Source organism: Nelumbo nucifera, chromosome 3 (genome assembly GCF_055504915.1).
Source record: "Nelumbo nucifera cultivar China Antique chromosome 3, China Antique-T2T, whole genome shotgun sequence".
NCBI classification, from domain to species: domain Eukaryota; kingdom Viridiplantae; phylum Streptophyta; class Magnoliopsida; order Proteales; family Nelumbonaceae; genus Nelumbo; species Nelumbo nucifera.
In genome coordinates, this window is record NC_142651.1 from 79031065 (window position 1) to 79103153 (window position 72089).

The 72089-nt window shown below is 40.9% G+C and overlaps 1 protein-coding gene across 7 annotated transcripts; it reads left to right on the top strand.

Annotated features, from left to right (window-relative positions):
* The first annotated feature begins 20040 nt into the window (after positions 1–20040).
* UBP25 (ubiquitin-specific protease 25) lies at positions 20041–51940 on the top strand. Of its 7 annotated transcripts, none has more exons than XM_088900691.1 (11): positions 20041–20300; positions 20421–20916; positions 21010–21085; positions 21174–21266; positions 40153–40239; positions 40383–41143; positions 42079–42207; positions 43067–43199; positions 43304–43394; positions 43567–43840; positions 51460–51940. In XM_088900691.1, exons 1-8 carry the CDS (start codon positions 20126–20128, stop codon positions 43170–43172), a joined length of 1923 nt encoding a protein of 640 aa, XP_088756817.1. In that variant the 5' UTR covers positions 20041–20125; the 3' UTR covers positions 43173–43199; positions 43304–43394; positions 43567–43840; positions 51460–51940. The 7 variants fall into 7 exon arrangements, with proteins under 7 accessions (XP_088756817.1, XP_088756816.1, XP_010245124.1 ...); XM_088900690.1 differs by having other exon boundaries at positions 51496–51940; XM_010246822.3 differs by lacking the exon at positions 43567–43840.
* Positions 51941–72089: the final 20149 nt, after the last annotated feature.

A 72089-nucleotide genomic window follows, 5' to 3' on the forward strand; every position in this document is an offset into this window, starting at 1 on the left:
TCACCCTTTCATAGTCGAGGTCATAAAATTTTCCAACATCACTATAGATCAGCTACACCCGAACTCCATTTGCAACATCATAGGGACCATTTCACTTTTCCACGATTGCAATCTTCCTCTTGACCTCGACATCTTTTCTTCTATTCTTTCCATCAAGAAGAATTCGTCTTGTGTTCTGCCCGAGCACAGGCGAACTTACTATCTGTCACCTCGCCCTGGTTTCAAACTTTTGCAGAAGCTCTCTAACAAGGTCCCAGCCTGGAAGAGGCGCTATTTCATGGTCCGCAACACTAAGGGGTGGCCCTTCCCGACTCACTGAAGGGCAGCCATCCAGGACCACGGTGTTAGGTTGGACCTAAAGACAAGGGAGGTGTTCCGATCTTGGGCGGAGCTCGGCCTGAAGTTCGAAGACTTTGTCACCGAGGAGAAGCTCATCGTGCAAGCCGGTCTGAGTCCTAGTAGGTCATTGTTTGCTGTACTTTTTCCATTTGTTTTACCTCGATACTATATTTGACTTTGCTCATTTTTTGTTGCAGTTGCCGTGGACAACCCCGCCACGGAGCTCTTCGGGAGTATGAAGAGGGGGGAAAAGAAGAAGAGAGCCTCAAAAATGGCTCGTGTTGAGCACCCACCAGCCACCTTTCCCGAGCCCAAGCACCCGTCTGTCGATTAGCCTCCCGTAATAGATCTGGTCGAGGAGACTACGTCTTCGGAGTTCATTCCAGTGGCCGCCACTTCTTCGGGTAGTGATGACGCAGCTCGAAGTATTTTGACTCCAATGTTCAGCCTCCTCAAGAGCAAGGATGCGATCTTTGTCGAGGAGGTTTCTCGTTGGGCCAAACTGCCAGTTGCTCAGCTCGGGGCTTGAGCGGCTACTCATTGTATGGTAATAAGTTCCTGAACTTGTCTTTCCAATCTTGTACTTGAATTTCTTTGTATACTGATGCTTATTTTCTTCTCTTGGCAGGTGAACTCCTCCATTCATGCCTTGGCTTATCAGTCCAAGGTGAACTTGAAGCGGGCTCTCAAAGCCAAGGAGTCTTCCCTGAAAGCCCATGCCGAACTGAACTTAGCTCGCAACGAGAATAACCAACTGAAGAATGGCACGTGAGCTAAGGAGCTGATTACCTTGTTGATGTCGGAGAAAAAGGAGCTCGAGGAGCATGAGGCAGAACTAAAGAGGGAGGTGGAGAACCTCCTGGCCCATGTAAAAGAATGGACCAAGCTGCTTCTTTAGGTGGTGGAGGAGGCCAAGGCTAAGGCTGTTGAGGAGTACAAGTCTTCCGCGGAGAAATGGAAAAGTCTAATCGAGGTTGGGACTGCGGGTTACCACAAAGGATTCAGGCTCAGTAGGTGGTTAACCCGATGTGAATTTCCCCAGTTCGACCTCATTGCCATAACTACATTGAAGATCACAGAGGAGATGGCCGACGAAGCTGCCCAGGACTCGGACTCTGAAGCAGAAAGTGACAACGACCTGCTTGATGAGGATGAGGAGACCGGTGCTGTCGAGGACCGCATGGAGACAGATCCCCCTGCTGAAGCCTCCAGTAAGGACGAGGTGCCCCGAAGTGACTAAATGACTCTTTTCTTGGATCCCCCTCTTTCTTTAATACTCTGAGCCTCTGAGCTCGGTCCATTGTAATTTTTTTTTTGTACTCGAAATTCCATATTAATGAAATACAAGTGTTTTTGCAATCTTTGTGCAAAAGTTTTCTAAGTGTATATTACTCCCGAACTAGCGAGCTGAACCAAATAGGAGCGAACTTTTTCCAAGTATAGGTTACCCCGAATTGTCGAGCTAACGAGCTGGACTCCAAGTAGGAATAACCCCGTGTCATTGTGCGTCGAGGTGGGTAGACGCTGTAGAGCATACACCCGACCTGTCTGCACACGGGCTACTTGCTTAGGTGTTGGTTATCCCTTAGTATCGAGCTAACGAGCTTGACTCCAGGTGGGATTAACCTGTTATTGTACGTCGAGGTGAATTAGACACCGTAGGGTTTGCCCCCGAACTGTCTATATCTCTCAGGCGGCTAAGACCGGTCTGCCTATGCCGAAGAGACGACTAGGACTTGTATGCCTATGCCGAAGAGGCGACTAGGACTTGTCTGCCTATGCTGAAGCGGGCGATTAGAACTTGTCTGCCTATACCGAAGAGGTGAGTAGGACTTGTACGCCTATGCCGAAGAGGCGACTAGGACTTATCGCAGTGCTGAGGTCTTCTGTTAGCTCGGCGCCATGGCCCTTAGGCTTTTGGGAGTGACTCGCAGTCCTCTCTCTAGTTCGGTCACCCTTTTTGACCAGTTCGGTGGTCACATGTAGTACCTTCTCAGGTTGTCGATATTCCATGCTCGAGATACCTGCTTCCCTTGCAAAGTCTCGAGCTCATAAGTGCCTTCCCCGAACACCCGTCTTACTCGGTACGGACCTTCCCAATTCGGTCCGAACTTACCAACACCGGGCTCAGGTACCATAACCATCCGAAGAACCAGGTCACCGACGCGGAAGTGTCGTTTTCTGACCCAGGCGTTATAGTACCAAGCTACTCTTTATTGATAAGCTGCGGTTCGAATGTAAGCCAGGTCTCGTACCTCTTCCACCAGGTCTAGGTTGGTACAAAGCTCGTCATTATTCGCCTCCTCATTGTAGGCCTCCAATTGTAACATAGGTACATCAATTTCTGTCGGGATCACCGCCTCTATGCCGTACGTAAGGTTGAAGGGGGTTTCACCTATGGCAGTTTTGGAGTGGTCCGGTAGGTCCAAAGGACACTGGGCAGTTTGTTCACCCACAATCCCTTGGCTCGGGCTAAGCAAGCTTTCAACTCGTGAAGTATTGCCCTGTTAGTGACTTTCGCTTGCTTGTTCGCCTAAGGGTGTGCCATCGAGGTGAAATTCTATTGAATTCCCATTTCGGCACACCAGTTTTGAAACTTGATATCCTCGAACTGCTTCCCATTGCGGGTTGTGATCGTTACCAAAGGTTCGGCTTCCACCCACTACGTAAAGTAGTCTACTACTATGACCAAGAACTTCCTCAACCCTGTTGCTGAAGGGAAAGGAACAAGGATGTCGATTCCCCACTGTGCGAAGGGCCACGGACTAGTGAGATATTTCAAAGCGGCAGTGGGTTGATGGTGAATGTTGGTGTGCCTCTGACACCTGTCACACTTCTTGACGAGCTCGAGTGCATCTGCCTTCATCGTGGGCCAATAATAGCCTTGTCGTAATGCTTTTTGTGCGAGAGCCCTGCCCCCCAAATGTCCACCGCACAAGCCTTCATGGGTATCGTGGGTGCTCGGCCTATGAGGGTCGCAAGTAGCGCAGGTAGGGGAGCATAAAAGACCTTTTATACAGCTGTCCGTCTATAAGGACGTACTTAGCTGACTGATGCTCTACGCTTCGGGCTGCATTGTATTCTGCAGGTAGGGTCCCGTGAAGCAGATAAGTTACGAGTGGGTCGATCTAGCTCGGTTCTTCTTGTGATATGGGAGCAACCTCTTCTGCCCCCCTGAGAATGCTAGGCCGAGGTAACTCCTCTATGTACACGGTCCGCATGGTGTTACTGCTTGTGCTGGCTAATCGGGACAAGGTTTCGGCCTCAGTGTTCTCAGATCTCAGAATTTGTCTGATGAAGTAGGAGACGAAGCCGCGTAGGATCTCTCTAACTTTGGCCAAGTAAGCAGCCATAGTGGGGTCACGGGCTTCATACTCACTAGTGACTTGGTTGACCACTTTTTGTAAGTCGCTGGATATGACGAGGTGCTTTGCCTTCATTTCCTTTGCTAGGATTAACCCGGTGACCAATGCTTCGTACTATGCCCCATTGTTTGATGCCATGAATCCGAATCGGAGAGAATATTCCAGCTTCACCTCGCTCGGGCCGTATAGAATCAGTCCTGCACCACTTCCCTACTGGTTAGATGTGCCGTCGACATGGAGAATCCAGGGCTCCTCGTCCCAGGTCGGTCCTACTCTAACTGGGACTGGTGTCGTGCTGGTTGAAGCTCCCGTCGTGTGATTGAGCTCAGACAGCTCGGGGGTTGTAGTGCTGAATGTGTATTCTGCTACAAAATCAGCCATGACTTGGGCTTTGATTGTTGGTCGAGGCTCGTACCAAATATCATACTCTTTCAGCTCAATAGACCACTTCGTCAATCTCACAGACACCTCAGGTTTGAGTAGAATCTACCTCAGAGGTTTATTGGTGAGGACGGCGATAGTGTGGGCCTGGAAATAAGGACGAAGCTTGTGTGCTGCTATGATTAGCGCGTATGCTAATTTCTCGATCTCCGGGTACCTGGTTTCTGCATCCTGCAAAATTTTACTAACATAATAGATGGGTCATTGGACCCGATCTACTTCTTTGATTAGTACCAAGCTAACCACCTCATCACTCGCAAAGAGGTATAGCTTTAATATGTCCCCTTCCTCGGGTCGGGTTAAAACTGAGGTGGTACCTAATTATCTTTTCAGCTTGTCGAAGGCGAGTTGGCATTCTTCAGTCCATTCGAAGTCCTTACTCTTTTTTAGGGCTTGGTAAGCATCGGTCTGCCGATTTGGACATGAAGCGGCTCAGGGCGGCTATCCGTCCAGTCAGCCTCTGAACCTCTTTTATCTTGCAGGGTGGTCTCATATCTAGGATGGCCTTTATATTCTCTAGGTTGGCTTCGATGCCACGTCGGTTGACTATATAGCCTAGGAATATACCCAAGGTGACTCCAAAGACACACTTGTTTGGATTTAACTTCATGTTGTATTTTTGCAAAATTTGAAAAACACTCTTTAAATCATTTAATAAAGAATTTGACAATCGGGTCTTCACGACCATATCATCTACATAACACTCTATTTTATGACCGATCAACAGCTCAAAAATCTTATTTACAAGGCATTGAAAAGTTGCCCTGGCATTTTTTAATCCGAAGGGCATGACCTTGTAACAGTACAACCCGAACTCAGTTATAAAAGTAGTTTTCTCTTCGTTGGCAGGGTCCATCCTAATCTGGTTGTAACCGGAATAGGCGTCCAGGAAGCTCAGCAACTCATGCCCTGAGGTCGCATCCACCAGGCGGTCGATCTTGGGTAGCGGGAAGCTATCTTTCGAGCATGCTCTATTCAGGTGGATATAATCAACACACATACGCCACTTGTCGTTGGCCTTTTTCACTAGCACCGGGTTAGCCACCCAACTCGGGTAATGGACTTCCCTGATGAAGTCTGCCGCGAGGAGCTTCCCAACTTCTTCATCGACTACCTTCCAGCGTTCCGGGGCGAGGTTGCGCTTCTTCTGTCTTACTAGCCTGACTAAGGGGTCGGTATTCAATTTGTGAGTTAGAATCTTGGAGTCTATTCCGAGCATTTCTGCCACTGACCAAGAAAAAATATCAAAGTTTCTGAGAAGGAAACTTACTAGTTGGGAAAGGAGTGGTTTGTTGATCGAGGCACAGATCTGGAGAGTCTTGGTCGGGTCGTCAGCTGAGATCGAGATGTGGACCATCTCCTCTGTCGGGGTAGCTCACTCGTCGGCATATTCCGCTGGTCGCTCAAGTTCAACATCATCTGCTAGCTTCGTTTCCTTTGAGAGCAGCTACGTAGCATTTGTGAGATTCGAGCTAGTCACCTTGCACTGTTGGACAGTTTTTGTATGCCCTTAGCTTCAATCAATTCTGATGTACTTTTGATATTTAATGTAAATAAATGAAGTACATGTTTGATTCATGTTCAATGGTATGCTTCTATGTAAGACCCTAAAACTGGACACTTAATGAGGCTTGTGTTGGTTTTGAATGCTCACATCCGTTGGATAAGTCTGGGGAGATTTATCTTGCCAAGGCTGACACTAGTGTGCTGCCAACTGTTGGGGTGGCTTGTCTCAGCCACCAGGGTGAGACCCAAGGCACATGCAGTGTAGGATTAATTGAACCCTTGAACTGGACCAGATTTCTAGTGTTGCCCTGGACCTTGGAGATAGATGGGCAAAACTGGAAAGTTACACCCGACCCATAGACCCGATTATGGTACTTCACTAGGTGTCGGATTAGGCTGTCTCTGATATGCCAATCAGTGAGATCCTTAGCGGGGGTCAAAACCTGGGTATGTTGGGACAGTCTGAGAATTCATCTGAGTTGGTGATCATAGTGACGGGAACCCCTTTGTCGGAAAAAGGTAATGATCGGGAATGCACTCTCTCTGATGGAAACCAAACTGACGGCAGTTGATTTCAATCGTTAGAATTTTGTTTTGCAAAATTTATATATGATATATATTTAAGTATAGTTTCAAAACGTTTGCAAATGGTTTTGATTCCCGGGATCCATGTGAGTAGAGAGTGCAGCACTGTTCCTTGGAGCCGAGGGAGAGGTCCTCTCTTGTCGGGCAGTGCTTGATCATTAAGGGCTGAGAGGTTAAGTGTAAAGCCATTTGGGGTAATACCTGATGGGGTAATCTTGCACCTGCCCACAGTCCCTGGGTTTTTATAAGATGGCTTAGCCCAGGGACCACTTAGTGTAAGTGTTGGGCCCATAGGGTCCATATGATGGGCTCAAGGGTTCACTAGGCTTTCCAGTGAATTCGGATGGGCCTTGTAATAAAGGCTGGGCCGAACCCATGTGGCTGGTGTGTAGATCAATGCTTGGGTCCCACGCCATACAAAGAAGCCCAACTGGGCAGCAGATTGGAAACTAATTGAGCACTGATTACTTAATGGGCCAAAAGCCCATTTCGAACTGAGCTGATATGATCACCCACTTATGGGGTGGATCTGAGAATAGGGTTAGCTGATAGGATGGGGTTTTTAACCCTATCCACTCTTAGAGAACATATTCAAATATGATTTGAATCTGGTAACGTCCTGATAAGATCAGGAGTGGGCTAACCTAATCTACAGATAGGAGTAAGACTATCCCCATCCAAATACAGATTTGGATTGGGATAACTCCTAATAGGATTAGGGGATTCTTAATCAACAAGAAAGGAGGAAACCCAATCAAGAATTATTTGAATTCAAACCTAGGGTTTTCAGGATTATTATTCTAAAATATAGAGATAGGATCTCATTCTCTCTAAGCTGAAAACTGCTTCTACGCCAATTCAGCATTAGAGAACTCCTCCAGCCGCCACCACCTACTGCATAGTTCGATCTTCACTGAGAAGGGAATCAAGAAATCAGTTCTTGATATCAGTTTTTGCTGAAAAACTGATCGAGTTCGGTGCTCATTGTTTCCAGAGGATTCTTCTAAAGAATTCGGTGTATAGGATGCACTCTGCTGGTTCCGTTCCACAGTTGTTGTGTCATCTTCAGCTGGAGCGGATCTTGGTTTCTTCTCTGGGCGTGAACACCAACTTTGGGAGATATTATTTCTCTGGATCAGGTATAACCCCTCCCTTGTCTTTTGGTTCAGATCTGGTTCGGTTATGGTTCAAGTAGGATCCTTAATTTTGATTCTAAAATCAGGGAATATGATTCTCAGTTGGAAGAAAGTGGGAAATTTTTGAAATTCGCCCTACCCTATTCCGCAATCTTTGGCGTCCATACGATGGATTCCACCATTCTTTCACGCACAACTCCTACTCCATAGTCAGTTGGAAACTTCATCGCCAGATAGTAGGTGGATACTATTGCACGTAGGACATGCGTGATGGGTCGACCTACTATGGCGTTATAGGGAGAGGGAGTCACAACCTCCAAGAATGTGTGCTCAAACCTCACGATATTTGGCCACGTGCCAGCCTCTACGGGTACCATGACTCATTTGAGAGGTTTGACTTCCTCACCGCTGAAGCCTATCAGAGGAGCGTCTGCTAGTCTTAGATCGCTCTGTTGTAGTTGTAGCTTATCAAAAGTCTCATTGAATAATATATCCGTCAAGCTACCTGAGTCCACTAGGATGCGCTTCACTTCGAAGTCGTTGATTCTCATTTTTACCACTAGGGCATCGTCATGAGGGTACTGGATCCCGTGTGCATCGTCCTCTGTGAAGTATATTGGTTCTTCAAGCCGAGGTCGCTTTGGCGGGTTTTCCTCTTCATTTTCTAGTTCACGGGCTGAGGTCCTCCCGGCTACTGATGTACACCCCTCGATGATGGACCCGTTGGTAATCATGTTAGTTACCCCGTGGATTGGTCTTTCCTCGAGCAACTGTCGCGGTGGTTGCTCATTCTACCTGCTGGTCTCGGGGGCATTCCTTCTCTAGTCCCCCTATCGATCTGTTTGTCGATCTACTTGGCCTCTCTCTTCTTACTGTATGAAATTCTTTAGGTATCTGCGGTGGATAAGCTTCTCGATCTCATTGCGGAGGTTCCTGCAACTCTCTGTGTTGTGCCCGTGGTCTCTATGGAAATGATAGTAGACGTTTTGGTTCCTTGTTGCAGGATCTCCCCTTTAACCTGGGAGGCCATTTGATGAAGGAGGAGTCCTTAATGGCCATTAGGATTTCTCCTCGCTTAGTGTTGAATGGCGTGTAGTTCGTTCTTTCGACAGGTGGGGTTCTGGAGCGCCGACCTGATTTGCAAGTTCGTGAGGGAGACTGGCTTCTGGATTTGTTTCTTCCCTTGCTCAAGGACTTGCTTTTCCTTATTTTTTGTCTACCATTACTTGTTTCTTCATTGTCTCTTTTCCTCTTTTCTGTTGGTGGGTTGTCGGCCTTCTGATTGATTTCCACTTCGGTACCGATGAACTGATCGGCTAGCCTAAGGAATTCGGTGATATCCTTTGGTTTGTTGGCCACCACATGCCATTTAAACTCCTTGTGGGTTACTCCTTTCTTCGTTGTAGTGAGTCTTACTGCCGAGTCGAGATCTGGTATCTGTAGGCAGGTGTCGTTGAAGTGCTTAATATAGCTTCTGATCGATTCTCCTTCCCTCTAAACTACGTTGAGAAGGCTTTCCTGTGACTTCGGGCACTTCTTGCTTGTGATGAAGTGCGAGGTAAATAAGTCTGTGAACTGGGACCAGCTTTTGATGGAGCCCGGCATGAGATTCCAGTATCAGGTGAGGACTACCCCTTTGAATGTAGTGGAGAAGGCCACACACATACAAGACTCATCAGCCCCAACTAGGTGCATCTGAGACTGGAAAGAGTCCACATGGTCATTGGGGTCGAATAACCCGTCGTATTTTTCTAAGGGAGGCATCTTGAAGTCTTTAGGCATTGGAGTCGCCAAGAGCTCAGGAGATAGAGGGGACAACCGACAAAGCAGTGGAGGCACGGTCTTCGTAGCCATCGAGCTCACTTCTTCCTTCCCTTTGATTTGCTCTTCTGGCTTTGCTGGCAAACTGTTCCTGACCGAGGTATGACGTGTTTTGCGACGTCACCGATGTTGCTTCTTCACTGGTTCGGCGTTGGTGCTGCTGACTTCGGTATGCTCCGGTACCGCTCTGTTGTAAGGTAACTCCTAGTTCCTTGTGGGATTCTAGGGCTAGCTATCACGAGGGACGGAGAGGCCTTGTCTCGAGTTCGCACCTCGAACCCTGAATTGGTTACCTACTAGTGAACCGTCATTTTCTTGCTGTGAATGCCGAGGAGGATTAGTCCTGTTAGGCTAAGTATCCCCGGACCTATTTCCGACGGGGCGTGACCTGACCTCTGAAAGGAATCGGTACTTGTAAGGTCTCTTTGCCCCGGTGGGGAGATCGGCTGATGTTCTGGTTAGTCTTAGGTCGGTTCTGACTCTAATGGGCCCCTGGGTGCCGAGGTGGAACCAGCTGCTCGTCTTGCGGCAATGGAGGGAACTGATGATGATACTGCTGGTAGAAATAATGTTGCTGGTACTATTGAAACTGTTGGATCTGTTGCATCTGGATCTGGATAGCCCGGAAGCACTGAACCAAGTCATTGAACTGGGACTGCCTGACTCCGGGGGGAACCACAGAAGGTTCAGAAAAAGTTGTGCCTACCACTGGGGGAAGTGGGGCGCTCACCTGTGTGGTGTTTGGTGGTGCAGTCAGTCAGTTGGAACTCCAGACGCAGTAAGCGGGATGGTGAATTGACCAATGCACACCATAGGGGGTTGGGGTTCCCCCCCGGAGACGTTCATCTCGCTGCTTTTCCCGGTATGACTGGAAGATGCCATTGACGTAGAAATCAAGGTTGGTAAATGCGAAGAATGGGGATGACCTTTCGATCGTTTTCCACAGACGACGCCAATTGTTGTTGCACAATCTGACTACTCCTAGCTGGAGGGTGATATGGCTTCCAATCGAGTAGCGAGCTGGTTCTATCTGCAAGACAGTGGATCAGAGAACCTGGGTAGCTAACTCGGCGAGGTCGCTCCGATGCTTAAGTCAGTAACTCTGTTGTGCGAGCTAAAAGCTTGCGAATTTGGGAGCTAGTGAGTAGAGTAACCACACGTACCTTTGCCTTGAAGTTTCATGCCTTTATATAGTGAAGTAGTCGTAAGCTTCACGAAAGAGCTCCGAGATCTCCGGGTGTGGAGATAAGGCTTATCGTTTCACTTTTGACTCCGGCGATGCCGGGACGAGTTCTCATCGTGATCTCGAGAAAGTCGGAATCTGTTAGATCATCGTGATCTTGAGAAACTTGGGATCTGTTGGCTCATCGTGATCCCGAGAAACTCGGGATCCGTTGGAAAAGCCTCTGGAGTCGGTTACGTAGTGATTCGGGTCATTAGCTCTGAGCTGGTACTTCGGTTCTGTAGTCTCGAACTAGATTGGATGTCGAGGTGTCTCTACACCGAGGTGGGATTTGGGACGAGGTGGCTGAATACTCGAGCTCCAAATGTTACGAACTAGACTTGTCGAGCTGAGCTGTCATCCCTTGATCTGGTCGCGTCCATGTGTCCCCTTCTTGCTAGGTTGTGCCAAATCGCCCTTCATCAACTAAATTGCTAAGCACCCACTTCTCTTTTTTAACGTCCAAAACACAGTCATGACTCATATATTTAGACTTGAGGACTAAGGCCCAAAGACCGTTTGGTGGAGATAAGAATCTCCAAATGAGCTTCACAAAATGTGCAATATCTAAATGCATGGTGTATCTAAAGCCCATACCCCCATCATCTTTACCTTTCGTAATTGAAGCCCAACTCTTTAAATAGGGATAATTCTTCTTAATCTAAGCATCCCCACCAATAATCCCTACATAAAGAGTTGATTTTATAGGCATGCTCTTTTGAAATGAGAAGCCCAATTGGCCTGAAGTCTACCACTTTTCCACCTCATTCTTCTTAGGAATTAACGCGACATTTGTGTTATTAATACTTTTAATGCCTCCTGAATAACTCTTTCAAACTCGTCACCCACATCTAACCAACACTTTTGGTAAAACATAGAGGAGATCCCATCGGGCCCGAGGGCTTTGGCTGAATTAGTATCAAATATCGCATTTCTGATTTCTTCATGGAAAGGAATGGCACTTAGAATGGCATTATCACTATCAGAGATGTCCCTCGGGGCCACATTAGCCTCCATCAATGAACAGTTTGGGCTAGATGAACTGAACAAATCAGAATAATAACTTTTAATTAAATTCTCAATTCTGCTTGTACCATCAGCCCATCTCCCATTTTCATCTTGGGGCCAATAGATGGAGTTTTTGTGATGTTTGTTGGAGCCAGTAGATGGAGTTTTTGCAATGTCAATTAAGCACATAGTGAACCTTACTAAAGATGCTATACACTTAAATACACCTTTAGTACTGTCAATGTGTTTGTTATCGTCAAAACACATAGGATCAACAAGTTCTAGTTAATTTAGGATAAAAAACTTACGATTAATTGAAGTGACTGATATATTTATAATATATATTATAAATACCTATTTTTCAATTATATCTGCTTAATTTGTGTGTTATAAAAGTTATGACTTGAGAGTATTGAAGATTGATGTGTTTTTTATAATAATTATTACTTGTTGAGTTTATTTGGTTGTAATTTTGAAAAATATTGTTGAAATGTTATGGATCTTTGTTTTGTCTTATTGGTGATGAAATATTAGAACAAAAAAACAATCAATTAAACTAATTGACCAATTAAATAGTTCATGACCCATCTATGAAATGGGCACAAACACAATTGAGACCATATTCGAGTATGACCTACTCCATTTAATGCCTACTTTGAGTGTAAATTCAAATAAGGGTGCTCATAAAAATCCGAAAAACCAAAGATCCAATCCTAAAAACCAATAATCTGAATAAAAGAATCAGGTGGGGTTTTGGTTATTTTAGATATTTGTTCTTCTTTTGGTTTCAGTTAACCTACAAAAAAAACCCATGATTAACCAAACTAGCTGATATATCTATAATCACCATCGTCCATGCCTTATCCTAGTTATATGAATCATGTTCTGCCAATCCATTATATTTAAAGCCATATCCACTATTAAATTATTAGTGCTTACCCATATTCTTTTTGGTCTACCCTTATCCCTTCTAGTCCATTCAACTTGTAACAAATCACTTCTTTTAACTAGTGATGTTGATGGTCTTCTATGCATGTGCCCAACTTATAACAAATCACTTTCTCTCACTTAATCACCTATTAGGTATATTTCTAGTCTCCTAGGTCCCAACAAATGACTTCATTCCTAATCCTTTCCTTTCTAGCTTTTCTATTCATCCATCTTTTATCATTCACATTTTTGCTACACTCATTTTTATGGACATGGTGTTTATTAATTGCCCAACACTTTGTTCTATACAACATACTTGGCTTTACAACTGTTCCATGGAATTTTCCTTTTAGTCTAAGGCTGCATTCACTTTTCGATAAATTACTTACCCGAGTAAGTGCATTTACCCATGTTCTTTTATTTCCTAGAAATAAGACAATAACTATTTTAACCATAAAAATTCATTATTAAAAAGGGCATTTTTGTCCCATCTAAGTGTTGGCAACTTCCCCCCAGTGGGGAAAGTTATTTACCCACCTGAGAGATGGGTATTACTTATACGGATAAGTGATACCTAGGAAAATAAATTTGCCCTGGTCCCCACACAAATCTAAAAAAAGAACATGGGTTTCTTGCTCAATGGGATTGTGAAATCCAAGAAATAAGCACCCCCTAAGTGGTATTCACCTATCACATAAAAGTTCAAATGCATCCCTCCATTTTGTCCATCCTATTTTAATCCTTTGGGTGACATTCTCCTTAATCTCTCCCTTGTTATGAATTGTTGAACTAAGGTGCTGGAAATGGTCACATTGAGTTATCTCTTGTCTCTATTCCTAAGTGTATCTTGATTTACACTCCTATTGGTACTATATTTACATGTCATATACCTTGTAATTTGGTCCTACTTATTTTAAAAGCTCTTATTTTCAAGGGAATTTGTTCATAAATTTAATTTTACATTTAATCCTTCATTAGTTTAACGATTAAAACAATATCATTGACAAACAACATACACCATAGAACTTCCTTGTGAATATGTTTGGTCAATTCGTTTATAATATATATTATAAATACCTATTTTTCAATTAAGTGTTTATTTTATTAGAAGTTAGGAGTATTGGAGATTAATGTATTTTTATAATAATTTTTAATTATTTGGTTGTACAAATAAGTGTGCACGTGCTTTGCATGTGACAAATTTAGATGATGATATTGGTAATAATAATGTATCTACATTTTTTTTTATAAAATTTATGTATTTTTTGTTAATATATAAATATATTTTATTATTTAATTATGGCATCAATGAGTTTACCCATTTGACTTGTATGGTTGAATTGCTTACTTGCCACATGGACAAAATAAGGTTTTGTTTTTGGGTCATTTTTTTAAACATGAGTGTTATATTATTAAAAGTATTGGATATATATCTAATTAATAAAATTTATTTATGAGAAAAAAATACCTTAAATAGAGAAAGAACAATATTTAATATCTCATATGGAAAGCTGGAAATGACACAATTTTTAAAAATATTAAAAGAAATGGCTATTGGGTTCTAAGAAAAACTAGGAAGCTTACCAAGCAATTTTCTTTTGTCACTTTTGTTTACAACTCTCAACATTTCACTAAACTTGCTCATTACCCTAGAAGGTTAGACTTTTGAATAATATTGTATATGAGAGAGCCCCCTGCTTGTAGGTAAGGGTGTAAACGGCATTTGAAAATCCAATTTCGAATTCGATATTCGACATAATCAAATCGAATTCGAATAATTTGAATATCTAATCGGTCGAATTTGAATATTCTATTCATATCGAAGAGCTAATCAGATTCGAATTCAGATATGATCTGATTCGATTTGATAAATATCCGAATTCAACTGATTATTTAATTCTTATATATAATATATAAAATATTTTATATAATTTATATATAATAATTAAGTTATATAAATAATTTATATATTTATATACTTTATATCAATAAAATATTTATTTTATATATTTATTAATGATCTAAAATAATTAATTAATCAAATTCGAATTGAATTGAATATTCAAATATTTAATTGGATTCGAATTTGGATATTAATTTTCAATATCCATTGGATATCAAATCAAATTCGGATATCGAATTTTCTAATTGGATTCAAATTTGGATATTGCCTAATCTGTCGATTCGTTTACACCCCTACTTTTAGGGCTATAAACGAATCAAATTGAGCAAAATCCAAATCCAATCCAATTATTGGAAATTTGTGTCCAAATTTAATCTGCTATTGAAAACTTGCACTTGAATCCAATTGGATTTGATTTTAATATAACTCCGCATTCATTTACAAAATAAAAAAATAAAAATTTAATTACATTTGAACTTTATATATAATAAATTAATATAAATATAACATATTGAATTTATTATATATATAAATCCATATATAATATAATTTATAAAAATATATTTTTTATAATTTTGAATATAATTATATAAATTTTATATATCATAACCAATAAATATTACAATATAATTAGATTCAGAATTTAATCCAGGACCGTATGAAGTTAAATTTGATTTCGATTCAATTATTTAATCGGATGTTGAATGCAAAATCTAAGTTATAGATGTGTTTAATTTTTTCTATAATTTTTTATATTTCTATGTGCATAAAAATAATTATTATATGTTGCACTTATTTTTTTGTTTAATATGATAAATGATAAATCTACAATATTAGGCATGTGACCACTTTTTTGTCAAATTTTATGTATTTTTTGTCTTTTTATCTTTTATTATTTAATTATGACACTAAAGGTCAACACATTTGCCCCAAAAGTAGAACTATTAATCTCTACCAAACATGAAAATAATTTCATTTTTGGTTTGTTTTAGATTATGTATTTCTTTTTTATCATCTATAAAAATAATTTTTGTTTATTACCTTATATTTTTAATTTGATGATAAAAATATCATAAATATAACCAATTTTTATACATTTTTTTTGTAATTTTCTATATTTATTTCTATTTTAAAATTTTTATTATCAAACTATGACTTCATGGGTTAACCAATTTGATTCAAATGGTTGAATTACTTAGTCACCCCTTAGATGAAAGAATGGTTTGTTCATGAGTCAGTTTTAAAATACATGGGTTTATACTGATAAAAGTATTAAAAATAGATGTAATTAATAACATTTATTAGTGAAAATACTTTTATATAGGATTTAATAAGGGATAACGAGAGTTACTACCTTAATATAAAACTTAATGAGAGGGGATTAAATGAAGTGAAAAGTAGTAGTTGAAATTATGTTTTCAACCCTCACAATTAGTGATGGACTAAATTCACAAATATGGGTATTTTAGTCAAGAAAAGTTCCACACCCCTCATTTATACTTTTAATTTAACTAGTAAGTGTGCATGGTAATTCTAGATTATGATAATGATAGTAATAATGTATCCAAAATTTTGTATAAAATTTATGTTTTTATATTTCTTTTGTTTTTTATTATTAATCGGATAGGGATTGAAAATCCAAATATGATTACATAAACACGTCATCCAAATATGTGATAATCAGATCAAGTTGTGAAGTTTCAAGTATTATTGATAGGCCTACTTGCTTGGCTAGATTCTTCTTTTATTATATTTAATTTTTTTGGTGTATCTTTTTGTTTTGTTCATTTATCAAAAAAAAAGTAAAATTTAAATAGAGGGAATTGAATGGGGTGGAAAGTAGTAGTTCAATTTACAATTTAAACCTCATAATTAAATAGGGACTAAATTCAAAAATGAATATTTTAGTCAAAATAAAGTTCTACAATCTTATTCATATTTTTAATAGTAGTGTAAATATAGATTATAGATGTGTTCAATTTTTTCTATAACGTTTCTTTTTTTTATTTTTGTGTGTAAAAATAATTCTAATATGTCATACTTACATTTTGTTTGATATGATAAATATATGATATTATACATGTGCCTAAATGTTTTTCTTACAAAATCTATGTACTTTTTTATTTTTGTATTTTTATATTTTATTAACTTTTATTATTTATTTATGACATTAAAAGTCATGTTTGACCAAAAATTTGAACTATTGATCTTTGCCAAACAGTAAAATAATTTCATTTTTGGTTAATTCTAAATTGTGTATTTCATTTTCATTACCAATAAAAATTATTCTTGTTTATTACACTTATTTTTTTTATTTGATTAATAAAAATATCATAAATGTGTCTAATTTTTTCTACATTTTTGTAAGTTTCTATATTTAATTCTATTTAAAAATTAAAATTTTATTACCTAACTATGACTTCATAGGTTGATCAATTTTATTCGGGTGGTTGAATTGCTTAGCCACCACTTAGATTAAATATGGTTTTGTTTTTTAGTCAGTTTTAAAATATATGAATTTATATTGTTAAAAATATTGCCACGGATCTAATTTAATAAGAGAAAATGAGAGTTAATAATTTAATTTAAGACTTAATAAGAGGGGATCAAATGAGGTGGTAGTAATAATTGGAGTTACATTTTCAACTTTACCATTAGAGATGAACTAAATACACAATTATGGGCATTTTAGTAGCCATTAAAGCTGTAACGACCTTTATCCCTTTTATCAAACAAAGAAGTAGAGAGTAATTTTAGTTTAAAAAAAGTTTTACATTGCATTCACACTTTAATATATAGTACTAGTAAGCATGCATGTGCCAATTCTAGATGATGATAATGATAGTAATAATGTATAAAAAATTGTATTAATATGTATTTTTATTTTTTTATTTTAATTATTAATAGGATGCAAATGACAAAATCCAAATTTGATTACATAAAAAACCCCATCCAAATATCATTGGATCGAGTTGTGAAACTTCAAGTATCATTGATAGCTCTACCTACTTAGTTAGATTCTTTTTTTTTTGTAATGTTTTATCTTTTTGGTGTATCTTATTTTTGTTCATTTATTAAAGAAATGTAAGATTTAAATAGATATAATTGAATGATGTTATTTGATCCGAGGTGTGCCGAGCTAAACACGTAGCAGATAGTCCTGCCAATTGGATGAGGTCGAGGTGGAAGGATAAGGCCGTGCACCATAGTCTACAAGCATAGAGAGAATCAAAGGCATGAGGAATTTATCCCTAGGTAGGCACTTTGACGCTCAAGTTAGTAATAGAGAGAGAGAGAAAGAGAGAGAGAAATCGGTTGGGCTAAGTAGGTAGACAACTGGTCCAAGCCGAGGAGAGTAATGTGTGCTAGATCCTAGTCAGCTTACCTTAAGAGCTAGATGCCTTTATATAGACTAAACACCCGTGTTGTTGTTGGATGAGGTTCGCGGGGTTGTCGGGATAAGGTTGCCCATCGAGGTTCTCAGGAGGTCTTGCTCTAATGGGTTGCATCTCCTTGTCCGTGCGAGACTCCACTTCCTCATGAAGCCTCTCCATGACATAGTTGTGGTGATGTGTGCCGACGTGGTCCAAACTTACTAGTCACGGAGGTAGATCACGTGGTAGCTTCGGCCAACTAAGGTGTCACCCAAACAGTCAAGAAGTAGTAGTAAGGGTGTCAGTGGACCGGCTTTGGACCAAAATCAATTTTGACGAATTAGACAGACCAACAAGACATATTGGGTTGAACCAATCTGGTTCAAAATCTTTATTAGATTGAATTGGACCTGGTTTGTCCGTAATACATTTATATTGGATTCAGTTGGATTAAGTCAATATCTACTCCATTGATATAAGATAAGAATATAGGTGTTAATGGACCGGGTTTGGGTTGAAACCAATCTAAATTAGAACGAATTTGAATAGATTGGATAGTCCAAACATTAAATTGAACAGGTACAAAATGGTCCAAAATATTTATTGGATCGAATTGGACCAAATCCAATCCAAATGACACCCCTGAGTAGTAGTTCAATTTACAATTTAAATATCACAATTAAAAAGGGACTAAATTCAAAATTAAGTATTTTAGTTAGAAGAATGTTTCATAATATTCTTATTTATATTTTTAATAGTAGTGTAAATATAGAATTATAGATGTATTTCTATGTGTAAATATAATTATGATATTTCACACTTACTTATTGTTTAATATGCTAATTATATGATATTATACATGTGCCTGGATGTTCTTTTTCAAAATTTATTTATTTTGTATTAATATTTTATTAATTTTTATTGATCGATTAATTTATTTATTTATGACATTAAATACTAACAAATTTGACCTAAAAGTTTAACTAATCTTTGTCAAATAGTAAAATAATTTCATTTTTGCTTAATTATAAAATATGTATTTAATTTTCATTATCAATAAAAAATATTCTTGTTTATTATACTTATTTGTTATTTTCATTAATAAAAATATCATAATCGTGTCTAATTTTTTTATATTTTGTATTTTTTATAATTATTTCTATTTTAAAAATTTTATTACCTAACTATGACTATATAGGTTGATCAATTTGATTCGGATAGTTGAATTTCTTAGCCACCATTTTGATAAAGAATGGGTTGGTTATTGAGTTAGTTTTAAAATATATGTATTTATATTGATAAAAATATTGGCATAGATCTAATTAGTATCATTTATTAGTGAAAAATAACTTAATATATGGTTTAATAAGAGAAAATGAGAGTTAATGCTTTAATTTACAAGACTTAATGAGAGGGTATTAAATGAGATGGAAAGTAATAATTGAAATTACATTTTGAACCTTTATAATTAAAGGTTCAAAATGACTTTTATAACTACAATAAAATGACTTTTATACCCTTTTCTCAAACAATGAAATAAGATATAATTTTAATAAAAAAAACTTCCACTCTGCATTCCCACTTTTATATATAATATAGATAGAAGATAAAATAATAATATAGTATAGTTGATTAATACAATTTCAACCATCTTAATTAAGGCTCAGTTGGGAAAGAGTACAAATGCAAATATGTACAGCGTAAATATATATAAAATAATACAAAATATAAGGCTTTGCACTCTACACATTTGCATTTGTAGTCTTTCCCAACTCAGCCTAAAGTTTTATCTATAAATGTTTTTTTTTTTTTGTTGGTAATGAAATATTAGAACAAAAAATCCGATCAATTAAAACGATTGACCACTTAATACAATTTGGTTTTGGTTCTAAAAGTTTCAGTCACGACTTTTGGTCATCCATGTTATATGTGTGTATGCCTGTATGGGGGAGAAATGGGCTTGTTTTTGGTGGTCTTAAAAGAGCCCATTTGACATTTTTGAGAGGCTTAAATGAAGAGTTCTGGGTGGTCCGCCCCAATAAAATCTACTGGCAGGCAAGGCAGAGTGCTGTCAACAAATCAAAAAAGGGCTGGAGTTGGGAGGGCTTGGGTTGGGGCTTGGGGGGATACTTCTTCGCTAATTCTCTTCATTCCTACTACTTCCTATTTTCCCATTTTCCCTCTCTGGGTCTCTCGTCTCTGCCTCTGGAACACTTCGGGACAAAGCGCGCGGGGAAATAAAGGAAACGAGTCGTAACGAAACGAAAGTCACAGCCGGAGTTTCTGTTCTGTTTCCTCCCCTTTCCCCCTCTCCCTCCGCCCCACCTATAACCCACCGCCAGTGTCAACATCGACAACTCCTCCTGGTCTGACCCGAAGAGAGAGAGGAGGAGGGAGAGAGAGAGAGAGAGGATGCGATCGTGGTGGTGGTGGTGGAGGAGGTGGAGGGAAGCAGAATCCGATGCAGCTGCAGAAGCAAAGGAAAAAGGTCGTTGATGGCCTTGCAAATGAGTTGGCAGCCGAGCCTTCTCCTTCACAGACGCAAGAACGCTCCTCCTTTAGGGTTAAAGAATCTCGGCAACACCTGCTATCTCAATAGCGTCCTTCAGTGCTTAACCTACACTCCTCCCCTCGCCAATTTCTGCCTCAAGAACCAGCACTCCTCTCTCTGTAAGCCTCTCTCTATTCCTATTTCTTCTTCTTGTTCTTCGTTTTTTTTTTTTTTGGTTTCATTTCTCTTTTTTATTCGATAATTATGATTGCATCGGTTGATTCTGTGAAATTATGCAGGCGATTCGTCGGAGGCGGACAGGAAGCGCGACTGCCCCTTTTGTATACTCGAGAAGAGGATTGTCCGGTCACTCAGCATCGACGTCCCCCTCGATGCTCCAAGCAAGATCCAGAGCTGTCTCAGTATTTTCGCTGAGCATTTCAGGCTCGGCAGGCAAGAGGACGCCCATGAGTTCCTCCGATATGTCATCGACGCTTGCCATAACACCTGTCTCCGTCTCAAGAAGCTTCAACAGAAGCAGCAGCAGTTCCGCAAGGGGACTGAATCTTGCAATGGTGGTTCCGGGGGAAGTGGAGAGACGATTGTTAAAGAGATATTTGGCGGTGCTTTGCAGAGCCAGGTGAAGTGCCTTAGTTGTGGAAATGAATCGAATAAGATTGACGATATCATGGATATTAGTCTCGACTTGTCCCAGAGCAATTCGCTCAAGGAAGCTATGCAACGGTTCTTCCAGCCGGAGATATTGGATGGTAGCAATAAGTACAAGTGTGACAAGTATGTGATTTAAGGTTTTCAATTTTGTCTTATGTTACTTTTGTTGTTTTTTTTTTCAATTGTTCCTAATGGAGATACTTACCCCACTTTCAGGTGTAAAAAATTGGTAACAGCCAGAAAGCAAATGTCTATTCTTAAAGCGCCTAACATCCTTGTGATTCAACTCAAGGTATTGCTATTATTATTGAACAACTGCGCTGTTTTCTTTTTTTTTCCTCTTTATTTTTTTAGTTGAGTTGAACCTTTTTGTCGTTCAGAGGTTTGAAGGCATACATGGTGGCAAAATTGACCGAGCCATCGCCTTTGAGGAGGTTTTGGTTCTTTCAAGTTACATGTGCAAAGGAAGTCAGGTGTGCCTATCACTTATTGTAGTTGCTTTGTTGTTAGCATTCTATTTCTACTTTGTAAAAGTATTTCAATAGTTTATTGGTGTGTACTATACATATTCTTTTCCTTACAGTAAACAAAATGGTACTTGATAAAGTTATTCATGAACATTTTCCTTATAGTCTATTTGTACTTTTTTTTTTTTAAATGATTAATGCAAGAGAGGTAAAGCTTGATGATGCACTTCATCGTAAGGTTATCAATGTCGGCAGTTATGTTTTGAAAGCTAAATAATTTGAACATTCTACTTATGGTTTGGGAAGAAATCAAGAAAGAAAAAAGTCAGTTTCAAGGAGCTCAGTCGTGCAAAGAAAGCTTTGTTGGAAAACATAATGATAGTAGTGGAAACTAGGTAAATGTAACACCATTTGTTCAAGCATTTCTTGGCGGATGACATAATTAGAGGATGGAAACAGATTGTATATTCATCTTCATCAATCATGACAGTACCATGTTGTGGTCACCACTACCATGAACTCAACTTTGTTGGTTGCAGCACAGGTAGCACAGGACCATCAGGAGTGGAGAGAGTCTCTAGAAATCAGGAGGGAGTAGCGTTGTCCATCTATTCAGGCTCCATTGGCCAAGGAAACTCAGTGAAACAGAACTAATGGCCTTGTTACATGGACTCAGATTAGGGAGATCTCTTAACTTCACAAATCTGATTGTGGAAGGTGATTCAAAAACTGTCATTGGATGGCTAAAGTATAATAGGTCCGGTTATGGTGTTATAGACAACATACAAGAAACCTAGCGAGGGAAATGGGTGCAAGATTCACAAAAAGTTTGGTCAACACTTTTGAACAGAGATAAAATGTATTGGGAAACCATAAAAAAGTATATAATGTAAACTAGGGGAACACAATGTGTTGCTGTGTTGGTGGCTACTTATAGTAGGTGGGAGATATCACTAAATACATTATGTAAATATTCTTTTTACTTATCAAAAAGAATCTTTTTACACAAAGTAATACATTTCTGATGTTATCCATAAAAAATAATTTAAGCTTTTCGCCCGTGGCCATGCTTAAATCCATTAGAATCCTGCTAACTGTAGCAGCATACCATGACTATGAGATTTGGCAAATGGATGTCAAAATTGCGTTCTTGAATGGAGATCTTATTGAAGATATCTACATGCAGCAACTGTAAGGTTTCATAGTTGCGGGTTAGGAATACATGGTATGTAAATTAAATAGATCCATATATGGATTTAAGCAAGCTTCTAGGAGTTGAAACATTCGGTTTGACTCTACTGTCAAAAAGTTTGACTTTGAGCAGAATCTGGATGAGCCCTGTGTTTACAGGAAGTCCAGTGGGGATAAGGTTACTGATGTAGCATGGTCCGGTCATTTCTAGTTGGCGCTCACGTGGCTCCTGAGAGGTACCTGAGATGAGAGGAAAAAAGAACTCCCGAGGGGTTTCCCGACGGGAACGCTCCGATGCTTAAGTTAGTACTGTGTGCAAGAAGCGAAAGGAGAACGAAGGCTAAGAGTGAGGATAGTGCGTTATCACTATGTTCAGGAGGTCGAAGATTCAAGAAGTTTCCCTTCTGCCTTGAGGGCTTTTATAGGGACACTCACATTAGGTCGGGTATAACCGCCACTGGGCTCCTGCCATAGCCGTTACCTGCGAGGGTTGCGCAGGTGGCCGTTGTGGTGTACGCTTCGCCCGGGTGAGTGACACGTTTCCAAAGTGGCAGGCACGCCTTTGCCTGTTGAGAGACGTGGACGCAGACTGTTGGAAGGACTTGGATTGCGCCGTCAGTAGAGGATATGGCGCAGTCTGACTGGTACGGTTTGTCAGTCGGAAGCTTCCTGGAGGGCACTAGCGCGGCTTGTTCGCGAGCTATCTCGTAGCGAGCTTGGGATACTCCAGGATTACCTTAGTGAAATTGGTCCTCGGAATGACTTCTGTTAGGGAGCTCGGGTGAGCTAATAACTTTAACTCGCGAGCTACAGTTGCCTCGGGGTATCTCTTCCAAGATAGCACGGGGAACCCGGAGTTCGCCTTGCGGCGGACTCCTCTCGTGAGCTGTAACGTAGCGGAATGCTTCGTGGGCCCATCACTTGGTCGCTCCGGGCTTCAGTGCTAGGCTGTCGCTCATGCTAAGTCGGCGTCTATGTGTCACTGTTTCATAGGTTGGGTCAAATCATCCCTCATCAATTGCCCCCCACTCCTCGAGCTAAGAGTACCGCCTTAGCGCGGGGAGTTTATGAAGTGCGACGGACTGATTTGACCGAAATTCAAACTTGATTGACTGTCCTTATTAAATGCATTCGCGGGAATCAAGAGATTTTCTGACTTTCCTGACTTTTCGGATTCCGAAAACGTGCTGAGGTGGCCTTTAACTCCAATCGCCTTCGGTTTTCAGAAGGCGTGCGGTCAGGGCGCCCGCGGACCGTTGGATCTGCTTTGATCTGGGCCGTCAATTTGAAAGGGTGGAGACTATAAATAGGGGGCCCCCTCGGGCTCTACTTTCTCCCATGCCATTTCGCTGTCTTTGGATTCTGAGGTTGCACACTTCACCTAGTCTACCCGAGTTCCTCGGTTTGCTTTGTTTCGTCTACTCTGGTGAGTCCCAATTGCTGTCAGCCATGTCTGGGTATCCATATCACACCTATCACAGGGGCAATAGCCAGGATGATGATGCTCCCTCGAGCTCGGAGGGTGCCTGGGAGCAGATCCCGGAGGCTCTGGAGGCCTCTGGTGACATGGCGTCTACTTCTAGGGGGAGGGAGCCTGATACCTTTGGCCCTTCCTTAATGACAGGGGAGAGACTCAGGTCTCTGATCCGCTACTTTTGCCTCCCTGGGGACCTGGTTTACAGCCTCCCTACTGGTAACTTCCCTTGGGAGAACGGTCCCGATGACATAGTAATCTTTCAGGAACAACTCGAGGCCGGCTTGCGTCTCCCCCTGCACCCCTTGATAGTGGAGGTGTTAAATCACTTCAACGTCACTATTGACCAGCTTCATTCCAATGCCATTCGAAACATGGTTGGGACTATATCCCTGTGTCACGAGTATTGCCTTCCTTTGGACCTTGATATTTTTGTCTCTATCCTTTGTATAAAGAATGCTGCTCCTGGGGTTCCTCCGGAGAGGCGCTTTTATTACCTCTCTCCCCGTCGCGGCTATAAGCTCTTGTACGAGCTGCCAAATAGGATTCCCGCCTGAAAGCGAGACTACTTTGTGGTCCGTAACCCCGAGGGGTGGCCCTTTCCCACTGCTTGGAGGGGTGCCATCCAGGACCCCGGGGCCGAGCTGGACCTTGAGATTTGGAAAATGATGCTGTCCTGGGCGTCGGTAGGCTTCCTTTGCTCGGACTACTTGACCGAGGAGAAGCTCGTGCTGGCAGGCTTGAGCCCGGGTAGGTCGGCCTTTTAGGTCGCGTAGTGCCTTGTGACTTGTGCACGTGCATTTTGTTTCTTGTCGGACTAATACCTTGTGGTCTTTTGGCAGCCATCATGTCCAGTGCCAATTCACGCCGTCTTCTCCCAGGAATTTCAGGACCTCTAGGCGGAGTATGGTTCGGGTTCGTACCGCTCAGGGTTTAAGCTCTGTCGGTGGCTGTTTCGGAAGAAGTTCTTCGGACTCAACCTCGACGGCATTACTATGAAAGGTCTGTCTCCTGAGACAGCGGACCAAGCGAATGAAGAGGAGCCTGACTCTCCAGAGGATGAGGAGGTGGATCCTTGAGGCGGCGTTTCTCTGGGCTTCTGGTGGCTTCCGGGTGCTGTAAACCCAGTCTTTCACAAGTTTTCGGTTGGGCGGTTGTGCTTTGTGATAATCAAACCTTTCCCGAGCTGTTTAGCTCGGTTATTGCACTTGTTATTTTTCTTTTCTTTTTTTTTTGTGACAATGAAAGTTCTTTCCTTCTTCTGGGTATGATGAACTCCCTTTATTTTTGCTAAAGCGATCTCATCATTTGAGCTATTAAAGCTACATGCCCGAAGTAGGACTCTTCGGTAGTTGTTATCCCGATTTGTCCTTTAACGTTTAAGGCCTCTATGGTATACCGCGAAGTGATTACTATGTATGCTTGAACTATGCATTTGTTGGTTATTCCTCAGTTCAACCAACGTATTGAGACGAGCTATGCTTTGTAGGGTTTAAATCCGAGCTGCTTACGCCTTTGATATTTCATACCTTGCCTTCGCCACTGAAGTGGCTGTCTTTCTTCATGCCGAGGTCTTTGTTAGCTCGGTGTTTTGGCCCTTGGGCTGAAGGAGTGGCTCGTGGCCCACTCTCGGAGTCTGCCCATGCCATAGAGGCGACTGGGTTCTGTTGTGCCGAGGTCATATTAGCTCGGTATTCTGGCCCTTAGGCTTTGGGAGTGGCTCGTGGCCTACTCGATTCTTACAGATAATATTGCCTTAAGTTGACAATATTCCATGCTCGAGGTACTTGTTTCCCTTCGAGGGTCTCGAGCTCGTATGTTCCTTCCCCGAGCACTCGTTTCACTCGGTAAGGACCTTCCCAGTTGGACCCGAGCTTGCCAGTGCCGGGCTCAGGCACCATAACTTTACGAAGGGCCAGGTCGCCAATGCGGAGGTTCCGCTTCTTGACCCTGGCATTATAGTACCGAGCTACTCTCTACTGGTAGGCTGCGGTCCTAATGTACGCGAGGTCCCTTACTTCGTCGAGTAGATCGAGGTTGGTACGTAGCTCATCTTTGTTTGTTTGATCACTGTATGTTTCTAGGCGCAACGTAGGTACTTCGATCTCTGCGGGGATCACTGCTTCGGTGCCGTAGGTGAGATTGAAGGGTGTTTCTCCCGTGGCGGTTTTCTCCGTGGTCCGGTAGGCCCATACGACACTGGGTAGTTCATCTGCCCACAATCCTTTAGCTCGGTCCAGCCGTGCCTTTAGTTTGTGGAGGATGGCTCTGTTTGTGACTTCTGCCTGACCGTTTGTTTGAGGGTGCGCGACTGAAGTAAAATTCTGTTGGATCCCCATGTCTCGGCACCAGTCTTGAAATTTGATGTCCTCGAACTGCTTGCCGTTGTCGGAGATCAATACCCGAGGTAATCCGAAGCGGCACACGATGTTCTTCCAAAAGAAGTTTTGGACATTTCGGGTTGTGATCGTCACGAGGGGCTCGGCTTCTACCCACTTGGTAAAATAGTCCACTACCACTATTAAGAGCTTCCTTCCACCCGTTGCTGGCGGGAATGGCCCGAGTAGATCGATGCCCCATTGCGCAAAGGGCCACGGGCTGGTGAGATACTTGAGGTCGGCAGCGGGTTGGTGGTGAATATTGGCATGTCTCTGGCATTTGTCACATTTTCTAACGAGCTCAATAGCGTCTGCCTTCATTGTTGGCCAATAATACCCTTGTCGGAGTGCTTTTTGGGCGAGGGCCCTGCCCCCAAGTGCCCACCGCACAGACCCTCATGGGTGTCACGGAGTACGAGCTTGGCTTCGGTAGGTCGCAAGCAACGCAAGTAGGGGAGCGTGTAAGATCTCTGGTATAGTTGTTCGTCTATCATGACATATTTGGTTGCTTGGCGCTGCACCCTTCTAGCTGCATTGCGGTCTACAGGGAGGGTCTCGTGTAGCAAGAAGCTCGCGAGCGGGTCAATCCAGCTCGGCTCTGCTTGAACGACGGGAGCAAATTCCTCTGCCTTCCTGAGAATGCTGGGCCGAGACAGGTCCTCTATGTACACGGTTCTCATGGTGATGTCGCTGGTGCTGGTTAACCTGGACAGGGCGTCGGCATCAACGTTCTCTGACCTAGGGATTTGTCTGATAAAGTGTGACTGGAAGTTGAGCAGGGCTTCTTTGACTTTGGTTAAGTAGGCTACCATGGTCGGCTTGCGAGCTTCATACTCGCCAATGACCTGGTTGACCACGAGCTGGGAGTCGCTGCAGATCACAATGTGCTTGGCTTTTATTTCTCTGGCTAAGGCTAGTCCAGCTAGCAACGCCTTGTACTCCGCTTCATTGTTAGACGCCGCGAACTCGAAGCGTAGTGCGTACTCCAGTTTCGTGTCACTTGGGCCGTGCAGGACTATTCCGGCCCCGCTGCCATGTTGGTTCGAGGAGCCATCTACATGAAGGATCCAGGGCTCCTCATCCCAGCTCGCGCTTGGCCTAGCTAGGAGAGATGCCACACTGGTTGCTACCTCATGGGGCTCAGATTGAACCGGCCTGGGAGCTTCGAGCTCACCCGAACTAGGGACCTCGCGCTCGACCGCCTTAGGGGCTTCGGAGCTGAACGTGCACTCGGCAATGAAATCTGCTAAGGCTTGGGCCTTAATGGCAGTTCGCGGCTTGTATTGGAGGTCGTACTCGTTGAGCTCAACGGCCCACTTCGTCAACCGACCAGAGACCTCGGGCTTAAGCAATACTTGCCTCAGGGGTCTGTCAGTGAGGACGATAACAATATGAGCTTGGAAGTACGGGCGGAGTTTCCGAGCTGCGATTATCAGTGCGTATGCTAGCTTTTCCATCTCCGGGTATCTCGTTTCTGCTCCCTGTAATACTTTACTAACATAATAGATGGGTCGTTGGACCCGATCTACTTTATTAGTATCGAACTGACCACTTCGTCGCTCGCCGAGAGGTACAGTTCTAAAACATCGCCCTCCTCGGGCCGGGTTAAGGTCGACAGACTAGCGAGGTATTTCTTGAGCTCGTCAAACGCGAGCTGACAGTCTTGGGTCCACTCGAACCCTTTGCTCTTGATTGCCTTAAAGAAGGGCAGACAGTGGTCCGCCGATTTGGACATGAAGCGGCTTAGGGCGGCTATGCAGCCATTCAACCTCTGAACCTCCTTCAACTTACGGGGTGGTCTCATGTCTAAGATGGCCTTAACCTTATCCGGGTTGGCTTCAATGCCGCGCCGGTTAACGATGTATCCTAAGAACTTAACCGAGGTCACACCGAACACACACTTGTTTGGGTTCAATCTCATATTAAACTTGCACAAAATTTCAAAAACAGAATGCAAGTCTTGTATTAATTCATGTGAGAATTGAGTTTTGACGACCATGGCGTCTACATAGCATTCTACTTTTCTGCCGATTAACGACGCAAACAATTTATTTACGAGCCTTTGAAAGGTTGCCCTTGCGTTTTTCAAACCAAAGGGCATAACCTTGTAACAGTACAGGCCGAATTCCGTGATGAAGGCAGTCTTTTCTTCGTCCGCCGGGTCCATCCGGATTTGGTTATAGCCCGAATAGGCGTCCAAGAAACTTAGCAACTCATGCCCTGAGGTCGCGTACCAAACGGTCGATTCTGGGGAGCGGGAAGCAGTCTTTCGGGCAAGCCCGGTTCAGGTCGATGTAATCGACGCACATGCGCCACTTGCCGTTGGCCTTCTTTACCAGGACGGGGTTGGCTACCCAGCTCGGGTAGTGGACTTCTCTTATGAAGTCCGCTGCGAGGAGCTTCTCGACTTCCTCGTCGACCACTTTTCACCGTTCCGGGGCTAGGTTGCGTTTCTTCTGTCTAACGGGCCTAACTACAGGATCAGTGTTCAGCTTGTGAGTTATGAGTTTGGGGTCTATACCGGGCATCTCTGCCGCGGACCATGCAAAAATATCTAAATTTTGAAGTAAAAAGCTTACCAGTTCGGATCGTAGGGGCTCCTGGACGGAAGCGCCGATCTGAAGTGTCCGAGCTGGGTCTGCTGCTGAGGTCGGGACCGCGACTGTTTCTTCCGTGGGCGTGGCTCGCTCTTCGCCTTGCTTCGTGGGTCGTTCCAGTTCGAGGTCGCCGGCCACCTTGGTTTTCCCCTTCAGGGCGGCAACATAGCACTTGCAGGACTCGAGCTGGTCGCCCCGCGCTACTCCCACACCGAAGTCTGTTGGGAACTTCATAGCCAAGTGGTAAGTGGAGACCACCGCCCGTAGGACATGGGTGATCGGTCGACCTATTATGGCATTGTAGTGGGAGGGGGTCGCTACCACCAGGAAGTTGTGTTCGAATCTGACCACACAAGGCCATGTGCCGATCTCTACAGGTACTGTTACTTTCCCAAGGGGGCGGACTTCTTCTCCGCTGAAGCCCACTAAAGGGGTGTCTGTAGGCTTCAGGTCGCTTCTCTACAACTGAAGCTGGTCAAACACAGCTTTGAAAAGAATGTCGGCTGAGCTGCCTGAGTCCACGAGTATGCGCTTGACCTCCAAGTTGTTGATTCTTAGCTTTATTACGAGTGCATCATCATGGGGGTAGTGGACCCCTCGCGCATCGTCTTCTGTGAAGAAAATCGGGTCTCCCGTCTTCGACCGCTTTGGGGGGTTCTGCTCTTCCCGGGTGGCTTCACGAACTGATGTCCGAGCTGCTGCTGAAGTGCAAACCGCAACGATCGAACCTTCCACTATCATGTGGATGGTTCCCCGAACTGGCCTCTCCTCTGGAGGCTGCCTCTGCGATTGTTCGGCCGGCCTGTTGCTGGACTCGGGGGCATCTTTACCGTGCTCCCCTTGTCGACCTGATCTATTATTATTGTTATTATTATTTTGTACAAAGTTTCTCAAATATCCGCAACGGATGAGCTCCTCTATCTCGTCGCGGAGGTTTTTACAACTCTCGGTACTGTGACCGTGATCTTTGTGAAAACTGCAATACTGGCTTTTATTTCTTTCATTGGGATTCTCCCTCAGACGGGGTGGCCACTTCACGTATGGGGCGCCCTTGATTGCCATCAGGATCTCGGCCCGCTTCGCGTTCAGTGGGGTGTAATCAGCTTGGTCCGCTACAGGAGCCCGAAACAATTGACCCGGCTTTGCCGCCCGAATTGTTTCCTTTTTCCTTTGGCTGTCCCCTTGACTGGAAGGCTCTCCTTCTCTCTTTCTTTTTTCGGGTGCGCCCTCGCCCTTCTGGTTGATCTCCTCTTCGGTGGCTATGAACTTGTCTACAAGCTTCAGAAACTCGGTTATGGTCGCAGGTTGGTTGACGACCATGTGCCACTTGAACTCTTTGTGCGTCACACCCTTCTTGGCTGCTACAAGGCGTACGGCGGGGTCCAGGCGCGGTATCTGCATACAAGCGTCGTTGAACCGCTTGATATAGCCCCGGATGGACTCTCCCTCTCTTTGCGCTATGTTGAGGAGGCTTTCTTCAGTTCGCGGGCACCGTTTGCTGGTGACGAAGTGGGACGTGAAGGCTTGTGCGAACTGCGCCCAACTTCTTATTGACCCGGGTGCCAAGTTCCGTTACCACGTGCGGGCTGCTCCCCTAAAAGTGGTGGAGAAGGCCATGCACATGCACGGCTCACTAGCTCGCGCCAGGTGCATCTGTGACTGAAAAGCATCTACGTGGTCATTCGGGTCGAATGACCTGTCATACTTGTCAAGAGGGGGGAGCTTGAAGTCCTTGGGCATTGGGATTGCCAGGAGTTCGGAAGACAGGGGGGACGGAACCGAGAGGAGGGGAGCTTTGACTTCGGCCGAGCTTACCTCTTCTTTGCCCATGAGCTTGGGCAAATCGTGGGTGACAGATCGGCGAGCTCGGCGGCGGCGTCTCTGCTTCTTGGTGGGCTCGGCGTTCGTGTTGCTCACCTCTGCGCTGTTTTCAAGGATCGGGGTTCCAAACTTCGACTGTCGAGGTGATGTAGACCTGCCAAGCCGGGGTCCTCCCGACCTGTTCGCCCGCGGCGAGATCGGGGTAGCCGGTCTCTCCCGTCTATTGCGGGGGGAGGCCTGATTTTTTGGGAGATTTTGGGGGGCCTCTCCTCGGCCGGAGGGGTGCTCGTTTTGGTGGCGAGACTTGGCTTGCTGCGAGGCGGGGCGCTGAGGCGGGAGCAGCTGGGGGAACTGCTGCTGATACTGATACTGGGAGACCTGGTGCAGTATGTGTTGTTGATAGAGCTAAAGTTGTTGGAACTGTTGCATTTGAGCCTGCATGGCCCTCATGCACTACATCAAGTCCTCTAGCTGGTTCGGGCTGGCCGCTGGGGGCACGACCGAAGGTTCGGTGAACGTCGTTCCGACTGTAGTAGGGAGTGGGGCGATGACAGGTGCCATTGTGAGGGGCACATTCAAGCGGGGGATTCCGTCCGCCGAGAGGGGGACGGTGAACTGTCCGATACAAACAGTAGGAAGCTGGGGTTGTTCCCTGGAGTTATCCATTTCCGTGCTTCGTTCGACGTTGCTAGAGGAAGCCATGAGCGTTGGATTGTTTCAAGGAGGGAAATAACTGAAAGAGTTTAGAGAGAAAGGCTTTTTGAAGCGTTTCCCACAAACAGCGCCAAATGATGTAGCACGGTCTGGTCACTCCTATCTGGCGCTCACGTGGCTCCTGAGAGGTACCTGAGATGAGAGGAAAAAAGAAGAACTCCCGAGGGGTTTCCCGACGGGAACGCTCCGATGCTTAAGTTAGTACTGTGTGCAAGAAGCGAAAGGAGAACGAAGGCTAAGAGTGAGGATAGTGCATTATCACTATGTTCAGGAGGTCGAAGATTCAAGAAGAAGTTTCCCTTCTGCCCTGAGGGCTTTTATAGGGACACTCACATTAGGTTGGATATAACCGCCACTGGGCTCTTGCCATAGCCATTACCTGCCAGGGCTGCGCAGGTGGCCGTTGTGGTGTACGCTTCGCCCGGGTGAGTGACACGTTTCCAAAGTGGCAGGCACGCCTTTGCCTGTTGAGAGACGTGGACGCAGACTGTCGGAAGGACTGGGACTGCGCCGTCAGTAGAGGATATGGCGCAGTCTGACTGGTACGGTCTGTCAGTCGGAAGCTTCCTGGAGGGCGCTAGCGCGGCTCGTTCGCGAGCTATCTCGTAGCGAGCTTGGGATACTCCAGGATTACCTTAGTGAAATTGGTCCTCGGAATGACTTCTGTTAGGGAGCTCGGGTGAGCTAATAACTTTAACTCGCGAGCTACAGTTGCCTCGGGGTATCTCTTCCAAGATAGCACGGGGAGCCCGGAGTTCGCCTTGCGGCAGACTCCTCCTCTCGTGAGCTATAACGTAGCGGACTGCTTCGTGGGCCCGTCACTTGGTCGCTCCGGGCTTCAGTGCTAGGCTGTCGCTCATGCTAAGTCGGCGCCTACGTGTCTCTGTTTCATAGGTTGGGTCAAATCATCCCTCATCAGTTACGTTTCTGGTTCTGTATGTAGACGACATTCTACTCATTGGGAATGACGTAGGAATGTTGACTACGATGAAAGTATGGCTTTCACAACAATTCTCCATGAAAGACCTTGGAGAAGCCTCCTATATATTGGGTCTTCGACTCTATAGAGATAGATCGAAGCGGATAATAGGATTATCCCAATTTGCTTACATTGACAAAATTGTCAAGAGATACAACATGGAGAACTCCAAGAAGGGAAATGTTCCTTTCAGGCACGGAGTCACTCTCTCCAAGAAAATATCTCCCAAGATTTCTGGGGAGATTGAGGGCATGAAGGACGTTCCCTATGCCTCAGCCGTAGGGAGCATCATGTATGCCATGCTGTGCACTCGTCTTGACATTGCTCAGGCAGTGAGTGTGGTAAGCAGATTCCAGGCCAACCCAGGGCAGGAGCACTGGACTGCTGTGAAAAATATACTTAAGTACCTTCGAAGGACAAAAGAGTTTTGTCTGGTATTCGATGGTAGCTCACTACAGATCCAAGGGTATACTGATGCCGATTTCCAGTCGGATCTAAATGATAGAAAGTCTACATCTGGGTATGTTTTCACGATAGGATCGTGTGCTGTTTGCTGGAAAAGCAGCAAACAGGGGTCCACGACAGACTCCACAACCGAAGCCGAATACATAGCCGCAAGTGAAGCTACCAAGGAAGCCGTGTGGATGAAAAAGTTCATTCACGAATTGGGAGTAGTTCCATCCAGCACATCACCCATCCCGTTGTTGTGTGACAACAATGGAGCTATCGCTCAGGCTAAGGAGCCACAAGCCCACTCGAAGTCCAAGCACATCGAGAGGAAGTACCACGTACTGCGTGAGATTGTTGGTAGAGGGGACGTCCTGATTCAGAAGGTAGCGTCAGCGGAGAATGTAGCAGGCCCATTGACTAAGTCACTCACACAGAAAGTGTTTGAGAAACACGTGGAAAGTTTGGGACTCCGGCTTATATCGGATTGGACCTAAGTGCAAGTGGGAGCTGTTAGACAGTGTATGCCCTTAGCTCCAATCAGATTGATGTACATTATGACATTTATTGTAAATGAATAAAGTACATATTTGATTCATGTTATAGTGTTGTGTTCCTGTGTAATACCCTTAAACTAGACATATAATGAGACTCGTGTTAGTTTAGAATGTTCACAGCCGTTGGATAAGTCTGGGGAGATTTATCCTGCTAAGGCTAACACTGGTGTGCCGCCAAGTGTTGGGGTGGCCTGTCTCAGCTGCCAGGGTGAGACCCGAGGTACATGCAGTGTAGGTTTACTTGAAACCTTGAACTGGACCAGATTTCTAGTATTGCCCTGGACCTTGGTGATTAGTGGGCAAAACTGGAAAGTTACACCTGACCCCTAGACTCGATTATGATACTACACTAGGTGTCGGATTGGGCTGTCTTTGATATGCCAATCAGTGAGATCCTTAGCGGGGGTCAAAACCTGGGTATGTTGGGACAGTCCGAGAACTCTGAGTGGGTGATCATAGTGACAGGATCAGCCCCTTTGTCGGACAAAGGTAATGGTCGGGGATGCACTCTTTTTGATGGAAACCAAGGCTGCCGGTAGGCGATTTCAATCGTTGAAATTTGTTTTGCAAAATGTATTTTATATACGGATATAAATATATATATTATGGTTTCAAAATGTTTGCAAAAGGTTTTAATTCCCGGGATCCATGTGAGTAGAGAGTGCAGCACTAGCCGAGGGAGAGGTCCTCTCTTGTCGGGCAGTGTATGATCATAATGAGCTGAGAGGTTAAGTGTAAGATTATTGAGGGTAATACCTGATGGGCTAATCTTGCATCTGCCCACAGTCCCTGGGTTTTTATAAGGTGGCTTGGCCCAGGGACCACTTAGTGTAAGTGTTGGGCCCATTAGGAGAACATGTGATGGGCTTCAGGGGGTTCACTATCTTTTCAGTGTATTCGGCCAGGCCTTGTTACGAAGGCTAGGCTGAACCCATGTGGCTGATGTGTAGATCAATGTTTGGGTCCCACGCCATACAAAGAAGCCCAACTGGGCAGTAGGTTGGAAGCATTTTGAGCACTTAGACTTATTGGGCCTAAAGCCCATTTCGAACTGGCCTAGTTTGACTAGTTAAATAAAGAGGGCGGATCTGGGATTAAATCAACAGATAGGATAGGGTCTTACCCTATCCACTCAGAGAGTCTAGATCTGAATTCAGATCTGGAAACCTCCTAATGAGATTAGGAGAGAGCTGATCTAATCTGCAGATAAGATAAGGGCTTATCCTTATCTCTTAAAGAGAACTCCTAATCCAAATGTAGGAGCTCTCTTTAAGGCTATAAAAGGAGGAGGGGGCGAACCATTCAATTCATCCTCACATCCCAGAAATCTCAGAGATCAGATCTCAGAGCATCTAGAGAGAAGACAACAACAGTGTGACTGCGCCATCTTCTCCCTGCGTTTCCTCCAGTTGCCGCCATACTGCCAGTTTGATCTCCTTCCTTTGTAGGAGCGATCAAGAGGTGTCTTGATATCAGTCTTTGGAGAAAGGCTGATCAGAAGTCGTGCTTACTGCCTCCATCGAATTCTTACTGAAGAATTCAGTTCGTTGGACGGACCCTGCTGATTCTGCTCCACTATTCACCGTGTCATCTTCAGTGGGAGTAGTCTTTGGAGTCTTTCATTGGGCGTGAACACCTTCGTTGGGAGATATTGCATTTTTGTATCAGGTATATCCCTCTTCTGCAGTTTTGGTTCAAATCTGGTTCGGTTCTTGGTTCAAGATTGATCCATGAAAAATGCAGTTTTTCTAAAATAGGGAATGTGATTCCCACATAGGAGAGAGAGAAATTTTTGAAATTTTGCCCTACCTTCCTGCAGGGTTCGGCTATCCATATGATGGATCTCTCATCCCTTCAACCAGATGCACCAAAACACAGTTGCAGGGGTCAGGTTCTAGGCAAGCTTTCCTTTCTTGGATAGTCCCCTCAAATACCAGCCATTCACAAAATTTGCTACTGATTCTGAGCAACAGCCTTTCACCTCAAAAAGGTTCAACACTTTGGACCACACCTCAAAAGAAAACTTACAATGAAGCATCAAGTGACTCACAGATTCCTCGTGCTCCTCACAAAGCGCATAGTTAGCGGAGGCCAACTGCATGCCCTTCCTCACCAAATTGCCCTTGGTTAGGATTCTATTCAACATAAAGAAAGAAATCTTTGTGGGCACATTTTTGCACCAAACAATTTCGATTGGAATTTCTTGACCCTCCGAACCGGATAAACAATTGTAGAAGGATTTAACTGAAATGTTTTTTTTTTTTTGATTAGCAACTGAAAAGTTCCAGATTTGTCTCAAACTAAAAGCCTTCCATCCTCTCTTCCCATGTCCACTTGAATGCTATACAGCCTTTGCAGCAAATCAACCATTGCCTCTACTTCCCAGTCATTCAAATGCCTCCTGAACTGAGGGGCCCATATCACTTCTCCATTCTGCACTTGCATATTCTCAGCCACACTTGCTTCTTTGTTTGATGCTACCTCATAAAGGGAATTACAAACTTCCTTCAAAGGTCTGTCTCCACACCACACATCTTCCCAGAAGTTTACTCTAAGGCCATCATCTCCAATTTTGAACTTTACCCCTTTTGAGAAAGGGTGTTGCACTTTCTCAACCCCTTTTCCACATTGAGCACCCCTATTTCGTAATGTTGTTCATTCATTCATCTTAATAAAAAGCAATTAAAACTATAAAATCATTATTTTTTTGTGTGAGAACTAAGAATTCAAGACCTAACGTGGATTTGTTTGGGCTTGCCTCAAGGGGTGTGGCACAAAGGCGGCTCATAGAATCAGGAATCTAATATGTTTTACATCACATTAGCTACTTGAAGTAATGCAATTGAGAAAAAAAAGAGATTGTGGGTTTAATATGCTTGAAAATGTTATATTTGATTTTATTTTTAAATTCACATTTGAATATGCTTTACATGTTATATTTATGTATTTTAATTTTAGATAAAAGGTTTTTAAAACATTTATTTTAAAATTTAAGTTTATATTTTTATTAATATTATGTTTAATAATTTTTTGATTTTTTTGGCATTTTTTTTTTTATTTTTTAGCTTTATTTTTATTTTTATTTTTTGTGCCTTGCTTAAAAATGCACGCACCTCGCCTTGCGCCTTGCGCCTCGGGCGCAAGTTGACACCTGTGCCTTTTTTGCACCTTGCGCTTTTAAAACACTGCTCCTTTCCATGTGAAGGAAATTTGGTGTTCTCCCATTCCTCCAAAAGTCAGTGCTTATTGTTGGCAAGTGTTTCATGGTTGTATTAATATTTGTGATATAATCCAAAAGGAAAAGGCCAAATTGGTCCTTGTTCTTTTGTTGTGTATTTGGGATTGTTTTCTTCACTTTTTGGGTTCCCCTCCTGATAGGCTTGGAAGGGTTGTTTAGCCATCTACTTTTAGTTGCACTAAGAGGAGGGGCAGGATCTTGTGGAGATGTACTAGGGCAGTGGTGGTCTGGACGGTTTGGGATGAAAGAAACTCAAGAATTTTTAAAGGCAAAGAAAGAAACAAGGAAGCATTGATAAAGGTAATGACTTTAAGAGTGGCACACTGGGCTAGAACCTTGAATCTTTTCTCAGACTTAAAGGTTGAAGATTTCTTTCAGGGCTTGGGTGCAATAGTTGATTCCTCCTCCAGATGACAAAACGTTTATGTGGAGTGGTCACCACCAAGTTGTGGTTGGAAGAAGCTGAATTTTGATGTTAATTGTGTGGGCAACCCGGGCCTTTCAGGTATTGGTGGGGTAATCAGGGATGAGAAAGGAAACATACTCTCAATTGGGCAAGGTGATGTGGTTAGATTATAATTCTTGGCAGCAGTGTTTGGGGTGGAGAAAGTCAAAGAATTGGGTATTGAAAGTGACTTGAGAACAATTGTGGGTTGGCTGAAAAAGGTGGAGGAAGTGATTTGGAACCTAAGGAATGATTTTAGATGTTTCAAATGGCTATAAAAAGAAATGATGATCCAAGTTAAATGGGTTAGGAGATCTACAAACTGTTTGGCAGATGGTTTAGCTAAGCAAGGGGTTCAGAGACAATCTATGTATTGGGCTCACTTGTAATTTTTGGGATGCTTTAATCCCTTTGGTCTTGCTGTGTTTTTTCACAACTTGTTGTACTGCTCTTCTTTAATATTAATGAATTTTATTCTGTGTTGATAAAAAAAATGTTGGGGCATTTTTTTCCTGGGAATTGAGGATTTTGCAAGAAGAGAATTTTTGGAGCTGGAAAAAAGGGAGTGAGCTGTAGAAATGAGATGTGTACTATAGAATTGAGATCAAGCAATTCAGATGGATCATGAGAAACATGCAGCTTAAAATTTGTTGGGTACCTAGATCAGCGAACTCCCCAGTAGATGCCTTGGCCAAACAAGGAAGTTGTTATCTTTGATAGGGATGGAAGGATGAGTTTAAATTTCATTTAGTCAGTTGGAGCAAAGCTTGTAAACCTAAAAAGGCGGGAGGCTTAGGTTTAAGGAATGCGAGAAAGTTTAATCTGGCTTGTATTGGGAAGTGGTATTGGAGGTGGAATCAGTGATTTAAAAGGCGTGCCTGAGGTGCGCCTATGCGCATAGGTGAGGCGCATCTCAGGGTATGCGCCTCGCCTAGGTCCTAGGCACAACCCTTTCTAAACCCAGTGATTTAAAAGGCACGCCTTAGGTGCGCCTAGGTGCACAGGCGAGGCGCATTTTAGGGTAGGTGCCTCGCTCAGGTCCTAGGCGCAGCCCATTCAAAAGGCACACGCCTGGTGCGCCTTGCGCCTTAGCCCAGGCGTGTGCCTTTTGAGAATTTGCCACTTTTTCCTTTTTTTTTTTGAGTTTGGTGGCTGGGTTGGGCGTTTCGCCCTCAGACCCCCGTGCCACACCCCTCGAGGCCAGCCCAAACAAGTCCATGTTAGGGTCTTAAATTCTTAGTTTTCACACAAAAAATGATGATTTTATAGTTTTAATTGCTTTTAAGAAGATATTTTATTAGGATGAATAATGGACAACAAAACCAAATAAGGAGTTCTCGAAGCTCCGGTGAGCGAGCGAACCCTAACATGGACTTCTTTGGGCTTGCCTCGAGGTGCGTGGCACAAAAGCGGCTCGTAGAATTAGGAATGTAATATGTCACATTAACTACTTGATGCAATTGAGAAAAAAAGAGATTATGGGTTTATATGCTTGAAAATGTTTTATATGTTTGATTTCATTTTGAAATTCTCATTTGAATATGCTTTACATATTATGTTTATGTATTTTAATTTTAGATAATAGGTTTTTTAAAACATTTATTTTAAAACTTAAGTTTATATTTTTATTAATATTATGTTTTATAATTTTTTGATTTTTTTGATTTTTTAGCTTTTTTTTTTTAAATTGTGTGCCTTGCCTCAAAAAGGCGCGCGCCTCGCCTTGCGCTCAGGCGCAAAATGGCCCTTGCACCTTTTTTGCGCCTTGCGCTTTTAAAACACTGGATTTAATTCTCACTTCTTAGGAGAGGTTGCATCTCGTGCCTCTCCAAGGATTGCTTGTAATGCTTTCACTGTTTCATAGTAAAATTTCTTTTCATCTATAAAAGGAAAAAGACAAGAGTACATCTCTAACATGTTCGTCTAAGCAGACCAGACACATTGTTTACACAAAAAAATAACCTCTTATCTTAATGAGATTTTGTTAGGCTTAAGGGGTATCAGACTTCAGATTTCCAAACACCACCTAAAGAATGTATTTTTATGTTTACCTATAAAAAATGCACTTTTATGTTTGGAAGAAAGAGGGCATGTCAGCATGGACAACTGGTAGGAGATAAAGAAGAGCAGGGACAAATGGTAGGAGATGTGGAGGAGAGAGTAAACTTGATAAAAGATTTGAAAGCCACCTTAATGAGAGAGGAAATGAAAAGTCAAGAGAGATATGAATCAAAGAGGGGGATGGAAATACACATTTCTTTCATATGGTTGCAAACGGGAGGAGGAGAAAGAATTTCATATCTATGTTGAAAATGGAGAATGGTATAATTACACAACAGGAAGATATAGCAAAGGCCTTGGTTGAATCCTTTTAAATCAATTTATAGAAGGCCAGGGTTAGAGAGATGGAAGGCGGAGGGTTTAGAGTGGCCATCCCTGGATGGTCATTTGAGTAGAGATCTGGAAAGAAAATTTGAATTGGAAGGGGTAAAGGAGGCAGTTTTTTCTATGGATCATTCTAAGGCACCTGGACCTGATGTTTTTACCATGGCTTTCTTCCAAGATTATTGGGAGTGGATAAAAGGGGATTTAAGTGTTTGAGGAATTTTTATCATAGAGGGATCTTTAGTAGGGGTGTTAATGCTACCTTCATTGTTTTAATCCCTAAGAAATTCAGCGCTTGCCATCCAAAGGAACTTGGACCAATCAGTCTGGTAATGAGTCAGTACAAAATTCTAGCCAAGGTCCTTTCCCTTCAGTTAAAAAGGGTTCTCCCATCAATTCTCTCTCAATTTCAAGGGCCTTCATTCACGGATCAGCTACTTATCGCCAGTGAATGTGTGGAAGAGTTTAAGAATCAGGGAGAAGTTTAAGAATCAGCTGCTTATTGTGAGCCCTAGTTACTGTGAAGCTTATGGCTTGGAACTTTATTTCAGTGGTCCTGGAAATTCCTTTTGTGTAAATGTGTTTCTCTATTTAGTCACCCTTTACTATGATTTTCAGCAATCATTGCGCTAATGCTTAATGTCTGATTTTTTCATTGCTATGCAGGATCTACAACCAGAGTATAACCTTTTTGGCACTATTGTGCATTCAGGATATTCACCCGAGTCTGGTCACTATTATGCCTACATCAAGGTCTCTCTTTGTCTAAATGCTTTGCATACCTCTTGCACTTTTTTTTAATATTTTAATAAAGGTGCTTCATTTATACCATTCTTGAAGAAAGCAGATACTTGATATCTGTGAACTGATTTATTAATTTAATTTGTTTTATTCAGGATGCAATGGGCAGGTGGTATTGCTGCAATGATTCTCATGTATCAGTTTCAACCCTGCAGGAGGTTTTGTCTGAAAAGGTTTATATTCTATTCTTTGCTCGTGCTAATCAAAGAACAAGGCCATCCAAAACTGCCCCTACTTCCAATGGAGTAAAATCTCCTAATTGCAGTACAGTGCCAAGCCCAAAGACATCTCTTCCTTTGACAACAGTACCGTCAAAACCATCAGCTGTACGTTCTTTTGATAAGGATGCCTCTACTGTGTCTAAGATTGGTAAAGTGCCTCCAAACCCACGGGTTAGTTTCAACATCTCAAGAAATCCTGATCCAAAACGAGCTTATGCTAATGGAAATGGACACCTAGATGCTCATAAGAATGGAACTGCAGACAAGCATGAGAATTTGAAGGAATCATTTGGTACAGATAAAAGAAAGAAAGAGGTTCTGCCTACTAATGGGACTGGTTCTAGTGAGAATGTATCCGCTCATAGTGAAAATGGGACATTAATACTGCCAAATGGGAATGGTGAAGTCCAGCATATTGGTGTTAACTCAGTAAAAGTAGAAGTATCTGAGGACAATGGTATTCAAAAGACAGCAGCAGCAACTGGAAGTGCACCTGACCGTAACCATACATTTCACAATGAAGGTGACAAACACCCTTCTAATATCTTGGGGTTGAAGAGAAAGTCACTGGAGATTTGTCCTCTGCTTGCACATGATGCATCATCTCAGATTAAGCTTGAAAAATTTAAAGAAGTGTAAGTCATCCACCTTCTGGAGAAAACTTCAAGTGTTTGTTATTGGAGAAATGTTGGTGGTTAATCTCTGTTCAAAAATTGCACTTAAAATCTGGCGTTGCATTTTTTAGTTCTAATGACCACAAAAGTTCATCATCAATTCTTTTAGTCCTTGGCACCTGATAATGGTGATTGATTGAAATAGTTATTTCTCATAATCCAGAAGGTTAAGAATTTATACCAATTCATTGATGATGGAGTTGGTCATCGGTGATTAATGTGTCACATTTTACAGGTGACTGTGCCCTAGAAATTGCATAAATATAATGATCTAATTTCATGTCTTCTATTGGCGTTGTGTTTCCAAATAATTGAATTAGATGATGCTGTAAATTAAGCAGGTTTACCTTTTCCGTAGATAACAAAAAATTTTGTTGATAGAAGATTATAAATAAATAAATAAAAAGATTGATGAAAATGTTACCAAAAAGAGTAGTCCTGTACAAAGTACACAAAAGAAACCTCTTAAAAATATCTCAATTTCCCTAAAAAAATTCAATCATCTGCTCTTTACAGCCAAGAACCAACCTTTCACCAAAGCACTAATATCTGCAGAAGTTCTTGGAAGAGATAACAAGCAGTCAAGAAACAATGTCCACCAATTGGTAAAAATGGTAAAATAGTCCTTTTGGATGTGATATGAGTCAAGTATAGGTCCACCAATTGGAAGTTTTTGGACTGGTGGTATTTATACCCTTTCATGGTATTCCATCATAACTTCACTATATTGATTGAAGACTTTTGCTTCCTCCTATGTTCAATATTTGTAACTCACTGCATGAATAATATGAACTCTATACCTTTATATATACTACTGTTTTAAGTTGCAGTTCCTCAATTTGTGTGTTTTGAAAACAAATGTTATCCTTTCTCACAATATTTTGTGCATCTTTCAGGCTTGCAGAGAATGCACGTTCAGGTTTGCAATCATGTGGTTGGTACAGCAAAGTTCACAATTACATGATTGCCAAAAAGAAACAATGTACACGAGAAGTAGGCAACACTTCTAGTAACATTCAGATAAAGTAAGTTTATTTGTTTGTTGATTTTTATTTCAAACGTTCCTGGTTGCCCACTACCACAGTAGCATATGACACAATTTTAGCCTGAAATTACTTCATGTATTTTAACATTTTGTTGATGTTCATACTTATGCGGACTACTGTACACTTTACTTAATTTAGGTACACAATTCTTTGAAACAATTATGAGTCTTCCTGTTTGTAGATCATTTTGGAAAGATAAGTTTGAAGTGTAAACTTGTTCCACTCCTGATAAAGTATGAGATTATTATGGGGTTAAGGAGTTCCACAGTTATGTTTACTAGAAATTAGGAAACGTATGCATATGTATTGGGACCCTTGTTTGGACTGGGTTATGGTTCTCCCAGAGTTTGAGCAGTAGATAAAGCTTCTTTTGCCAATGGCTTCTGGTTTGTTAGATTTTATCCCACCTTCAACACCTATCCCCCACCTATTGGCCCCATTCTTCTCCTTCACAACATTGTGTAACAAAAAAAAAGGTAATGATTTGTTGAGGCTGGGGAGGTCTTCACTTTTCAAAATTCTTGTTTGACGTAGACTTGCTAATGAAGAAAACTGTTCACATTGGTTCCATGCCACCACTACAATAGCAATGAAACTGGATTGGTCAAACTCTTCTAATTTTCTTTTTAGAGCTACTACTCTGAGTGTTCTTTTCTGTTTATTTGTTTTTTTGAATTTTGAGTTGTTTTCTCTGTTGAAGTGATTGTCTTGCATCAACAGTGTATAACTTCTCACTTTGCTATACCTCTGCTATGAGATTTTGGCTCTATATTTAATAAGGAGTTGATGCACTAAAATAAATCTGCCTTGTAAAATTTTTCACTTTTCTATAATGCAGGGAAAGATTGATTTCAGATGCCAAATCAGTCTTTATCCCACAAATTCCTGAGTCATTGAAAGAGCACCTTGTTGAAAGCCTCAGATCATTTAGCCAAGGAAAATAGTTTTTGGATGTTTGAACCACTGACATGGTATATATATTAGCTTTATTGCCTTACCCTTTCATTCCATATTTTCAAGCAACATTTGCACCATTTAGTAGGGAGTATCATTTAATATGTGTTTTCCGTTACAGGCTCAGTATTGCCATCATAGCTGGTGTATAGTCTGTATTACTGATGGTGGATATCTCTCAATGACCTTGACTTCTTGTGTGAATGTCAACTGTAAGTATGTTGTATATATCTAACTAAATAAAAGATATCAAATTCCTTTATCATCAATTGGTTTTTTTTCTATCATAATTTTACTATATCTCTAGGTGTAACTGAGAAAATTTAGGTCCAAATTGGCAATCTGAATTAGGTCCTCATCAAGATTGGTTTCTTCTCCATCCAGGCTGTACATCTAGGATTTGGCAGAGTGAGTGCAGAGTTGTATTCGTTGTGTATGATATCCTTTTTTGACAGCATTTTTACCCAATCATCATTCTATGGACACCTACAATTTTTCCATCAAATATGTTCGGATGTAGTATCACAAGGATATGTTTCATAATTGAGTTTATCACTGAGTTAGATGGCACTTCCTTTCCTCATTTGGTCTCCTGGGACGCATTTCACTTTTTCTCTGGAAGAGTTGATTTATCTTGACGATCCATGACTTGTGACTGGCAAGTACTATTATATGCATTTAACACTGTTTTCATTTTCTATGCTGTTAGGATAACCAAGTATTCTCTTGATTCTGAAATTATAGTTGTGCTCTGGCTGAAAAGATATCAACAATAATGCGCTTGGGTCCTTATTTTAAGGTTTTAATGAGATTAAATTTCTTTCTCATTGTCACCTTTTGTAGTCTTACTTGTGGGTTCAGAACCTGACCCATATCTTATGTTTGATGATTTGAATCGGAAACTAAATAGATCCTTGGTTTATCTTTTTTCCACATTTGACAATGTTGTTTGTCTATCTTTATTATTTATCCCCATTAAGATTTGGCAAAGTTGTTTTTCTTCAGGTTGCTTTCATATTCTTTTCTTCTTCCCCTAGTGTTTTTGCTTAGTTTCTCTTGTGATGCAATATAAGCAACAACATAATTCTGATGTGTTATATAGTCTGAAATGTTATATGACCATGGCCTACTCCTCTCTCTATCATAAGTTGGAATTCTTTTATAGTTCATATCCCAAGCTTGCATTTAGCTGTTACTGCACATGCCTTTTTTGTGCTTTGTCAAGTTAGTCTTCCAATCCATCAAAAATAAGAACTAAAAGATGGGCAAATATTTGGTAGATTCAATTTGAGAATCTGTGTAAATGAGGAAATCCTCTTGTTTAAGGGATTATTTGCCTTTTCTCAAAAGATTTTGAGGAGGTTAACAGTAAATGGTTCCCTATAATAAAGAACAGGTTGGAGATACTTTTGCTTCGCAGCTCCTATGCTTACACATGCTCTTGTGTAAATGAGGAAATCCTCTTGTCATCATCATCATCATCAAGGTGCTGTTTGATAACTCTGAAGTTTGATGTTTGAAAAGTCAAAAGGCTAATTGCCAAGTCTGAAGTCTAAAAAGTGCCAGATATGTTTTTCTTCTCTTTAGAGCCTCTGAAAATATAGGAGCATTTGTGTTGGGGTGCTCTTCTAAATCTGAAAATATAAGAGCATTTGTGTTGGGGGTGTTCTTCCTTCATCTATTTCTTCTTCACCGAACCTGGACCTAGATTGCCCAAACTACTGAACAGCTTTGTCCTCCAGTGGAAAATGGAGAGCCACGAACTTCCGGTGGCCACTCTTACCTCCTTTTCTTCTTCTCTCCCCCCTTAGTCATAGCCATTGATATCGAACCAGTGGTACTAACTTCCCTATGTCCCCCTCTCCCATTCTCCTTATTCTTCTCTCCCATCCTATCCCTCTTCCTCGGCCTCAGTTGACGAAATAAAGCAGAATACACCATTCCTCTTCAACCTCCAAATGTCATAGAACACCACCATCATCGTCGATACTTGCAGTGCTCATTGGAGAAGACACGACACAGATGACAATGGAAGAAGATGGTGTTCTCTTCTATCGTTTGAGAAGAAAGAACTTGATTTATGGGCTTGAATTGAGTTTAAAAGAAGAAACAACACAGGCCATTTTGAAAAGTTTTAGAGGTATCTAGGACTGTGGCCAGGCTTTGAAATGCATTATGTGTTGGACCTTGTTAAGTGACTAGGCCATTTGAAAAGCAAGTTTTTCAGATGTTAGATGTCTGAAAAGTGTCATCAAATGCCACCTAAGCTTTGTCCCAAATATATGGAGTCAGCTGCATGAATCCTGTTTCACCATTCTGTTCTGTTCAGTGCCATATCCATTGTACATTTGCATCTCTTTTGGCCTTCTCCTAACTAGGGATTCCATTATTTGGTTTGACTGATCTTTTAATCCATCTGAATGGTGAAAACCAGTTTGACTCAATTAATCTGATAACGTCCTGAAGGGGATTCCTCCCAACACCAAATTAACAAAGACAATGTTCCGAGGTTTCTAATGCAAAAATAAGATCAATAGGTGGTAGATGGTTTCACCTCGACCCTTGCCAAGACAACACATAAAGGGTGACAAATACTAATTACGCTGTTGAGTTGATGTTGAAGCATATGTATGTGTTGATTTAGCAGGATATTGATAATATTGAGATGAGTGGGAGCAGAAGGTAACAAAAAAAAGTAGCACAAGAGAAAACACCACGAGGCACACTGCTTGAAATTCTTGCATCATTTCCTAAAAGGGAGTGAAGGCATCTTAAGAATGGAGATCGGTTCAGTGACCTTTGGATTCATGATCAAACAAATGAATTTTTGAACAAGGCACAGATTTAAGTGTTGGGATTTCTGTTTATGAGGACACCACACCACAGATCTTCCAAAAACATCGTGTTGAGCCACAGCCACTCAAATAATCATATATGCATAGTTGTCAAGGTGACACCTAGGCGACAAAGCGCCCTTTAAGGCTCGCCCTGCCTAATCGCCAAGCACTTTTTTACTCTCTATCATAAAATACTTTTTTGTTCATTCTTTTTTGAGATTATAATTATAAAATAGACATTATTAAACTACAATAATCATTTTGTGAGTTTATATTCTAATTTATTTTTATTATTTTCTTATTTATTAGGGTTTAATCAACACAAACATTGCTAAATGCTGTATTGAACCCTCAAAGACTTCAAAACCTGAACCAATAAGCAAGGAAGAACTTAAAATTTTATTTAATCAGCACATTTTCTTCTTCCATATATTCTTCCACTTCTTCTTCTTCTACTAGTAGTAGTAGTATTTTCCTTCATTTTCTTCTCATAAATATGTTGATTTTCTATACTTTAATATGAACTTTATACTTCTCTTTTGAAAATTATGAGTAATTATTAAGGAAATATGGTTATGGTACCTAGGGAACTACCCTAGGATCTATGTTTTTAACATAAAAAATCCACCTAGGCGCCCGCCTAGGCGACAAGGCGTCCCCCTCGCCTTGGCGCCTTGAAAACTATGCTTATATGTTGGGAGAAAAGAGGCTGAATTCTATGAATCTATAGGGGGTTGAAAAGAGTAGCACTTCTAATCGGACCAGCACCCTAGTTAGTGTTTTTTATCATTGAATGCCAAAGCTTCACCTCAAGCGTAATTCTCCTTAACCACTTTACAATAGAGCGATATTCCACTCCTTTAGTCTTTTAATACCCAAACCATTTTCAACCTACTTGCTAGGTCCTAACTTATGAAATGCTCCTTTGAATCACCTTTCTCTCACAGAAAGTTCCTTATCTGTCTTTGTAATCTCCTATTTCTCAGGGACTCTAAACATAGAGAGATAGTAGACTAGCAGGTTAGTCATTGTGAACTTAAGGTTATCTTGCCGCCAAGAGGGATATAGTTTTTCTTCCAAGAAGTTAGCAACTTTTGCATGGTTGTCGAGGTGTTGCCTAGGTGACTAGGTGACTAGGTGCCCTTGGTTGGGGACCTCACCTGAATACCTTTAATTATAGTAACTTGACACCCACCTAAGTGACAAAAATCACTTAGATTAAATAAAATGGTGGGTGCCTTATTATAATATCACTATGATGGCTACATCTTACTAATATGAGTGTCAATACATTCTATTGTTTATTATATATATTACTTATACTTTATTTTGAAGTCTTACTGTTGAAATATAAAATAACCAAGGGTTGTGAGAAGAGAAAAAAGAAAGAGAGAAGGATGAAAAGGTTTCTTTTTCTTTTGTTTTTCTTAGTCTCTCTCTCTCAGATTAAATAAAATGGGGGCTCTACCTTTGTTCTATTTTATTTAGTCTGTCTTACATTTTTATCATATAAAATTATAAGACTTCTTTAGTTGATAATTTGATATAAAATTGCTCTATTAAACACATTATATTAGTATTAATTTGAAAATATTGAAATCAATGTATTAAAATACTAGAGCCCAGTACTTGGTGTAATGGTAAAATCTCAGACTGCCAAACGTTAGATTACTATACCTTTGAATATTTTATTGTTTATGTTTTGTACCCACTAAAAGAAAAAGCAATAAGTCTTTTGGTTCAAGTTCAACAACTTCAGCCATTATGTTTCCTGACTCTATCAGGAAAGAAAAGGTAGATGAATAAGTTTGGAGGCCACTGGGCCTTGGGATGAACCTGTAGTCTTGATTCAAATCATGATTCAGATTTATTGTCCCCATTGCCCCAAACTTCCTATGAGAGCTGTGATTTACCCCTCTAGTCATCTAGTAAAACTGTCATTTGATTGAGGCTGTCAGTGGATTGCTTCTGGTTTAGATCAAGCTAGACTTGGTCCCAAAACTGATAAGCATAGTTGTCAATGTGCTAAGATGAGGTTGGCTTGACAGTGGATACTTTACAGCCTAAGTGATTAGTCACCCACTGAGGCATCACCCAGGCGATAATTTTTGTATAAGAAAGTTGTGTGATTTTAGTTTGTTTCCCTACTGGCCTACTCTATTAGTCTATTTATTTGTTTGTTCCCCTACTTGGTGTAGCGACTTGAAAACATTAGGAGTGATCTAACATAAAAGATTCATAAACTAAAAGGAGAATAAGATACCATTATTAGCTTATGAAAAACAGAAAAAGTAGGAAATGGATCTCTATTGCTTATTTGCTTATATGTGTTAAATAAAATGATAGAAGAAGAAAACATAGGAAGGGATGGGGCCCTTGTTTTGAATGTAATAAAGATATAGAGGAGATGCTAGTATGTTAATTGAAGAGAAAAGGGAAAAAAATGAAAGAGTAGAGCCCTCATTCTGGTTATAATGAGAATGATAGATAGGAAAGAATACAAAGAATAAAGGAACGAAGGTGATGATGGCATAGCACATTTTACGGTTCTTTTAAGTTGAAGTTCGATCCTTTATGATATCCTTTTTACATCCTTTTACCTTTTCATACAATATGGAATGGTTTATGCGTTGCACCTAAAGCAATACACCTAATATATGGAAACATCAAGAGGCACAAGGTATCCCCCAATAACTGTGATGGGCATAAAAGAAAATTATGCTAAAAATTTTGTATGTGGTATTATCATAGTTGTCAAGGTGACACTTAAGCCATAAGATACTTTTGGAGTGTCGCCTCGCTGCAATGCCTACATATTTATATGTAAGACACCACATGATATTTTTATATTTTATTTTATGTTATTAATAGTACTACAATAGATATTATTAGACTAAATTATTCATATTGTGGGTTAATAGTATTAATTTTATTATTCTTATACTAGTTTCTTTTTATTATTTTCTTATTTGTTTGATTCAATCGATGCAAGTCAATGGCATAGCCTTGAACCCTTAAGACTTTAAAACGTGAATTGATAAGTAAGAAATAACTTAAAAATTTTATCCAATTGACACATGAACAATAGGACTTGATCACATCTTCTTCCTAGGACCAAAACAAGGTCTCGGCTCTTATGTTTTGTATGCTTTCTTTCGTATCTTATTTTTCTTCTCATAAATATCTTAATTTTCTATTTGTTGATATGGGATTTATACTTATTTGAGGATTATGTAATTATTACTTAAACATTACTGCTTGTTAGTTACCATGAAACCTAGAGAATTATCCTAGGATTTACATTTTTATTTTAAAAAACTCATCCCCCTAGGCGACAAGGCACCCCCTGTCGCTTAGCTTTGCCTTGGTTCAACCATCCAATGCGATATGACAGCCTTGTACAGGCATCCAGGTATATCATATCACCTAGGGATGACCTAGACAACCATGCAGCCATGCTCTGATAGGAAAATACCCAGACCCAGTTCTTAGTTCGGATCCAAACCCTATTGGGTCTTTAAGTAATAGATCACAGACCTGATTATAACTGCCAAGCTTTTAGCTGCTAATTCTATTTCTGTCTTCCTAAAGTATGGACACGTGCTATGCATATGCACATGTATAAGGGTAAAGATATAAATTAATATTATATAATTAAATTTAATTTCTATGACCTGTACCAAGGCAAGCATCCTTATGTGTGTTCGTAAGTGGTTCAGGTCTTAATCAGTGCTGAACAGGTAAATCCAGCCCAAATCATGTTATAATCGGAGTCAAAATGCAGACCGACCCTGTGTAATAGGGTCAGATGGGTTCAAGTTTGTCAGGTCGACTTAGACACATTAATAGCCCTATGTTTAATATTGCTGATAGAAAAGGAATATCACATTTTGGGGCATCTAAAATCATTTGTGATAGACATAAAAGAAAAGTACTTGCCAAAAAAAAAAGATCAAAATGGCAATGAATAATCTATTTACCAATTTAACGTAACACCATTTTTTAATTGTAGTAAATCTTTTCCTAACTATTTTTAGAAAATAAAAAAGATAGACTTTTTATTTTCATCTTTAATAATTGAAGTGACCATTCTTATGTATGGAAGTGATTTCTGAGGATTGGGTATCGATGATAGGTTTGCATTGTTTGATGCCATATTCAGAACGATGTATATTGTTTTCCTTTGCGATAATCAACTTTTATATTCTATTGTAATATTTGGTTTTGATTATTTATCTTGTCGCGATTAATAAAATCTAAGGTGATTAGAAGCTGCTAATTTTTATTGATGAAACTATAAGTTGTTTGTTTACGGGATTCTTCAAATACAATGATGTTATATGCCATCCTGTAAATTATATAAAGAAAAAAACAATAGGTGAGAGTTCACCTTGATGTTGGAGGGCCTCCTAAAACATTTCAACCTGAGTTGATAAATCACTTCATACGATCATCTTGATGTCTTGCTCCTAACAAGATCTTATAGATGATCCAATAACTACTCAAAAGCACAACTGCCATTTCATCCCCCACAAAATTGTAGTCTCCGATACGTATCGGCTGGTACTATTATATTGGGAGCTTCCTGATATGTTCTTATAGAGGGTGCATTGGGGTTTTGACCCATTCAGGGGGTGGACAGACTTTAAACCGGCTCTTTAGAACCAGATTTGAAAAAAACTGAAAAAAAAACTACCCATACAGCCTGATACGCTTCTACCAGCATACCGGGCATATCGATATTTTGAACCTTGTTCCCTAAGATAGAGGCTTCACCTGGATTTGAAACCTTGCTTGGTTTATCCATCTTCACTAGCATTCACTGACGGTCTCCATAATCTTCTTTTTGTTAGTACACAATGAGGATTAGAACATACTGTGGTAGAGTTGTTATGATTGTCATGATAGTCCAACACAGTAGATTGTAGTGTTCACCAAAAAGTGACTACCATTTCTACATCATGATCTCTTTGTTTTCATCTTCGTTATCTTAAAGTTTTGATGATTCATCCTCCAACTGCCTAAGCTCCTGAACAAGGCTGGCGCCTTATTTATAGAAGTTGATGTTTGAAAAGTTGGTGTTGCTTTTCATGGCTTTCAAGGCTGGCGCCTTATTTATAGATAAATCCCGTAAGTTAGAAGTGCAATAAGGAAAAGGGCAAATTTTTTAAACTATCCTTCTGGTTTAGCTAATTGATTAATTCTATTTTTAATGGTCATATATTGTCTTAAAGTATCATCAAGTTTTTTGACAATTGTCTAAAACCTCCTTTGCCGTAAACTTTCTGTTACACTCCGTTCACATGTGATATCACGTGATTGATATATTTTTTAAAATTCTTAAAATACCCTTTTTATGGTTCTATTCATCTCCTTCTTCGACTCTGATTCTGTCTTGATTCCCTTTTTGATTTCTAAAATACCTTTACTTTCTTTTCAGGTTTTTGAAATTCTTTTTCGTTTTCATTAATTGCAGCAAACGAGTAGAAGAGCAAAAAACTGATAAACGATTGAGATTTGGGGAAAGAGTAGTTGTAGGAGAAGCGATGAAGGAATGCGAGCTCTGCAACTATCCGGCTGGGATGTTTTGCGATTCAGATCAAGCGAGCTTGTGTTGGGATTGTGATGCGAAAGGTCATGGTGGAAGGAAGGATTTTGGTTCACTGCCAGCACCACTTTTTGCACTTTAGATTCCAATACAGGGTTCACCATACTTTGTTGTTTTAGCATAGCATGAGACAGAGAAACCTCCATCGTTGGTATTAGATTATGTCAGGGTCTTTGCAAAATATCTAGAAATTTGAATTTCTTTTATTCTCGCTGATATGTAAAACATGAGAAGATCGGTAAGGGGGAATTTCTAACTCTATCAATCCTGTATGAAAGGTTCAAAGTATTGAAAACATAAGGTGTATCGGAAAGTCAATTTTAAGAGACATATGGGATATGTTTTGGATGCACATGGATACGGACGAAAAATTAAGATGTGCATAAATATGCTAGTAAATTCAAATAAGTCTTAAAAACTATACTAATGTTTAATAACAATAATTATAAGCTTTCTGTGATTGTAAATAAGTTATTTAAATGTAAAAAAAAACAATTTAATAGTTTATATAAAATGTGAGATATTGAGAAACAATTAGTAATCATTGAAAAATGATGGAATAACTAATATATATACACACTTTTATTTCAATATTTATTAATATATAAATTTTAATAATTAATTCTAACATTTATTGACAAACATCCACTAAGAAAAAGAGAAAATTTACTTAAAAATAAAAAATGAGAGAGAATTTGACATTAAATGTTGATTAATAAAAAATTAATGATAAAGAAGGGACCCCCGAAATGAATCATGTGTATCGAGTTGTATCGAATTGTTTCGGGACATATTGATTGATATCGATCTGAAATGGCTCGATACAGGTTTGTATTGGCTGATACATATAGAAAGGAATGCAAGAGATGGTTTCTACATGTTTCGTGTATCGGACCTTCATCAGAACGATATATATTGCCCGATATAGTACATTGCGAAAATTTGAACCTTGTGAAAGAAGAAACCTTCACAACCTAAATATTGTGTCTCCTTAAAAGTTGAAAATGAAACCTTCACAACCACAAAACATCCTGATTAGGTGAGATGTTGATGATGAAGACTTCCGAGATCCTAATTAGATAAAAAGTATAAGGATTTTCAAAAGAAACCTTGCCAAAGTATCAGACGAGCTCAAATTGGAGCCTAATTCAAGAACGAGGAGTTTGAGTGGATCAAAACTTACCACGTCACTGACCAAGATGAGATGATTGAAGGATTTTTTTTTTTTTTTTTTTTTTTTTTTGCAGGAAGAGGGAAAAAGCTAATGAAGAAGAAAGAAATAAAAATCGAGCTTCTTCTCTTTCTTCTATGGTTAACGTCAAAGAAATTTCTGCTTCTCTCTCTCTCCCTCAGCTCTCCCCTATCCCACCGTCCAGAAGTGACGGTTGTGCCGTTGGTACACACCCCTTTCCCCTCTCTCTATCAATTGTCCCTCCATCATTGTTCGCAAAGGACGAGAGTGGCAGCTGTTGGCGCTTCTTCATTGATTGCCCTCTATTATTCTTTACTGTGGATTTCCCAAATGCAACAACAATTTGCATAAACTGTGTTCTGGTATCGTTTATTCTCAGTTGTTAGTGCTAAATATGCATCTTGCTAACATTCAAAGAGATTAGAAAGATATAAAAAATAAAATAATCTTTTATTCAAATGTTGTATTTTGAAAATTTAAAGAAAAATGATGGATAAAATAGTCTTTTCCATCTCTTTGTTAACAAATGCTAACGGTAAGAGGATTGGTCAATTGTAAAAAAACTTGGGGATATTTTAAATCAATTTCCAAATGGTAGGGGTAAGTCAATTTCCTAAAACTTAGGGGCACTTTAAGAAATTTGCCCTAAAAGAACTACCACAACCTACTCAACACATAATTCCATATAAACACTAAACCAATATTTTCAACCTAGACCTGACCGGTTGTACTATTTGAATTGTCATCGAGCCATAACTTTGTGTTTCGATGTTTGATTGGGATTTTTTTTTTGGGTAACTTTTTGAGATCTATGTATCTCAAAGTGTTGAAGGTGCTTTGCTACTTTTACGGAAAAAAACCCTTTTTTGCCTCAAATTGTAATCTTTAATATTTTTTTACATTAAAAATTAAAAAGTTAATTAAAAATATAAATTAAATATAAAATGATGCATATATTACATGTAGGTATGCATTATTTATTTATAAAATGTGTTTGTGTTTATAGGTATGCATTATTTATTTATAAAATGTGTTTGTGTTTATAGGTATGCATTATTTATTTATTAGGGGTGTTCATGGGTCAATTCGGTTCGGTTGTAAGTTGTTTGGCCAACAAAACTGATTTGCTCAGGTTGGGGAGTTTATCACCCGAAACCGATTGACCATTAGTAAAAACTAGTCAACACGGTTGTATCGGTTTGGGTTGGTTGGTTTGGTCAATCAATTCAAAAGATTTAAGCTTAAAAAATTTATATTTAGAAAACATGGGAATTTTCCCATTTTTTCTATTAACAAATTTACATTTAAAATATAATATATATATATATGGTTGGGTCACTTTGGTTTTGATTGGCTTACAAATGTCCAATTTGAAACTGACCTGACCTGGTCGAATTGAGAAATTGCAGAACTAAAGCTGAATAAAATACTAGAAAATTGACCAACTTGGATCGGGTTGATCGGTTTTATGAACAACCCTATTTCTTATAAATGCTAAAATCAACCCTCAGCTTTATCTAATCTTTAAATACCCCCTATAACCCTATTAAATCATATTATTATAGAAGGGGTGAAACATCAAAAATACTTCTAATATAAAAATTGCCCTACTTAATTGGTTTATTACAGATTAAAATCATTCAAAGCTAATCCTCTGAAATCTGAATATGTAAAATTTGGGCCCAATTAGAAGTTGACACGAAATCCAAAGTTTAATGCATACTTTTACAAACTTTCTCCATAGTAAATTATTGGAGGGGTATTTTGTGATGTACATGCAAGACTTGAGAAGGTAGTTTTTATTTACTACTAGAATAAAGACTAGATTAGGTTAAAGAAAATATAAGAAATTTTGGTTGAGCAAGAGATAAGGATAGAATGGAAAATTTAAAATTGTATAAATAAGAAGGGAATTCCAGGTATGTAAAAGTTTGAACACATGACTCTCTCTTTCTCCTTTGTGCTGCTAGAAACTGTTGTTCATGTAGTATTTAAACCAATTTTGCTGATGGATACATATTAATTTTTTTTTTTACATCTATTTATATACTAAAACACAACAGTCTAAAATTTTTCTTTTTTTTTTATTTTTTTATTTAATGTCATTTTTTAAACAACTAATGAGATGCTTTCCTTCTCCATAAAAAATTTCCTAAAATCTCTCTCTCTCTCTCTGTCACACACACACACACACGTTCATAATCTAAATAATCTCTTCTCCTAAAATTTCTCCTAAATTACCTCCCCCACTTTCTCCTAAGTTATCTCTAATTCCTATTTATCCTCTCTCCCACTTTTTATCTATATCTATCTAAAGAAAGTTTGAATTAAAAAAATTTAGAATTATTTAAATATTCTAACGGAATTATATAATAACTTTAAAATATTTATTAAAAACACAGAAAGTAATTATAATAGATTTAATAATATTCATATTATTAATAATTTTATATTTTTACAAAATTAAATCACAAAATTATGTACTAATAATATAAATTATGAATAATTTTATATTTTTACAAGATTCATCACGAAATTATTTACTAACAATATAAACTATGATTTTATGATTTTTCGGATTATTCATTTTAAATGTGATTCAAATAATAAAAATTTAACATTAAAAAATAAAAAATATTTCAATAACTAAATATCTTAAATAAAAAAATATTAAAAATAGCTAAATAATTATATAACAAAATATTTAATATTACGTAATAAATTTAAAATAAATAAAATTCAAATATCAAACAATTCTAAATATTTTACATATTATTTAAATATTTAAATAACTACATGTCTTAAATAATGAAATATTTAACATAAGTAATAGTTAAAATAATTAAATTATGTAATAAATTTAAAAATTTGAAAAAAGTAGAAAATAATTATAACATAATATTCAAAATAATAATAATTAATATTTTACTAAATTAATAAGGAAATTATGTAATAATAGTATAAATTATAATATTGTGGATTATTAAATTCAATAAATAATAATATTTCATATTTAAATAATGATATTATTTAAATAACTAAATAATATTGTCAATAACAAATTTCACTTATATCAATTAATAATTCTAGAAAATAACTTTCAAAAAATTAACATTTATTAATAATAATTTTAAAATCTTAATCTATATTTATTATATATTTATATATACTAAAATTAGTATTTATTATATTTTTAGTAATTATTTATTTTTTTGTGATAAATATGTCAATAATTATATATAAATCTACTTTTGGTTTGTTGTTTAACAAAAAATTTTCAGTAATTATTGGAGATTAAACTACTGCTATTTTACTTTTTAAACTTAACTTGTAAGCGTGTATGTGCATTTGCATGTAGCAATATTTCTAAGACAAAACTATTTATAATTCATGGGTAGTTTTTGAACAGTTACAAGTGGACAGTTTCTGAAGTGAGAGTAAAGGCATATATGCCCTCTTTATGCCCGCTATATGCTTAGACAAGGGGGGGGGGGGGGGAGGGGTAGAAAACGTCTAATGAAAATTCCATAAAGAAGGGGCATTCACTCTTTTATAGGTAGTATAGATTTATTGCACTTATAGTATTTATTGTATTTTTGTTATAATTTATTGAGTAATATTTATTAGAGATTAACTTGGATGTAATTATAAATTAATTGAATTTAGAAAATTGGATTGATGTTGGGCCCATGCTCACCCTGCCACTGGGGTAAAGTAGGAATGTAATTGAGTAGAGCCGAGCTGAATATCAGTCTGCTCATGCTTGAGGTCGAGCTTGACTTAAAAACTCAAAGCTTGCAACTTGATTTGAGTTCAATTGAATTTCAAGTTTCTAATTCGAATTACTTAATCTTAGCTTGACCTGACTTGATTATAGATTATAAATATTAAAATTAAAATTATAAATACTATAAATAAAATTATATTATTAAAACTAATTATAAATTTATTTATTTCCATTATAAATAAAATGTCAAAAAATTAATGTTTATTTATATGATGATAAATATAAATATATTTAAGAAATAGTATTTTATTATGAGCTTGAGTAGGGTTTTGAGCCACTCAAGCTTAGATATTGTGAAGTTCATAGCTATATAGCCAATACCCAAATTCCTACATTATTCAGCCCTCTTAGTTAGTGACTAGTGTACTTTCTTTTGCGACAGTGATCCATCGTGAATTAGGGGTGTTCAAATTTGGATCAGAAATTGAAAACCGAACTGAACCAAACCGAATAAACAAATTTAGTTTGGTTAATTCGGATTTTGGTTCGATTCGATTTTTGATATATGAAAAAAGCGGTTTTTGGTTTCGTTTTGGTCTGTCTACAAAAGTTTACCGAACCGAACCGAAAATACCATTCTTTTTAGTAAATCTCCCTTTGGGTTGGGGCTTGGGGCTTGGGGCCTTGGGCTTTGGGAAGCTGGGCCCAATCAAAATCTTTGTTTGTAATTACTAAAGTGGATGTGTAATGTGGGAATTGCCGAATTGGGATTAGTGTGGGAAACTCAAAAGACACAACCAGCTAGACTTGCCGAGTTGGCTAGGAGCAGGAGTTTGAGACCGTGAGACTGAGAGAATGAGAGGTGATGTAGGGTGATTTGGCCCGACCGAACAGTAGGGAGACACGTGGATACGATCTAACTGACAGGATGACAATTCATCCCGACGTACCCAAGTCTGCGACGGATTGAGCTCGGATAACCGAACCACCTCGAGGCAAGTCCACCTCGGGGCAAGTCCACCTTGGAAGCAAGTCCACTTCGGGACAAGTTTACTTCGGGACACGATTGCATCAAGATCACCTCGGTTATAAGACACCTTGGCATTCGTACCAAGATGAACCTAAGGGGCACTAGTTCGGGTCATATTGACCGACCTCTGCATGTTAACCTCGAAGATATCGCCACCAGATTCCACGCTTTACGGGATCACACCTCGTAACTGCCAGCCTTATCTCCCCTGTCCGAATCGAGCAGAAGCGGTGAGCCTTATCGACTAGCAGCATTATCTCCTGCTAATACGGATAAAGGCCTCATCACGGCAAGAATTCCGAAACCACTCCGAAAAACCTGCAAGGACTCCAATATATAAAGACCCCAACCCTTCGGGGGAAAAGGTACGCGTAATCACTGCTCACTAGCTCTCTTGCTTTCTAAACTACCTTCAACTCGCAGACTATTGACTTAAGCATCGAAGCGACCTCGCAGGGTAAGCACCCACGGGTTCTTTGATTCTCTTTGTGCAGATCAGCCAACTCCATCGTCCACTGGAAGCCAAATCATCTCCAGCTAGGAGCAGCCAGATTGCCTCACATCATTTGGCGCCGTCTGTGGGAAACGCTTCAAAAAACCTTTTTCCACCAAGCATCCCAAATTCAGCTTCCATGGCATCTTCCAGCAATGTCGAACAGAACGTTGGCATTAACACCTCTGGGGGGCAACTTCAGGTCCCAACAGTTCACCGTACCTCTCTCTGCGGACGAGGTCCCCACATTGAACATGCCTCAGGTCATTGCACCGGTGAATGCCCCACTCCCTCTTACGGTGGGTGCAACCTTCGCCGAACCTTCTGTTATTCCCCCGGCGGTCGAATAGACTCAACTTGACGACTTGGTACACTACATACGAGCTATGCAAGCTCAAATGCAACAGGTCCAGCAGTTTTAGCTGTACCAACAACAAGTTCTGCATCACGTTTACCAACAACAATACTAGCAGCAGTTCCCTCCACTGCCACAGAATCAGCATCCGGTTCCACCTTGGCATCTGGCGCCACATCAAGTCAAGCCTCGCCGCCAGAGCGAACGCCCTCCTCGCAGGGGAGAGACCTCCCAGATCCAGAACCCTCTTGGGAGCCAGGTCTCGTCCTGTGGCAGGAGGGAGAGACAGGTTACTCCTCCCACTTCGCAGCAAGTGAATAGGTCGGGAGACACCTAGCCCACCAGAGCCGCTTCACCTCGGCCTTCGCAGTTCGAAGTTCCACTTGTAGAAAACCGGTTCGGGACCTTGGTCGCGAACTCTAGGCAAGGCCCCTCAGTCCACAGCAGTTGCCGCCAGTAGTTCGAGCAGCTCCCAGCCAGAACCGTGCCTGACAATACAGAAGCCAGCAGCACTAATGCGGAGTCAGTGAAGAAGCAGCAAAAGAGGCGTCGTAAGGCTCGCGAGCTGCAGTTCAAAGTCTGCCCAAATAGCCTAAAGGCAAAGAAGAGGCGAGCTCGGGAACTGTGAAGACCACTCCACTCCTCTCCGTGCTATCTCCTCTATCCCCCGAGCTCCTGGCCATCCTGATGCCCAAAGATTTCAAGGTACCTCCCCTGGACAAGTACGACGGGTCGTTCGACCCGAATGACCATGTGGATTCTTTCCAATCACAGATGCACCTAGCCGGGGCTGATGAACCTTGCATGTGTGTTGCTTTCTCCACAACCTTTAAAGGAGTAGCTCACACATGGTACAAAAACCTCGCACCTGGGACAATTAAGAGTTGGGTGCAGTTCGTGCAAATCTTCACCTCGCACTTCATCACTAGCAAGAGGTGCCTGAGGTCCTAGGAAAGCCTCTTCAGCATAGTCCAGAGGGAGGGAGAATCAATCCGGAGCTAAATCAAGCGTTTCAACGACGCATGCCTGCAGATCCCCGACTTAGATCCTGCTGTGAGACTCACAACTGCAAAAAGAGGCATTACCCACAAAGAATTCAAGTGGCACGTGGTTTCTAACAAGCCTAAAGATGTCACCGAGTTTCTCAATCTCGTTGACCAGTTCATCGGGACAGAAGAAGAGATGAACCAAAAAAGCGAGAATCCACCAGAACAGAGGAAAAGAGAAGGTGAAACCTCAACCAACGGGGATAATAAGCGTAAGAAAGATGAACCAGTTAGAGGAGGAAGTAAACCGGATCAGCCTTTCCGAACTCCTCCAGTTGAAAGGACAAACTACACGCCCTTGAACGCGAAGCGAGGAGATATTCTTATGGCGATCAAGGACGCTTCTTATGTGAAGTGGCCACCTCGGATGAGAGGGGATCCAAATACTAGAAATAGAAATGTATACTGCCACTTTCACAGAGACCACGGTCATAGCACCAAGAATTGTAAAAACCTCTGCAACAAGATCGAAGAACTCATCCATCGCGGATATCTCAAAAATTTTATATTAAAAGAAAATAAAAATCAAACAGATCGGCAGGGGGAGCAAGGTAGAGATGCGCCCGAGTCCAGCAACAGGCAGAGCGAGCAGCCGCTGAGACAACTGCCCAAAGAAAGACCGGTTCGAGGGATAATCCATATGATCACCGGCGGGTCTATTGTCGCGGGCTGCACATCAGCTTCAACGAAGACATCGACTCGTGAGTTAGAAAGAGAAGAGCAGAATCCTACGAAGCGGCCAAGGTTAGAAGAGCCCCTCTTCTTCACCGAAGATGACGCGCGCGGGATCCAGTACCCCCATGATGACGCGCTCATCATAAAAATAAGAATCAACGACTTCGAAGTGAAGCGCGTCCTGGTCGATTCAGGAAGCTCGGCAGGCATACTGTTCAAGGATGCATTCAACAAGCTGCAGCTCCCAGAAAGCGAGATCAAGCCCACAAACACTCCTCTGGTAGGCTTCAGTAGAGAGGAAGTCAGGCCCTTGGGATGAATTTTAGTACCTGTAGAGGTCGGTACGAGGCCTAGCATTGCAAGGTTTGACCACACTTTTCTAGTGGTCGCGACTCCCTCCCCGTACAACGCCATTATAGGTCGGCCAATCACCCACGCTCTTCGCGCAGTGGTGTCCACCTATTATTTGGCCATGAAGTTCCCTACGGACTTCGGAGTAGGGGTAGCGCGAGGCGACCAGCTCGAGTCTCGCAAATGCTATGTCACTGCCCTCAAAGGGAAAGCCAAGGTAGCAGATGACCTCGAGCTAGAGCGACCTACGAAGTACACTGAGGAGCGAGCTTCACTGATAGAAGAGACAGTCCTTATACTCGTTTCAACAGAAGATCCAGCCAGGACTCTCCAAATTGGCGCGTCGATTGAGGAGGCTTTGTGTTCTCAACTGGTAAGTTTCTTACTTAAAAATTTAAATGTGTTTGCATGGTCCACGGCAGAGATGCCCGGCATAGACCTTAAAATAATAACTCACAAGTTGAATATTGATCCTGTAGTTAGGCCCATTAGATAGAAGAAACGCAACCTAGCCCCGAGCGCTGGAAAGTAGTCGACGAGGAAGTCGGGAAGCTTCTCGTAGCCAATTTCATTAGGGAGGTCCATTATCCGAGCTGGGTGGCTAACCCCGTTCTGGTAAAAAAGGCCAAGGGTAAATGGCGCATGTGTGTCGACTATACCGACCTGAATCGAGTTTGCCCGAAGGACTGCTTCCCACTTCCGAAGATCGACCGTCTGGTGGACGCGACCTCAGGGCACGAGTTGCTGAGCTTTTTGGATGCATACTCGGGCTACAACTAGATCAGGATGGACCCTGCCGATGAAGAAAAAATGACCTTCATAACCGAGCTAGGCCTGTACTGTTACAAGGTCATGCCCTTTGGACTGAAAAATGTCGGGGCAACATTCCAAAGACTTGTAAATCGACTCTTTGAGTCGCTAATCGGCAAAAAAGTAGAATGTTATGTAGATGACATGGTCGTCAAAACTCGGTTTTTAAATGATGTAATAAAAGATTTACACTGTGTTTTTGAAATTTTGCAAAAATTTAATATGAAATTAAACCCTAACAAATGTGTCTTCGATGTCACCTTGGGTAAATTCCCGAGTTACATCGTTAACCGACGTGGCATCGAATCCATCCCTGACAAAATTAAGGCCATCCTAGATATGAGACCGCCCCGTAAATTGAAGGAGGTTCAGAGGTTGAACGGTCGTATAGCCGCTCTAAGCCGCTTCATGTCTAAGTCGGCAGATCGCTGCCTGCCTTTCTTCAAGGCAATTAAAAAGAGCAAAGACTTTGAATGGACCGAAGTGCCAGCTCGCCTTCGACGAGCTCAAAAATACCTGACCAGTATCTCGGTTTTAACCCGACCCAAGGAGGGAGATATTTTGAAGCTGTACCTCTCCGCGAGTGACGAGGTAGTCAGCTCGGTACTGATAAAAGAAGTAGATCAGGTTCAATGACCCATCTACTATGTTAGTAAAGTTTTGCAGGATGCAGAAACCAGGTATCCAAAAATCGAAAAGCTGGCATACGCGCTAGTCACCGCAGCTCGGAAGCTTCGACCGTACTTCCAAGCTCATACCGTCATCATCCTCACCAACAGACCTTTGAGGGAAGTCTTGCTCAAGCTCGAGGTCTCCGGTAGATTGATGAAGTGGGCCATTGAACTCAGCGAGTATGACATCCAGTACGAGCCTCGAACAACTATCAAGGCCCAAGCCTTAGCCGACTTTGTCGCGGAATGTACCTTCAGCACTGTAGTCCTGGAATCGATTGAGCCCGAGCACAGAGGGGAAGCTTCAACTAGTGTGGCACCTCCCCCGGTCAAAGCAACACCAACCTGGGATGTGGAGCCCTGGATCCTCCATGTGGACGGTTTGTCAAATCAGCAAGGTAGCAGGGTTGATATCATTCTGTACGGGCCAGGCGGGTGAAGCTGGAGTACGTGCTCCGGTTCAAGTTCATCGCATCTAATAATGAGGCGGAGTACGAAGCATTGATAGTTGAGCGTACTCTAGCGAATGAAGTAAGAGCCAAGCACATCATTATCTGCAGTGACTCCCAGCTCGTGGTCAACCAGGTCATCGGTGATTATGAAGCTCGCGGGCCAACCATGGTCGCCTACTTAGCCAAAGTTAGAGAAGCTCTATGTGGTTTCCAGTGTTACTTCATCAGGCAGATCCCGAGATCTGAGAACGCTGAGGCCAATGCCTTGTCCCAGTTAGCCAGCACAAGCGACAATACCATGAGGATTGTGTACATAGAGAACATGCCTCAGCCTAGCATTCTCGGGAAGGGGGGGGGGGGGGTAGAAGAGGTCGCTCCTGTTGCACAAGCAGAGCCGAGCTGGATCGACCCACTCGCGAGCTACCTGCTTCACGGGACCATCCCTGCAGATCGCAACGCGGCTAGAAGGGTAGAGCGGCAGGCAACCAAGTACGTCATAATAGACAGACGGCTGTACCGAAGATCCTACACGCTCCCCTACTTGCGCTGCTTGCGACCCTCAGGAGCCGAGCTTGTTCTCCACGACAATCATGAAGGCCTGTGTGGCGGACACTTGGGGGGCAGGGCTCTCGCCCAGAAAGCGCTACGACAGGGTTACTACTGGCCAACGATGAAGGCAGATGCACTTGTGCTCGTCAAAAGATGCGACAAGTGTCAAAGGCACGCCAACGTCCACCACCAGCCTGCTGCTGACCTGAAGTATCTCACTAGCCCATGGCCCTTCACGCAGAGGGGAATCGACATCCTTGGACCATTCCCGCCAGCGACAGGACAGGGGAGATTCTTAGTGGTAGTAGTGGACTACTTCACAAAGTGGGTGGAGGTCAAACCTCTTGCGATAATCATAGCACAAAGCGTGCAAAACTTCTTTTGGAGGAGCATAGTGTGCCGCTTCGGACTACCTCAAGTGTTTATCTCTGACAATGGCAAGCAATTCGAGGACATCAAGTTTCAGAACTGGTGCAGTTAGATGGGGATACAACAAAATTTCACCTCGGTGGTGCACCCCCAGAAAAATGGTCAAGCGGAAGTCACAAACAGGGCCATCCTCCATGGACTGAAAGCACGCCTAGCCTGAGCTAAAGAACTATGGGTAGACGAACTGCCTAGTGTACTATGGGCTTATCAAACCACTGTGAAGACAGCCACGGGTGAAACCCCCTTCAACCTCACCTACGGCACGGAGGCAGTGATCCCAGCCGAGATCGAGGTGCCTACACTACGTCTGGAGGCATACGATGAAGAGGCAAACGATGACGAGCTACGCACCAACCTCGACCTAGTTGAAGAGGTACGGGACCTCGCATACATCTGGATCGTGACCTACCAGTAGAGAGTGGCTCGGTACTATAACGCCAAAGTCAAGAAGCGGAACTTCTGTGTTGGAGACCTGGTTCTTCGTAAAGTCATGGTGCTTGAGCCAAGTGTTGGTAAGCTTGGACCAAATTGGGGAGGACCCTACCGAGTAAAGCGGGTGCTCAGGGAAGGTATGCACGAGCTCAAAACCTTAGAAGGAAAACAGGTGCCTCGGGTGTGGAATGTCAGCAATCTAAGGCGGTACTACCTGTGATCGTCTAACTGGAGAACGGATTGTAAGTCACTCTCAGAAGTCTAAGGACTAAAAACGCCGAGCTGATAAAGGACCTCGACATTTTACAAGCCCCAGTCGCCTCTTCGGCATGGGCAGGATCAATAAGGGTGGACAATGAGTTGCCCCAAGGCCTAAGGGCTAAAGTATCGAATTGACAGACTTGTCACTATATAAGTCTCAGCCGCCTCCTCGGCATGGGCACCCAAGACCCAACCGCCTCTTGGGCATGGGCATATAAGTCCTAGTCGTCTCTTCGGCATAGGCAAAATACCCCCAATGCCTAAGGCATAGACAGCTCGGGTATAAGCCCTACGATGTCTAGCCCAATTCGGCATATAACAATAGGTTGGGCCGGTTAGGGACGACCGACATCTAAATGTGTAGCCCGTGCGCGGAAAGGTTGGGTATATACCCTATAATGCCGCTCACCTTGGCGTACATTACATGAAGTTACTCTTACTAGTAGTATGGGCAGACAATTCGGGGTAATCTCCACTTAGAAAATTTTTATGGTTGGTTATTCTTACTTATTGTCTAGCTTGATAGCTCGACAATTCGGGTAACCTATACATTCGTCGCCCAGATCGGGAGCCACTCACACTTAGAATATTTTTACGCAAAGACTAGTCAAGAAGGTCTATATATATTTCATTGATGAAGTAATTGTAAGTACAAAAGGTCTCATTGTGACCCAAGCTCAATGGCTTCGGGGTGTACATCCATGATTCAAAAAGGAACAGAAAAGAAGGAAAAACTATCAAGAGGGAGGACTGCTAGCCTCATCCGAAGGGCCCACTACTTCGACCTCATCATCGCTCTCCTCCTCTGACAAGTCAGGTTCCTCGTTCGCTGCCCTGGCCACTCCCAGAGCTAAGCCTGCCATCGTGATGGCATCGAGGTCGAGATCAGGGAACTTCTGTCGGACCAGATACCTGCATAGCTTGAACCTGAAGCGGTAGGAGCTTGAACCCTCCTTGAAGCGTTCAACGAGCTGATTCCTCTCTTCTGACCGCACCTCCTCGATGGCGGTCTCGAAGATCTGAGTACGCTCTTGGACCATTGCTTCGAGATTTTTGACTTCTCGTTGAAGCCGTGCCTTCTCCTCGGTCATTGTCGCGGTTAGCTCCTTTTGCTTCACGTTCTCCTCGGCCATCGCATAAATCTGCTCGATCAGTGAGGAGATCTGCCCCTCCTAGTCCAAAATCAGCTGCTTCTGGCCCTAGGCTCCCTTTTTAGCTCGAAGCACCTCGCCCCGAGCTAGGTCCAGCTTGCGATGGAGATCTCGTACCTCCACCTTGCCGTCTCGAGCCTCCTTTGAGTGGATCATAGACTGGCAGGCCAATGCATGAAGGGTGGAGTTGACCTATCAAAAGAAAATCGAGGCAAGTAAAAAAAAAAAAAGAGTGGAGCTAAAGGCCGAACACTTACCACCATGCAGTGGCTGGAGGCTAGTCCCAAGAGCCGCTTCGGAGGCATGTCAGCCCATCGCGCGACCTCACTTGGAAAGACGACATCTCGACTCTTGCGCACTGCGAGCACGTGGTTCGTGATGCTTTCTCCTTCACTCGTGGGGGCGCTCTCTTGCTCGGCAACGGGCCCCTCCGAAGTTGATACGTCCTCTGGTTCCTGAGGACGAGCTTCCTCCTCGCGGCCTTCCTCTGTGACCACCTCGGGGTGTGCAACTCGGGCCTCCTCCCTGGGGGGCTCGGTGGAGATCGGCTCCACGGTCTAGGCCTCAGTTGCTCCGGACATTGAAGGTCCGACCTCCTGGCGAAGTCTCTTCGCAGCCTTCCACTTCTTCCCCCTCCGGAATCTCATCAGGAGGCTCTCTGCATCGACCTCTGGCATTGTAACTGCAAAAACATACAACTAGTAAAAAAAAAACATAAAGGGTATTTTGAGCAAATATCCGGAAGGAGACCTACTAGGAGGGCTCAAACCAGCTCGCACCAGCGCGTCCTCGGCCAAGAAGTTTTTCATCTCAAGCCCGAGGTCCCTCCACGAATTGATCACCGCCCTGGTCTCTCCGTCCAAGCTCACCCCGGGGTCCTGAGTAGCTACCCTCTAGTGGGTTGGAAAAGACCACCCTTCCGGGTTACGAGCGATGAAGTATCGCCTTTCCAGGCCGGAACCTTGTTCGGGCAGCCGTGCAAGATCTTGAATCCGGGCCTGGGAGAGATATAATAGCTCTGTCTAACGTCCCCGCGCAGACAGGTCGAGTTTCGCTTGATCGCACAGATCGAGCTGAAGACGTCCAGGGTTAGGGGTCGGCAGTAGGAGTGGAGCAAAGAAATAGTGCCAACAATATTCCGAATAGAGTTCGGATGAAGCTGGTCAATAGTGATGTTGTAAAACTTAACTACTTCTATCAGGAAAGGATGGAGTGGGAAGTGCAGCCCTGCCGCGAGCTGCTCCTAAAAAATAGCGAGCTCATTGTGATCATGAGCCCAAGGGTATTGACCTAAGGGCATGCTGAGGACTAAGCTATCGGGGAGACGATAGCGGGACACTAAGTACAATAGTCTATCTGAAGACAGTTTGGAAGGCCCGAAGTCATCGGGTTTCTGACCTCAGGAAGGAGTTGGGGCCCCTGACCTGGAGGATGGGCCCTCTTCCTGGGCTTCGGTCTCTCCGAGCCGAGATGGCTCAACTTCGGGGTCAGAGGTTCCCTCTAAAGACCGGTGAGGGGAGGCACCCTGCCGTGGGCTGACTTCCCCGTTAAGAACAACAACGCCCTCCACCTTCGGGACAAGTTCACTTCGGGACACGATTGCATCAAGATCACCTCGGTTATAAGACACCTCGACATTTGTACCAGGACGGACCCAAGGGGCACTAGTTCGGTAATATTGACCGACCTCTGCATGTTAACCCCGAATATATCGCCACTAGATTCCACGCTTTATGGGATCACACCTCGTAACTGTTAGCCTTATCTCCCCCGTCCGAATCGAGCAGAAGCGGTGAGTCTTATCGGCTGACAACGTTATCTCCTGCTAATACGGATACGGGCCTCATCATGGCAAGATTCTTGGAACCACTCCGAAAAACCCACGAGGACTCCAATATATAAAGACCCCAACCCTTCGGGGGAAAAGATACGCGTAATCACTGCTCACTAGCTCTCTTACTTTCTAAACTACCTTCAGCTCGCAGACTACTGACTTAAGCATCGGAGCGACCTCGTCGAGTAAGCACCCCCGGGTTCTCTGATTTCTCTGTGCAGATCAGCCAACTCCGTCGTCTACTGTAAGCCAAATTATCTCCAGCTAGGAACAGTCATTCGCATCAAGAGGGTTTGAGACCGAGAGAGCCAGAAACTCAGAGAGAAGAACAACCTTTTTTTTTTTAACTCTTTCAGACTTTCCACCAAAAAAAAAAAAAAACTCTTGAGACTGTGATAGACTATAATACAGACTACAGATTTCAGACTTTCAGTTTCAGAGAAGAGAACAGATCTTAGAGACTCAGATTGATAACAGATTTCAGACTTGTACGGCTTCACCCGTTAATCCAACTATCCAAGTAAGTTGTTCTCCTTTTCACTTTTCTCTGGCCTTTATCTTTATGCTTTATTTATTTTTATCAGTTTTTTAGTTCACAGTTAATCCAACAATCTAGTTAGTTCACAGGTTCTCTGTCCTTAATCCAACTATCCAGTTGAGGCCAAATTTATTTCTCAACTGAACCAGTTCGATTTGGATTTGGTTTTGAATTCAGTTCGGTTAAGGGATATGACCAAACCGAATAAATGGTTAGGGCATCAGTTTGAACCAAATCGAACCAAACTGACCGAATGTACACCCCTACCGGTTTCCTAACGAGTTCTACGGTAAAGGTGAAAATTTTTAAAATGCCTATTTAAACTTTGATGGGTTGAAAGAAGAAAATGTCAAAATAATGAAAATAAGCACGTTAAAGTATGATATCTATTGTTGTATTTTTAGTTAATTATTTTTTTTTTGTGATTCAATGTTTTTTTTTTTTTGTAGTTAATTTACGGAATGCTAATGGTAAAGGGCAAAGTATTAAAATTTAGAAGTTTAGAAAATTTTTCGCAAACGAAAGTTCTGGGGGGCTAAGTGTCACCACCTTCAAAGTACATGGTAACAGTCTGTTATTTATTTAGGCTGTCAATGGGTTTGGCCTACACTGATTTGAAGCAAATGAATCAATTTTAATGGTTCTTTTTCTGTAATTTTGTCTCAATCAATAACGGAACATGTGATAAGACCCCAACCAATCATAGATTTAATATTATTTTCCAGTTTTCTTGTAATTTTTATTATATATTTTTTTAAAGGTAAATTTGATAGACAATTAATATATAATATACTTTTGGTAAAAACACTTGATTTATTAACATATGAACAATATAAACGAAAATGAACTTTTTAGTTATTATTTACGTAGGTAATTAATGATATCAGCATATTGGGTCAGATCCGATTATCCCCACTTATAATTGGGATGGTTCTAGGTCTATCACATAGAAACCGATTAATAATTCCTAAATTTATTCAAAAGTCAAAATAAAGGGAGATTTTACAGTACAATGTTTTAAAAATTGACCTGGAGGCTGAATCGTTTGTACTTGGTTCGACCGTGCAGGTTAAATGGGTCAGACTATGTCACATCATCATCATCTATATATAAAAGTAAGTGGATAGGTAGAGTGGAAGTTTTTTAGATTAAAATTATTTCATTGTTTGAAAAAGGGTATAAAAGTCATTTTATTGTAGCTTTGATGCCAACTTTAATTGCTATTAAAATGCCCATATTTGTCTATTTAGTGCATATCTAATTGTAAGGGTTGAAAATATAACTTCAATTATTACTTTTTATCTCATTTAATCCACTTTCGTTAAGTTTTATAACTTAAAGTATTAACTCCTATTTTCTCTTATTAAATTATATATAAAATTATTTTTCACTAATAAATGATACTAACTAGATCTATACCAATATTTTAAACAATATAAATCCGTAAATTTTAAAACTAACTCAATAACAAATCCATTCTTTATCAAAGTGGTGGCTAAGAAATTCAACCATCCAAATCAAATTGATCAACTCATGTATTCATAATTAGATAATAAATTTTTTAAAATAGAAATAAATATAAAAAACTATAAAATGTAAAAAAAATTACACATTTATGATATTTTTATTAACGAAATTAAAAAATAAGTGTAATAAACAAGAATATTTTTATTGATAATGAAAGTTAAATACATAATTTTGAATAGAGAAAAAATGAAATTATTTTACTGTTTGGCAAAGATCAATAGTTCAACTTTTGGGTCAAATTTGTTAGCATTTAAAATCAATAAAAAATTAATAAAATATAAAAATACAAAATGAAAAAAAAAGAATAAATTTTGCAACAGAACGTTCAGACACATGTATAATATCATATAATTATCGTATTAAACAAGAAATAAATGTATGACATATCAAAATTATTTTTACACATAGAAATACAAAAGGAATTATAGGAAAAATTGACCACATCTATAATTATAAATTTACACTACTATTAAAAATAAATTACATATTAATATAAATTTTTAATACATTATTACTATTATTATCATCATCTAGAATTGCCATGTACAAAAAAACTTTCATGCTTACTAGTATATATATATAAGTGCGAATGTAGAGTGTAAGTTTTTTTTGGACTAAAATTATCCTCTAATTCTTTGTTTGAGAAATGGTATAAAAGTTATTTTATTAAAACTTTAATGCCAACTTTAATGGCTACTAAAATGTCCATATTTATTTATTTATTTCATCTTTAATTGTAAGGGGTTGAAAATATAATTTCAATTATTACTTTCCACTTCATTTAATCTCCTTTCATTAAGTCTTATACTTAAAGGTATTAACACCCATTTTCTCTTATTATATCAATATTTTTAACAATATAAACCCATATATTTTAAAATTGACTAAAAAACAAAATCATTCTTTATCCAAGTGGTGGCTAAGCAATTCAACTATTTGAATCAAATTGATCAATCTATGAAGTCATAGTTAGATAATAAAATTTTTAAAATAGAAATAAATATAGAAATTTATAAAAGTGTAGAAAAATTACACATTTATGATATTTTCATTAATAAAGTTAAAAAAATAAGTATAATAAAAAAGAATTATTTTTATTGATAATGAAAATGAAATACATAATTTAGAATTGACAAAAAAATAAAATTATTTTATTGTTTGGCAAAGATTAATAATTCAACTTTTGGGTCAAATGTGTTAACATTTAATGTCATAAATAAATAGTAAAAAGACAAAAATGAATAAAAAAACATAAATTTTACAAAAAAAAATATTCAAGCACATGTATAATGTTATATATATTAAAAGGAAAGGGGTGGTCTCCCCTTTCGCCAAATGGAATCTTTGTAGATTCCCACGTGTTCAGCTTCGACCTTGTATCGTCTTTGGATACAAGGAGTATACATCTTGTTCTAAAGTTTGACATCTGAAAGTTCAATAATTACATTAAGATATATATATTGGTATTGGTGAACTTTTTTTTCTCTAAACTCTGAATGCATAAAGTATTGTTTTGAATTCTGAAAATTATCAAATATCCATTTTGACCTCATATATGAGAGTGTTTGTTTGTCTTTTTAGGGGTATCATTAGAAAACAAAAAATTGTATGATTGCACTTTAAAAAATAAGAGATAAAAGGAAATGAACAACCATTTTTCTCTTAAAGTTAAAAAAAAACTCCTCTTAAAAAATAAGAATTAAAAAAAAACAAACAGACCCTTAAAATCGAATGCTTGACCTAATTGAATCCCATATCCCATCTTTTAGGCTTAGTGCACAAAATTGGTCTTAGTGGCTACAGTTCAGTGGGTCCGACCAAGACAAACTATGCTGCATCAGTTACAAGCTTGTGGGGATAAAACTGATGAGATCATGTCAACGTACACTACACACCCATTGCTCCCGAGGCTCAGTTCCCATGCATCCCATACTAATACTAGAGAGCCCAACGACACCCAAAAATCTCTCATCCCACTTACGAACCAGGCCTACCGTGCCCAGAACGGGAATCGAAGTAGGACACATCTCCGAGGGTTTTCTTCTCTTTTATCATTCTACATCTCTTGACAAAGAAAGAATACCCTACTCGGTCTCTCCTTGCAAGTTGCAGGGGTATGTTCATAGGTTTCTCCGGTTTCCCATTCTCACTCCATTTTAAATTTCTTTCAGAAGAAACTAACCAATAATTGCACTTTACCTTTTCTCTTTATTGAAGAATTCATTCACTTTTCCCCTTTCCCTGTTTCCTATTTTTAGTCTATTTCGGTATCCGATTAGTTCTGCAATCTGTTCTTCTTGTTTCCAGTTCAAGAAAACAGAGAAATTTTTAGGGGTAATAGGAATAGTCTCTCTCGCAATTTGGATACTGCTGCATCAGATACTATTGTTGCATGTTTAAGAAACATCAAATTTGGTGTTTCTACTATAAATATGTTAACATCTAACTAGACCTGTTTACCCGATGGCCCGGCCCGGCCCGCACCCTAGTCAGGCTTGGTCATGTAATTAGGCCCACAGGCCTGACCTTGGGCCTAACACAGTAAGCCTGATTGTGTTTTGGGCCGGGCTCGGGATTTGTCAAAAAAGCCCGATCCGACTCAACATTATATATTTTATATATTATATAAAATATATAAATAATATAATATTTATTCTTTTCTTTATAATTTTTCTCTCTCTATATATATTCAGCCGCTTCAACAGTAGTAATAGTATGGGTTAAATTTCGGGTTCGGGCCCAGGCCCGGGCTTCAGGCTTTTTATGAGGATCGGGCTCGGGCCTTAAAAAAATCTGTTAATACAAGTTGCAGCCCTAACAAATCAAACTTGGGTTTAGGTATATCCTATTTGCAGCCCTAACCACCCATTCATTGCAAAATAAGACAACATATTGCATTCAACAAGTACATGTTGGATGTTATATCCAGCATTGTTATA

Bases quoted from the DNA above. Each gene is read 5' to 3' on its own strand.
- UBP25 (XM_088900691.1), top strand. From the start codon at position 20,126: ATGGCCTTGCAAATGAGTTGGCAGCCGAGCCTTCTCCTTCACAGACGC. The intron at 41,144-42,078 runs GTAAGTCATCCA...TGCATCTTTCAG, and splicing joins CTTGAAAAATTTAAAGAAGT to GCTTGCAGAGAATGCACGTT. The intron at 42,208-43,066 runs GTAAGTTTATTT...TCTATAATGCAG, and splicing joins TCTAGTAACATTCAGATAAA to GGAAAGATTGATTTCAGATG.